Here is a 70,911-nt window from a genome sequence, read left to right on the forward strand (position 1 = left end):
TCCGGCATCAAGATCAATGACAAACAGCAATGTTGACCACTTTGGGCCAGCAACGGAGGAAGAGATGGAGGCTGATTTGAAGAGGATAGATGCCATGGAGGAGGATCAAGAAGTCACTTCTCGCTTCCGAGCTGGATTCACAATGGGGGAACTACAGAGCTCGGCTATCCCAAACTCGGTTATCCCTTCCAATGTTAGATTTCTTTCTTATGAAAATATGAAAAAGAGTGTCACTTGTTCTCCCGCAGCTATGCAACACCCTTGGGTGCAAGGAGCTTTGGCTGTTACAGAAAAGCTTCGAAAGGAAATAATGGACCTCAAGCAGCAAGTCAATAAGCTCGAGGAGGAGAATCGTATCCTAAGGGGCATCATCGCCAAGAATATCACATCACCATCCCCGAAAAAGGAGACATAATCACATGGGTATGGGCACTCCCCTTGGCAACTGCCAAGCTTGGGGGAGGTGCCCCGGTATCGTATCACCATCACACTCCTATCTTTACCGTTTTTCTTAGTTTGATCCTTTTAGTAATATCTTGATCTAGTAGAATAAAGTTTTTGGTATGTTCTATTTTTGAGTTTTGCTTTATGATCCCTCTATGTAATCGAGTCAGTGAGCTATATAATGAAGATTAGTGTTGAGTCAAGGGCTTGATTATTTTGCCCTGATCTTGAGTGAATAAAAGAAAAGTAAAAAGAAATAAAAGAGATCATAAGGATCTTATGGAGAGTAATGAGCTCACATATAAAGAGTATTATGAATAAAAGTTGTTGAGAGTTGACAAACATAGTTTTGGTCATCATTGCAATTAATAGGAAGTAATAAAGAAAGAGAGGTCTTCACATATAAATATACTATCTTGGACATCTTTTATGATTGTGAGAACTCATTAAAATGTGATATAGTAAATAGTTGACGTTGGACAAGGAAGACAACGTAATGGGTTATGTTTTCTTACATCTAAGATAAATTATATTGCCATGGATCATCCAACATGGTTGAGCTTGCCTTTCCCCCTCATGCTAGCTAAACTCTTTGCACCAAGTAGAGATACTACTTGTGCTTCCAAATACCCTTAAACCCAGTTTTTCCATGAGAGTCCACCATATCAACCTATGTATTGAGTAAGATCCTTCAAGTAAGTTGTCATCGGTGCAAGCAATAAAAATTGCTCTCTAAATATGTATGACTTATTAGTGTGGGAGAAAATAAGCTTTATACGATCTTGTGATGTGGAAGAAATAAAAGCGACGGATTGCATAATAAAGGTCCATATCACAAGTGGCAATATAAAGTGACGTTCTTTCGCACTAAGATTTTGTGCATCCAACCATAAAAGCGCATGACAACCTCTGCTTCCCTCTGCAAAGGGCCTATCTTTTATGTTTATCTCCTACCTTACATAAGAGTCATGGTGATCCTCACCTTTCCTTTTTACATTTTATCTTTTGGCAAGCAAAATATGTTGGAAAGATCCTGGTATATATGGCTAATTGGATGTGAGTTTTCATGAACTATTATTGTTGACATTACCCTTGAGGTAAAACATTGGGAGGCAAAACTATAAGCCCCTATCTTTCTCTATGTCTGATTAAGACTTCATACCCATAAATATTGCGTGAGTGTTAGCAATTGTGAAAGACTAAAAGATGGTTGAGTATGTGGACTTGCTGAAAAGCTCTTATATTGACTCTTTCCTATGTTATGATAAATTGCAATTTCTTCAATGACTGAGATTATAGTTTGTTAGTTTTCAATGAAGTTTATGATTCATACTTGAAATTGTGATTGAATTGTTACTCTAGCATAAGAGATCATATGACAATAATTATATAAAATGATGTTCTAAGAATGATCATGATGCCCTCATGTCCGTATTTTATTTTTATCGACACATCTATCTCTAAACATGTGGACATATTTTTTGATTTCGGCTTTCGCTTGAGGACAAGCGAGGTATAAGCTTGGGGGAGTTGATACGTCCATTTTGCATCATGCTTTTATATCGATATTTATTGCATTATGGGTTGTTATTACACATTATGTCACAATACTTATGCCTATTCTCTCTCATTTTACAAGGCTTACATAAAGAGGGAGAATGCCGGCAGCTGGGATTCTGGGCTGGAAAAGGAGCAAATATTAGAGACCTATTATGCACAGCTCCAAAAGTCCTGAAACTTCACGGAAGTTATTTCCAGAATATATAAAAAATACTGAGCGCAAGAAGTACCAGAGGGGGGCCACTCACCAGCCACGAGGGTGGGGGGCGCGCCCTACCCCCTGGGAGTGTCCCCTGCCTCGTGGGCCCCCTGGTGGCCCTCCGATGCCCATCTTCTATTATATGGAGTATTTCGTTGAGGAAAAAATCATAAGCAAGCTTTCGGGACGAGACTCCACCGCCACGAGGCGGAACCTTGGCGAAACCAATCTAGGGCTCCGGCGTAGCTGTTCTGCCAGGGAAACTTCCCTTCGGGAGGGGGAAATCATCACCATCGTCATCACCAACGATCCTCTCATCGGGAGGGGGTCAATCTCCATCAACATCTTCACCAGCACCATCTCCTCTCAAACCCTAGTTCATCTCTTTTATCCAATTCTTGTCTCTAAGTCTGGGATTGGTACATGTAGGTTGCTAGTAGTGTTGATTACTCCTTGTACTTGATGCTAGTTGGTTTACTTGGTGGAAGATCATATGTTCAAATCCTATATGCACATTAATACCCCTCTGATTATGAACATGAATATGCTTTGTGAGTAGTTACGTTTGTTCCTGAGGACATGGGAGAAGTCTTGCTATTAGTAGTCATGTGAATTTGGTATTCGTTCGATATTTTGATGAGATGTATGTTGTCTCTCCTCTAGTGGTGTTATGTGAACGTCGACTACATGACACTTCACCATTATTTGGGCATAGAGGAAGGCATTGGGAAGTAATAAGTAGATTATGGGTTGCTAGAGTGACAGAAGCTTAAACCCTAGTTTATGCGTTGCTTCGTAAGGGGCTGATTTGGATCCATATGTTTCATGCTATGGTTAGGTTTACCTTAATACTTCTATTGTAGTTGTTGATGCTTGCAATGGGGGTTAATCATAAGTGGGATGCTTGTCCAAGTAAGGAAAACACCCAAGCACCGGTCCACCCACATATCAAATATCAAAGTACCGAACGCGAATCATATGAACGTGATGAAAACTAGCTTGACGATAATTCCCATGTGTCCTCGGGAGCGCTTTCTTCTATGTAAGAGTTTGCCCAGGCTTGTCCTTTGCTACAAAAAGGATTGGGCCACCTTGTTGCTCTTTATTTACTTTTGTTACTTGTTGCTCATTACAAATTATCTTATCACAAAACTATCTATTACCTATAATTTCAGTGCTTGTAGAGAATACCTTGCTGAAAACCGCTTATCATTTCCTTCTGCTCCTCGTTGGGTTCGACACTCTTACTTATCGAAAGGACTACTATAGATCCCCTATACTTGTGGGTCATCAAGACTCTTTTCTGGCGCCGTTTCCGGGGAGTGAAGCGCCTTTGGTAGGTGGAATTTGGTAAGGAAAATTTTATATAGTGTGCTGAAATTTACTGTCACTTGTTACTATGGAAAGTAATCCTCTGAGGGGCTTGTTCGGGGTATCTTCACCTCGACCAGTAGAGCAAAGAGTTGCTCCTCAACCTACTGAACCTACTAAAAATGAAAATTTCTACTTTGAAATTCCTTCGGGTATGATAGAAAAACCGCTAGCTAATCCTTTTGCAGGAGATGGAACATTACATCCTGATGAGCACCTAATATATGTGGATGAAGTTTGTGGATTATTTAAGCTTGCATGTATGCCCGATGATGTTATCAAGAAGGTCTTCCCTTTATCTTTGGAGGGAGATGCATTGACATGGTATAGGCTATGTGATGATATGGGATGATATGGTATAGGCTATCTTTCCTAACTTATCGAAAGGACTACGATAGATCCCCTATACTTGTGGGTCATCAGTGACATCTCCCGCGCCTTGATCCAGCAAGGAGATAGGGAGAGGTTGGGGAAGACTCCGTCCAGTAGCAGCACGACGGTGTGGTGGTGGAGGAGGAGTGTGGCACTCCAGCAGGGCTTCGCCAAGCACTGCGAGAGACGAGGAGGGAGAGGGGTAGGGCTGCGCTAAGAGAGAGGGAGACTCATGTTTCTGGCAGCCCCAAAAACCCCACTATATATAGGGAGAAGGGAGGGGCTGTGCCCCCATCTAGGGTCCCCCCCTAGGGGTGGCGGCCAGCCCTAGATGCATCTAGGGGGGCGGCCAGAGGGGGAGAGAGGGGGCGCACCCTGGGCCTTAGGCCCATCTGAGCCTAGGGTTTCCCCTTTCTCCCCTTCCCTGCGCCTTGGGTCTCTTGTGGGAGGCGCACCAGCCCACCTAGGGGCTAGTCCCTTCCCACACTTGGCCCACGCAGGCCTCCGGGGCTGGTGGCCCCTCCCGGTGGACCCCCGAACCCTTCTGGTGGTCCTGGTACGTTACCGATAACGCCCAGAACACTTCCGGTGTCCAAAACGGGACTTCCCATATATAAATCTTTACCTCCGGACCATTCCGAAACTCCTTGTGACGTCCGGGATCTCATTCGGGACTCCAAACAACATTCAGTAACCACGTACATCTATTCCTATAACCCTAGCGTCATCGAACCTTAAGCGTGTAGACCCTACGAGTTCGGGAGGCATGCAGACATGACCGAGACATCTCTCCGACCAATAACCAATAGCGGGATCAGATACCCATGTTGGCTCCCACATGCTCCACGATGATCTCATCGGATGAACCACGATGTCGGGGATTCAATCAATCCCGTACTCACTTCCCTTTGTCTACCGGTATGATACTTGCCCGAGATTCGATCGTTGGTATCCCTATACCTTGTTCAATCTCGTTACCGGTAAGTCTCTTTACTCGTTCGTAACACATCATCCCATGATCAACTCCTTGGTCACATTGAGCTCATTATGATGATGTCCTACCGAGTGGGTCCAGAGATACCCCTCCGTCACACAGAGTGACAAATCCCAGTCTCGATTCGTGCCAACTCAACAAACACTTTTGGAGATACCCGTAGTGCACCTTTATAGCCACCCAGTTACGTTGTGACGTTTGGCACACCCAAAGCATTCCTACGGTATCCAGGAGTTGCACAATCTCATGGTCTAAGGAAATGATACTTGACATTAGAAAAGCTTTAGCAGACGAACTACACGATCTTGTGCTATGCTTAGGATTGGGTCTTGTCCATCACATCATTCTCCTAATGATGTGATCCCATTATCAATGACATCCAATGTCCATGGTCAGGAAACCGTAACCATCTATTGATCAACAAGCTAGTCAACTAGAGGCTCACTAGGGACATGTTGTGGTCTATGTATTCACACATGTATTACGATTTCCGGATAACACAATTATAGCATGAACAATAGACAATTATCATGAACAAGGAAATATAATAATAGTAACCATTTTATTATTGCCTCTAGGGCATATTTCCAACAGAAAGCCGCCACCGCTTGAGCCGCCTCCCGGTCCATGATTACCGTCGAACATGCTAGAATTCTTGAAAGCCTTCATGATCGTACAGTCCTTCCATAAGTGAGTGGCTGGTTTCTGCTGAGTACCGTGCCTTGGACAAGGCTCATTTAACAGCTACTCAAGAGTGGGACATGACCCGCCGGACCAAGGGGGTGGCCTCCCCTTACGTCGCTGATTATTGCCCTGTGCGTTGGTGTTAGCCACAAACTCCAGACTACCGTCAGCCTTATGTTTATTATTACCTCCTTGATTTGTCGGGTTATGCTGGTGGCCCTTGCCATTGCCGTTCTTCTTTCTCTTCCCTGTCTTCTCTTCGTCAGACGCGGGATCCTTGGTAATATCAGAGTCGGCGTATTTGACGAGAGCCGCCATCAGCTGGCCCATGTCATTACAATCGCGCTTGAGCCGCCCTAGCTTCTGTTTTGGAGGTTCAAAACGGCAATTTTTCTCCAACATTAAGACCGCGGAGCCGGCATCCATCTTATCAGATGAATGTATTATTTCCTTCACCCGGCGCACCCAATGGGTCGTGGATTCACTTTCCTCTTGCTTGCAATTAGTTAAGTCCACAATCGTCATCGGTTGCTTGCATGTATCTTTGAAGTTCTGAATAAACCGGGCTTTCAACTCTGCCCATGAGCCGATGGAATTGGGTGGCAACCCCTTCAACCAAGTGCGAGCTATTCCATCCAACATCATGGTGAAGTACTTGGCCATCATTGCGTCACTGACCTCCAGTAACTCCATGGCCATCTCGTAACTTTCAATCCATGCCCCGGGCTGTAAGTGAGCTGTGTAATTAGGCACCTTACGAGGCCCCTTAAAATCCTTTGGCAAGCGCTCATTACGCAGAGCCGGCACCAAGCAAGGTACACCTCCAGTCCTCGTGGTCACACCTGCTTCAATAGAGGTCATTGGATAAACTGGAAAAGCTTGGTGAGCCGCCTGCTCAGCTGCCTGTTGAACCGCCCGCTCAGCCTCTTAGCGGATCCTATCCTGGTCAACCAAATTAAGAGCTCCATCACGCGCTGGGTCATGCCTATGCGGCTGGTTACGGCGCTGGGCGTTGCTTGACACGACCGATGAATCCATATGCCTGCTATAACTCGGGCTCCGGCTTGGGCGAGGGGTTGAATGAATCCTGTCTCGACTATAAGAGTATGACTCTTGCTGTGCCAGAGCCGTCTGAAGAAGTTCTCTGACCCTTCGTGTTTCGATCGCCGTCGGGGAGTCGCCTTCCATCGAGAGAGCCGCCAAACATGCCGATGCAGCGATCAGATTCTCCAAAGGGTTAGAAAAATGACCCGGTGGTGTTGGTGTATAATGAGGCGGAGCAGTATTCACACGAGGGGGTTCCATAGCCCGCGGCTGAACCAGCGCCCCTGCCCCGGGTGTTGTAATCTGGTTTGCCTCTGGTGGGTTACTGGGACCGGCCCCAGGTGTGTGGAAAAGGTTCCTAGGATCGTAAGTCAGAGGCAGACATGATTGAGTCTTCTGGTGCCTTCTCCTCATGACCTCGTTTGATGCGTTCATAACCATCGTGAGCCGAAAAGCCTCTGATTGAAGCTGCTGAGCCCGAGCGTCCAAAGCCGCCCGCTCTGCAACCATCCTGACGTCCTCCGCCGCCAAGTTTTCCTTGGCTTGTGCTACCTCCCCACGTAAACGTGCCACCTCCGCATCATGCTGAGCCTTATGCGCCGGTTCGACCACAGCGGTCAACAGGGCCGTCATCCTATCCATGAGATCCATCAGCACCTGAGCCGGTGGTCGCACGGGGTCTCCTCACCCGGCCGCTGCCGACCCGGTGGATATCGCTGCCGCAGCCGTAGAGTTTTGAGCGGGCCGTGTACCAGTCTATTCGGCGGCTCAAAGGGGTCCGGAATACTGCTGCCATCGGAACAGCCCCCAAGCCCGCCATCTTGTAGTTGATACAATGAATCCGTCTCACCTGTGGATGACTCACCGTCAGAGTAGACAGCCGTCTCACCGCCATCCACAGATCCTTCAGAAAACTCTTCTCCATGGATGCAACCCACGAAGGCACGCCTCACGGCGGGCTGAGTCCGGGCGGGTCTCGCACGCTGAGCCGTCTCGATGAGGTCGGTGCAGGTGTTCGGCTCAAGGCCCGGCTCGCCGATCCGGCCAATGAAGACGTGGATTCCGCTGAAGGGGACCCGGTGCCCGTACTCAATTGAGTCGGCGTCGGGGCCCCAGCCTGCGTCGTCGATGTAGAGCTTGCCGTGCCAACTCTTGGTCATCCGGCCCATAGCGTATCCCTTGAGCCCTTCAAAACTGCTCTTCAAGAACTCAAATCCACCGTGCGCTGGCCCCACGGTGGGCGCCAACTGTCGTGGAATTGTCATGACAGATGTCCTAGAGAAAGGACTTAGTCATGGAGCCATCGCAACTAGGAAGCTTAAAGGGGTTAATTGGGACAAAGGACACGAGAGGTTTATACTGATTCGGCCCCTTGCGGTGAAGGTAAAGCCTAGTCCAGTTGATGTGGTATTGTTAGGTTTCAATGACCAAGGAGCGAATACACTAGCTTGGCTCTCGATCTGTTGTCTCTTGCCCTAAGCCGTCGTCGGGTCGTCCCCTTATATACACGGGTTGATGCCCTGCGGCCTACAGAGTCCCGGCCGGCTCATACAAATGTGTCCGGCTCGGTGACATCTCTTACATGCCTTGTATTACAAGTCTATTCATACATGGTGGTTTATACCTATGGGCCATAAGCCGCCTCCCGGCTTGGGCCTATTATAAGCCTAATCGTAAACCATCATCTTGTATACTCTTGGGCTTTATTCTTTTAAACCGCCATTGTAGTTGACCCGGCCCCTCCTGGGCGGGTCATTCCTGGTAGTCATATCCTCAACAGTTTGGTATTCCTTTTCTGCGAAACTCTAAAACAAGGAAAAAACATAAACTGACACTGTGCTCTAGGTTAATAGGTTAGTCCCAAAAATTATATAAAATATCATATTAATGCATATAAAACATCCAAAACATATAATATAATAGAATGGAACAACAAAAAAATATAGATATGTTGGAGACGTATCAGCGACGAGAGTGGAGGGTGCGGCAGCACAATGCGGAGGACACAGATCTTGGAGGGATTGATGAAGGCCTTAGCGTCAGTGGAAAAGTCAGGCATCGCGGTTGGGGTCGACGCAGCAGCGCGACAGGCGATAGGGGAGGTGGATCATCCGGGGGATTGGATCGAGAGGAGGAGGGGTGGGGGCGTTCATGAGTTGGTCTTTTATTTTATCGGCGACTATTTTTTTCCTACACTCAGGATGGTTCTTTCCTGATTTACGGGATCTTCCCCCAAGATCTACGGACGAGAGGGGTATGCGTGGGTGGTTCTTTCCTGATTTTTTCCATGCGAGAGAGAGGTGGAGGCAGGTGCTTTATTTGGAAAAAATCGGTGGGGATTTCTCTCCATTGATGGGGAAACGAATGAAACCAACAAACGACCTACGTATCGAGACTTTAGGAGTAGAGATAATACTTTCACAATAAGATTTGTTTGTCATGTTTTACTTGTTATTTCCTTAAATCCGTTATCTGTTTCCTGAAAATCTATTATTTATTTCCCAAAACAAATTGCATTGATGAGAGAGATCATTGATTTGGAAAGTTAGGAAAATTAGATCCGTGATCTTTTGTATGTTAGGAAAGTGATGATTTTTTCCCGTACGAGAGAGAGGTGGAGGCAGACACTTTATTTGAAGAAAAAAAAACAGTGGAGATGTCTCTCCATCGATGGGGAGAGGATCGATCGATAGGGAAATGAACGAAACCAACAAACGGACTTTAGGAGTAGAGATAATACTTTCACAATAAAATTTGTTTGTCATGTTTAATTGTTAATTTCCTTAAAATCCATTATTTGTTTCCTAAATATTATTTATTTCCCAAAACAAATTGTATTGATGAGAGAGATCGTTGATTTGGATAAGTTAGGAAAGTTAGAACCGTGATTTTTTGTACGTTAGGAAAGTGCTGATTTTTTGAAAGAAAAGAGTGAAGAGAAGAATAAACCAATGGATTAGAAAAACAATGGAAGGGGGTGGTGGGATGTGGGACGAAGAAAAATCGGACGAAAATAAACCGTACCAGGCTACCAAGTGTTCCATTAGGAGTAGAAGATTGGATGATTAGAGGGACAGTGATATCCGCAGCCCATCGGGTTCAAGCCCTGGCGCTCTCATTATTTCTGAATTTATTTCAAAATTTTCGGCGACTCGCTTTCAGTTGAAGGAGACGTTCCCATTGACAATGAGTCGCCTGCAGTAACTTCGTAAATCTCAAAATGATATGTCGGATCAGAAGGTGCTCATAGCGTAGGGTATGCGTATGTGCGTTCATAAAGGCGAGTGCATGCACATATGTCTGAGCGCTTGCGTTTGTACTGTGTTAAAAAAATTCAGGGTTATTAAACAAACATTTCTCTCTCTCTCTCTCGTTGTCGGGGTGATTGGTGAATCCTAGCCGTGCGATCATGCCGAGATATTTCTTCCACAGCGCCGTCCGGCTAAACCCGACCATCCGCTGGGCCGCCAATTTGGGGAGTAGCAGGCAAAGGCCTACAGGAAGGAGGCGTAGAACCCTCTCCTCCTCCAGGTCTCGGCTCTCCGCCGTCGCCGCCGTCGCCATGGGCAGCGCCTCCAAGCTGCTGTCCTCCCTCTTGCTCACCTCCTCCCCGCTCCGTCTCCGGCCCTCCGCCGCCGCCTTCGCGCTCATCCTCTCCTCGCGCACCGCGGCATCCCGCCGCCAACACCTGCTCTCCTCCCCCTCTCCCCTCCGCACGCTCTCCACCTCGGCCGCCGCCGCCGCCTCACCCCTCCCCTACAGCTCCAGCTCCGCCTCGTCAGCCCCACCGCTCCACGCCCCTTTCCCGGAATGGTCCCGCCTGGTCGACCGCCTCGCGGCCGCCGGCTACGCCGCCCGCGCCCCCTCCCCCGCCGATGAGCTCGCCGTCGCCTCCGGCAGCGGCCTGTCGGCCGAGGCGGAGTCCGCTGTGTCCTCCTGCCTGGCCTTCGCGCGCGACCGGCCCGACCTTCTCAGGTGAAGTGAATCGCTTGGCCATCTGGCCGGCTGGTTTTTTCCCTCACGTTGCTGATTGATTGGATGTGACCACAGGTCGCTGCCAACGATGGATGTCGAGGTTGTGGTGTCTAACGTTGCACCGGCCCTGTTCAAGGGAGGTGAGGAATCTGCGCAGCGGCTGCAGCAATACCTTGCGGGTGAAGAGGACAATGTGAGTTCTTATCCGTTTTGCAAGTTGGTCACATCACTCTTGTGGAGTGGTTGTCTAGTACTCCCTCCGTTCACAAGAATTATGGAATGGAGGGAGTATATTACAGTAGATTTTACATATGTGATATGTGTGATCATCAGTCAACTAGATAATTATTTTGGTTAGCTCAAGTTACCGCATATGTTTCTCTACCGGATTTGTAGCCATATGTTGTGAGCGATACAGTAAAAAATATAATTAAGAAGGAAATACCAAACATGCCATTCAGTTCAGGGACAACCCTCTGTATAATTCCCATTAAATTTTGAGCATTTCAGTTCATCATTTTCTCGCTGCACCTTTGTTACACCCCTTGTTGCTTTTATGATGGGTGATGTTGAACATCTGATAGGAATGCTGTATATTCTTCAGTTCCGATTTCACCAGGGTTACAACTGTGGTTACATGGCATTGTACAGAAAGTAATACAAGGATAGTCAGTATATATGTAGTTAGAGGAAAACATCCATCACACCTTAGCCTTGCTGAATGCAACTTGCAGTCTAGCAAGCTGTGAACAACAGAGCTTAACTAGCAAATGCATACAACTTAATGCGTGACTTGTACTGTTAATGACATCCAGAGGGGCACAGAGCTCAACTAAGAACTTATATAACTACAAAGTCACAAAACATAACTTGCGCCAGGCGGAGGCATGAAGGCGTGGCGGCTGGTGTGGAGGTTGCGTCATCGGAAGGAAGCGGTGGTGGCGATTAGGGGCCTCGATGTTGTGGAGGAGGCTGGAGCTCTCATAGAACAAATTCAAATCCTTCCTTTTTGGATAGGGATTAAGGCAGAGAGATTTCTCATCATATATATAGGGGCTGTTTGGATTGGAGCCTGCAGCTGCCAAGCCAAAAATTTGGTAGTTGACCAAGTGCTGGCGCTCCTTTGAATGGCCACCAAATAATTGGCTCGCCCAGGACGTGGGGGGCTTCTCCAGTTCATTTTCTCGCCAAAATTGGCAGGGGCGTGGGCAGCTGAAAGCTGCGCCAAAATTTTGGCTTGCCCACGAATTGGCAGGGCGTGCTGGGGTGTCAACCAAACAGCCTCATAGTTAGCTATTTGACTTGGGCTTTGGTTTGAGATGTTTTGTGGTAGAACCGTAGAAGTATTCCCATTTATTTCATTTATTGAAACCGAATCCGAAGGGGGATTCTTGGGATAAGCCATAAGCATATCCTGTACGGAAAGAACAGATTTCTTAAGAATTCTTGCAACAGGTTTCAGTTGCCATTTCACAAATGTTGATCCCACATTATGCAATGTGACAGAACTGTATTGGTCAAGACACTAAAGACGTGATAACTTTTGCCAGGCAATTCAATCAGTCAGAGCGGAAACTGTGGACATTGTTCGGTACTTGTTAAGTTACACATACAGTTCGTCAAACAACTATTTAGAAGACAAAGAACTCACTGATTCAGCTGTCAGAAATATCTTGGCTGAGCTAGTTAATTCTAGTGGACTTGCCCACACCTCCAGTTTCGTGGAGTCAACAGTTGAGAGTCAACCTGAACGATTCTCTAGGCATCCAGGGCAAAATGTTGAGATGAAACGTGGTGACTGGATTTGCACAAGGTATGTTGTGGATATTTTTATTTATTAACTTGACAGTTGCATGCCACATCGCCTTACTCTAAAGTGCCGACTAAATTCTACATCTTCTCTTTCTAGATGTGATACACCTAAAATATACACACTCATTTTCTTGTGCTGTAGCATAGTCTTGCACAAGCATGCATCTATGTAATAAATCATTTTTCATTTTTGAACAATGCTGTTGTTGTCTCAGTCTTTTCACACTTGGCTTGTTTTACCTCCGTGTATGTTTTCTCATCTATATTCCTAACCAACATTTAGCTAATCATGACCAATTATGTGCTATTCTCATAATTTTGTACAAAGAGGACCAAAACTCGCATCTGTAAAATAAATTCGCAACTACTTGTATTGTCAGACGCATTTGAGATCATTTGCTACTGGTTTGTTTACTACTCCCCCCGTCCCACAATGTAAGATGTTTTTGCAAATGCCTTACATTGTGGGACGGAGGGAGTACTTATTTGAAATATTTTTACCCTTGTTCATATTTTCGTAATGTTGACTCTAAATATGCTCTGCAACCTACAGATGTAGCTTTATGAACTTTGCAAGAAATGCGAGGTGCCTTGAGTGCAATGAGCATCGGCCAAAGAAGATGTTGACTGGCGGAGAGTGGGAATGCCCTCAGTAAGCTTCGACATGCTAACTTCATTTTTGTGATTTGAAGTTATTTATGCTTCAAGATGGCTGACTTTGTATTGTCCTTTTGCCAAGGTGTGAATTCTATAATTATGGGAGGAACATGTCATGCTTAAGATGTGCTTGCAAAAGACCAGCGACAACTGCATCTGCTGGTACTGGTTTAGGCGGTGTAGCAGAGCTTCTTAGTGGAACTAATGCTGGTAGATCTGAAATTGAGAGAAAACTCGCTGAAAGCGATGAGAAGGCAGAAAGGTGGTTGAGCAAAGTATCTCAACTTGACGATTCTGCTGATTTAAGTAGTCTGGCAACTGATGAGGATTTTCCTGAGATTATGCCTATGAGGAAGGGAGTCAATAAATTTGTAGTTAGCACACGGAAGACACCATTGGAGAGAAGATTGGCAAGTGCACAGTACAGCAGTAACAATAGCCCTCAAGCAACAGCATCCGACTCCAAGATTAGTCAAACTTTAGACAGGATACTTGGGCGTTCGGCATCTACTTCTGCCCCAAACAATCAGTCTGATAATGGGGGTGTAAATGCTGAGACTCCCAGGAAATTAACAGGCCATCTTGGTGATATCGACCCCGTTCCTTTTGTGCCATTATCTGCTGATCTGTTTACCAAGCCACAGAATGCAAAGAGTAATGAACAGGCAGATAGGGACTGTCAAATAAATAAGGAAACTGGTAGTTCCACACCCGATATCCCACAGGCCTCAACTGAGAGGAAAGATGTTGACAAATCATTAGATACTGCTGAGAAATGGTCCAAGAAAGTCGCAGAACTCGACAGTGTAAATGACCTTTCAAGTGCTATTTCTGATGAAGACTTTCCTGATATTATGCCAATGAGGAAGGGTGAGAACCGGTTTGTTATTAGTAAGAAAAAAGACCGCTCGCTGACATCACCACAGTACCAGAGGCGCAGTGTGCTTGAGCAGGCTAACAATTCCGATTTCGTCCCATTTGTTCCGTTTCCTCCTGATTATTTTGCCAAGAAAGATGCGCCATCGGAGAGTACTCCAGATACGGGAATAGTTTCAGAAAGTTCTCCATCAGCTGATAAGCTGCCAGAAACAAATGCTCCATCAAGACATTTGGGAAATAACCCAAACACCTCACAGGTGATTGGCCCTCAGGGAAGTAGCATCACGAGTAATGAGAACTGGAATAGGAATTACTCTCAGCAGAGCTCGAGTCCAGGTAGTTATACACGTGGTGGAAGCAGCAGCCAGCAGTATCAACAGCAACCTTATGAAATGGGTGATCGATCTACTGGTACACCAAATTCAGGCGCCTGGAACCCAAACTACTCCCAGGGGACGTCTACTGATGTCAGAGGAGGATCTAGCTACTATAAGCGTCAACAGCAACCCCATGAGGGCGGTGATCGATCTCGTGAAACTTCAAATACTGGTGCTTTGAACACAAACCACTCCCCGGGGAGGTTTAATGATGTCAGAGGTGGATCTAGCAACTATCAGCATCAACAGCAACCTCATGAGGCGGGTGGTCGATCTAGTGGAACTTCGAATACTGGTGCTTGGAACACAAACTACTCCCAGTCCCACGGGAGGTTTAATGATGGCAGAGGTGGATCTAACAACTATCATCATCAACAGCAACCTCATGAGGTGGGCGATCGATCTAGTGGAACTTCGAATACTGGTGCTTGGAACACAAACTACTCCCAGTCCCAGGGGAGGTTTAATGATGGCAGGGGTGGATCTAGCAACTATCAGTATCAGACACAACCTCATCAGGCGGGTGGTCCATCCAGTGGCTCTTCGAACACTCTGAACACAAACTACTCTCAGGGGAGCTTCAACGAGGGTCGAGATACATCTACCTACAATCAGGGAAGCTATCCCACACAACCGTCTTATACGCCTGGCTATAGTAATCACAGCAACAGCAATGCTTGGAGCAGCAACAACAACCAAAATTGGAGTGGTTCACATCCTGATAGTAGGGTTTCTACTACTGGCATTGGTTCCACTAACCCTAATCAAGCAACAGGCTACTCAAGCTACGGAGGTGGAGGTTATACTGGAAAGAGCTTAGAAGGCTCTGCTGTGAAGGACCCTGATCCTCTGGACATGTCCGAGGAAGCCAAGGCCGAGAGATGGTTCAGGAGGGCAGCCCAGATCAAGGACATCTCCGAGCTCGCCAACATTCCCGACGAGGACTTCCCTGAGATAATGCCGATGAGGAAGGGTGTGAACAGATTCGTGGTGAGCAAGAGAAAGACGCCGTTGGAGAGGAGGTTAACCTCTCCTCAGTACAGAAGGAACCTACCGATTGTAAGCTCTGAGCCGGACAAAGATGCTAGCTGAAAGCAGATATAGTATCTACTACCTCTGTACCGAAATACTTGTAGTTGGGGGAACTTGTACTAATTTCCTCCAACTACAAGTATTTTGGTCGGAGGGAGTATCTATCTATTCAATGCAAGGATGAAGAGTTTACACAAGGATATATACTTCTACTTCCGATGGTGATAATAAGCAGCAAGGTGAAATCCACGTGGAGGAAATAGTTGGACTCCCAGAACATTTTTCTGTATCCTAAAGTTTTGTCCTCGACCATTAGGGATATTTTGTTTTGCTGGGTTACATTTGTATCAGTTGTATGCATGTGTTGTTGTACCTGAAACCCTGATGCAATCATCAAATAATTTGTACGTTGGATTCAAGCATCATATACTTTTGTTACCCTATTTCCTTTTGCTCGAAAATTAAAGTGCCCGTGTATAACTGAGGTGATATTGTTGTAAATGGAAAATGTAGTTGACCACCCAATAATTTGTACGTTGGATTCAAGCATCATATACTTTTGTTACCCTATTTTCAAGCATCATAGTTTTTTTTTGTTGTTGTTGGGAAAGATGTCGATCATAGCTTGGCAGGAGGACCCTCTGATTTCTGGGTTTTTTTTTACACGAGGAGGCGTGGCCCAGAAAAGACATAGCACGGGAAATGAGAAAGCCTACAAGACCAAAAACCCGGTCGAGCAACAGTGGGCTCCGACCAGCAAACCCTACTCGAACGGCCCATTAGCCCAACAACCCCACGCTCACCCCACCCCTCGCGAGGTCATCAAAACCCTACCCGCGGCACACATCTCCCCCCACTTCCCCCCATCCGCCGCCGCCGCGCCTCCTCCTCGCCCAAGGTATCCCTCCCATCCTCTCCTCCGCCCATCTCCCCCGTCCTCCTAGGCCAATCCGTCCGGCGGTCGCTCCTCCTTCCGCCGCGCTGCTCCTCCGCCAGTTCGTCCGTTTCGTTTCGCAAGGTCTGGTTGGTTTGGATCCGATGATAGGCGGCCGTGTCTCTCGATTCGTAGCCTAGGTCACCGGCAGTGGCTTAGTTCCTAGGGTTTCGCCGTTATGGGTGTTCGAGATGTGTTCGTTTTGCTTGAGTCCTTTCGTCAGATGCGAGGGAGCGAGCCATGGGACGACGCATAGTTTGTTGTCCCGTGATCTGGATGCGTCCATTACCTCAAGCGCAGTTAGGTTTATTGTTGAAGTGACTTTCTGCCTGCTGTTCGTGAGATCTTGCACAGGTACTGGGCCACCGAATACAGATGCGCTGTTGCAGTTTTAGGTGGCCTAATCTTTACCGTGCAGTACATGGGTCTTTGTGTTTCTGCTGCCAGTAGTTACCCAATAATCATCCAGCCTTTATTTACGATTATGGTGTTGTGTTATTCTTTGTTTGTCTAAAGTAGGATCCAGAGCACAAGTACTGAGGCACGGTAGCCGTTCTGGTTGCTCAGTTGCCATTTATTTGTTGTGCAAGAGAGACATGGGAACCCGCTTTGCAGCAGAGATTGAACTCTACTTTCTGCCGCCAGTAGTCGCCCAACATCACCCATTTGATTCTTGTTTGACATGCATCTGACATTGTTTGTACTAGAGTTTATCCTATTTCTAGACAGTAGCTACTTGATAATGAGCTTACTATTGGGCCTCTCTGTCAAGTTACCACAACCTTTAGGTTGGTTCATTTGGACCAGAGCACAAGTACTGAGGCATGGTAGCCGTTCTGGTTGCACAGTTGTCATATTTTTGTTGTGCAAGAGAAACAGGGAACCCGCTTTGCAGCAGAGATTTACTCCAGTTTCTGCAGCCAGTAGTCACCCGAAACCACACACTTCAGTATGAAAGATGAACATGAGTACACAATTTACACCCTGTTGGTTATGAGGTTTTCATGATTGTGCTTTGTGGTCATTCTATGCTAAAGAGCCTGCTTTGTTGTTATTGTTCTTTTGTGTTCCCTTCCTTTATGTCCTTATTAAGTGTTGCTCATGTTTGTTCTGATCTCATTTTTAGGTAGGAGCTTGTGAAAGTTCTAAGGCTGAGAAGATGGTTCTGAAGTAAGCTATATGTTATTGCAAATTAGCTTGTCTTCTCTACTTAGTTTGATAGTAGTGACACCTCGAGTATGGTTTTACAATTGTTGTCTTAAGTGCTCAAATTGTTGTTTCATTTGTTCTACAGGACCGAGCTCTGCCGTTTTAGCGGCCAGAAGATTTACCCAGGGAAGGGTATCAGGTTCATTCGTTCGGATTCGCAGGTAAACTTTGTTATGTTAAGGTCACTTATATTGTTGTTGAATGGTCTAGGTCATCAGTATTAAGCCTAGAAGTTTTTTCTGTTGATTCTTCTTCAAACAGGAACCACCAACTAACGATTCAGATATTTTGTGCTGCAGGTTTTCCTCTTTGCCAACTCAAAATGCAAGCGCTACTTCCACAACCGCCTCAAGCCTGCAAAGCTTTGCTGGACAGCGATGTACAGGAAGCAGCACAAGAAGGTATCACATTTTGCTGCTAAGTTCTTAATTTTTAGACAAAGAAATGTTGCTAGAATTAGGTTGCACGAACTCTGTTTGTAATTTGCATTTCACTTGTCATTAATTTGAGGGCAAATTCCTCCCTACAGTTTGATATGCTTGTGTGTTGGTATTTATAACAAACAATTAGATCACATTTGTTATGTTATTTATAGACCACTGCTTCTCTTAGCATGCCTGTATTTATGCATGCCAGTCCTTCTGTAATCTTAACCCTCATGATCTGCAACTTCCTGTGTTTGCTGCGACAAATGATTATTTTTTGTTTTTGGTTACTAATTTGTCCTGTCATGTGTATTTACTGGGCTGTGCTTCGATGTGTCAATGCAGGACATCCATGCTGAGGCTGCCAAGAAGAGGCGCCGCACCACCAAGAAGCCGTACTCACGGTCGATTGTTGGTGCCACTCTGGAAGTTATCCAGAAGAAGAGGGCTGAGAAGCCTGAAGTCCGTGATGCTGCCCGAGAAGCCGCTCTCCGGTACGTTTTCAATCTCTTAATTCCTATTCCAGCATTGTGTCTACGCCTAAATCTTCTGTTGCGAAAACTGATAACTTTGGATATTCTAGCAGCTGTTGATATTATTGTTTGCTTTTCTATCATCTCACCCTTGATTCATCATGTTGCAGTGAGATCAAGGAGCGGATCAAGAAGACCAAGGATGAGAAGAAGGCCAAGAAGGCAGAGGTGACCAAGTCCCAGAAGTCACAGGGGGGCAAGGGCGCCGTGCAGAAGGGTTCCAAGGGCCCAAAGATTGGCGGTGGCGGCGGGAAGCGTTGAAAGTCGATTACGCCATAGACATAGAGTTGTGCTGCCTAGCCTTGTTTCCTATCCTACTATCATAGACCTTTGTCAAGTTATTACCCCGCCCTCTTGAATTTGCACCTTATCTGTGAGGCTGAATGGTGTTAACGTTTTGGATTGTCTCGATGAGTTTATTTATAATGAATGGTACTTATGTTGGTTCTTGTCACTTAGTTTTCTCATGCAACTGGCGCCAACGCGATGGATCTTTATAGGGTTGCCGTTGCTCTGTAGGTCCTCTAGCTGATTATTCTATAGCTTCTAAGTCTTGCTATAGCTGATTCTAAGAAGTTCCAGGTCTCCCGTCCTAATTCTATAGCTTCTAAGTCTTGCTATATATACTTCGAAAATCAAACCTTGCTACCTTATGTATGATCATATACCTGTTACTATAATGATCAATGAGATTTATAGGAGCAAGGGCATCGATTGGTTTCACCTCCTCATTCGCGCACAGGTAATGGTTTGGCACCTTGTGAATACTCCCTCCGTTTTGAATTACTTGTCGCAGGTATGGATGTATCTAGATGTATTTTAGTTCTAGATACATCTATTTCTGCGACGAATAATTTGAAACGGAGGGAGTAGAAGTGAGGCGGTGGTGGTTCTAGATCCAGGGTGTTTGCTGGCGATTTCGTCGCTCCCCTTCCCCTCCTATCATCGTATTGGCATCGCGAGGGGGAGGGGAGCTCCGGTCTCTCGGCCAGGCGCGTTTTAATCTTTAGAGGTTTTTGAGTTTCCTCCGCCGATGTCATGTGGTGGTGCTCATTGGAATAATGATCTCTCAGCCCGTGCTCCTGCTCGTTGTAGGTGTTGCTGGTGCCGACGAGAGCTTATGGGGTCCAAGCTGTCAGTGCGGTTACGATCTGGTGTTGCATCTTGGCATGGCGGTGGCGATGCTCTTGGAGTGCGGCGGTGATGACTGGTGCGGATTTGAGGAAGATGGTGGAGAATACGACCACCTATTGAAGGGCGGGTTGGCGTTGACCCTAAAGCCGGCGTTGAAGAGGCTTGGACTCGTTTCTTATCGGGCTAGATCCAGAAGTCGGTGTTGAAGAGGCTCGGACCCCAATTAATGTTCCTTATCAGGTTAGATCCAGCCTTTAGCTCATTAACGGACTTCGGTTGATGTTCCTTATCAGGCTAGATTCAGCCTTTAGCTCATTAACGCCTCCTGGCTAGGGATGGTATGCAGGTGTACAACCGCTTGTATTCTCTTTGTTTTCTGTTGTTTGTCATATCATCTATGTATCCTTAAATAAAAGTAATGTGTGCCTACGGGCGTGCATCCTTTTTTCTGGCTTTGCATTATTCACATCGTTATGACAAAATTGGCTACAGAGTAATTAACATCATTCTCTCGGTCCATGGACCCGAGCATCACTCTATAGCTAGCAGTGCCAGCAGTCGACGACACTGCAAGCGGGCAATTTCCTCACACGCCTATCCTCCATCCGCTGCCTGACCTCCATGGCGTCGCTCCATCTATCAGCCCCCGCATACGCATTGCTCATCAGCGTGTAGTCCCCGCCGTCCCCGCCGTCCAGCTCCCTGAGCCTCTCGGCGGCCACCTCGGCGACGCCCAAATCACCGTGCGTTCTGGCCGCCCCCAGCAGTATCCTGTAGACGACGGGCTCAGGAGCGACGGGCATCTCGGCGATGAACCCCAGCGCTTTCGTCAGCCGACCGGCGCGCCCCAGGAGGTCGACGATGACGCCGTAGTGCTTCATCTGCGGCTCCACGCCGTGGACCGACCTCATGCTCTCGAAGTGGCCGAGCCCCTCCTCGACGAGCTCCGCGTTGGCGCACGCGATCAGCACACCGAGGAAGGTGACCTCGTTCGGCCTGAACCCTTCGGCGAGCATGGCGCGGAAGGCGCCCAGGGCTTCGTGTCCGGAGCCGTTGTTCGCCAGCCCCATTATGATCGAGTTCCATGACAGGGTGTCCTTCTCTTTCGTTTCTCTGAAGACCTGCAGCGCCTCCTTGGTGCTTCCGCATTTCGCGTACATGTCGATCAGAGAATTGTGCAGGATGGTGTCGGCTTCGATGCCGTGTCGCCTCACGTAGTCGTGGATCCACTTGCCGAGATCGAGAGCGCCTAGGTGCGCGCAGGCAGAGAGTACACTCGCGAGCACGACCGCGTCCGGTTTCACCTTGGCTCTCTGCATCTGCCTGAAGAGTTCCAAGGCGTCAGAGAACTGACTGGCTTGTGAATAGCCGGATATCATAGAGCTCCATGAGATCAGATCTTTGCTAGGAATTTCCTCGAATAACCTTCTCGCCGAGACCAGATCCCCCGCTTTCGAATATGCGGTGATCATTGCGTTCATTGTCACGGTGTTCCTATCCTTCATGTTGAAGAAAACCTTTTCAGCCGATTGCAGCTGCCCACGTCTGCCATAGTAATCTATCAAAGTATTGCCCAAGTAGATACCCACCTCTATGCAGTAATCCTCTATGTACTTGACCAAGCAATCTGCCATGCTCCAATCTCCTAGACGAGTGCACGCAGAAACAACCTTGACCATAGTGACCTTATCAGCTCTCACTCCTTCGCCGTGCATCAACCTGAATAACTTCAAGACCTCTTGTAATCTATTGCACTGGCTGTATCCACATATCAAAGAGTTCCAGGACACCACATCCTTAACCAGCATCTCATGGAAAACAGATCTTGCGCAGCACAAATCACCACAGGCAGCATATAGATGAATCAGCGAATTGGAAACGAAGATATCCGAAAGAAGCCCGAATTTCAGTACATGGTTGTGCATCTGTTTCCCTTCCTTAAGAGCACTAATCCTTGCACAAGCCTTCACTACAAATGGGAACGTCAGGTTGTCCGGCTCCATACCTTCTCCTCGAGCCTTCTTGTAGAAAGCAATTGCATCTTCTGGTGCATCGCTTTGAGCAAGCCCCCTGAGTATGATATTCCGAAGGTAAGTTGTTGGTGCTTCAATCTGCCCATATACTTTATGAGCAAGAGCCAAATCTGGTTGTAGAATAGCATAGAATCTGAGAATCTTAGACATTGCATATTGGCAATTGTACAGACCAGAAACAATGAGATGGCCATGAAGCTTCTTTATGGCTTCCATCATTACAATGCTGAAAGAAAACTGGATTTTTTCATGAACAGTGGATCAGTGAGGGGAAATGCAGTATGGCACATGTCACTCAACACATCTGCTTCCTGGAAGGGATTAACAAGATAAGTAAAAGAGCAACAAAAAGTAATACTGTGAACTAGTACAAAAGCGGCAAAGAATAATACCGTGAACTAGTCTTTTTGAAAATGGAACAAATGACCATATTGTCGATGCTTATTAACAACATATTATACAAAAAAACGAATAGTGGATAATGAGATTGTGATTTTTAAATACAAAGGTCATATGATTCAACAATCATTCAGCAACAACAACAAAGCCTTTAGTCCCAAACAAGTTGGGGTAGGCTAGATTTGAAACCCATAAGATAAAAAACTCTCAGTTCTTTTATCTTTGCACGAAAGATATAAAAGGTAAAAGAACACAATAAACCCACCATAAGTAGGAAGATCTAATCGCATTTGGTATAATGCAGGGAGACAATTGTAATGATGGAACAAAAACTCTTAAAACTGCATGGAGCTTCTTCCCATGATTTGGTTCTGAATTACTGACTCTCATCAACCAAAGCAAGCCCAGGAACCTTAACAGCATTTCTCTCATCTACTAGCTTTCGTGCTCTTTCAGCATCACTAAACCTACCGAGCTCAGTAAGCATATTGGATACCACCACAAAATCACCTCCAGATTCTCTTTCAATGTCTAGTATTTTCTTCATTGCCCTCTTCCCCATCTCCACTTCTCCATACTTACTGCAACAACCCAGCAGTGTCCTCCACACAACTGAATTAACCTCCATAGGCAGACCACTTATTACTTGCTCAGCCTCACATAATCGTCCAGCCCTCCCTAGCATGTCTATGATACAACCAAAATGTTTGATCTCTGGAGTTAGATTGTATTCATAAACCATGCTTCTGAAAAACAGTACTCCTTGCTCGACCAGCCCGCCATGGTTGCAAGCATTGAGAACACTTAAGAAGGTGACTCTGTTAGGCCTGATTCCAGCTCTTCTCATCTCTGCAAACAGTTCAACTGCCTCAGTTGACAACCCGTGCATTGCAAACCCTGAAATTATTGATGTCCATGACACCAAGTTTCTCCTACCCAGCATTTCATGGAAAATCTTCAGTGAGTTGTTTATAGACCCAAGCTTGGCATACAAGTCTATGAGCGAATTCCCAACTCGGATATCCAACACAAGAAGACCCTTCTTCTCACAATAGCCGTGCAAGGCCTCACCCAAAAGAATCCTTCCAATATTTGATACCGCAGGTACAACCGCTAAAACAGTTATCTCGCTTGGATCAACGCCTTCAGCCATCATGCGGCGAAAGAGAGCAACGGCCTCCACAGACCGACAGGAGCGTGTGTACCCATCAATCATCCCGGTCCACGAGACAACATTCCTACAGGGCATCCGCTCAAAGAGCAGCCTCGCGTACTCAACCTCGCCCCGCGCAGCAAACCCGGTGATCACCACGTTCCAAGTAACCGCATTCTTCGCCGGCATCTCCTCGAACGCAATCCGAGCATCCGCCAGGCACCCGCACATGACATATGCGTTGACAAGGGCGGTATGCACGTAGGCGTGGAACTCGAACCCCTTGCGGACGGCGAGCCCGTGCAGCTGCGCGCCGGCCCGCGGCCACGCCAGGGCCGCGCAGGCCCCGAGGGCGTGCGCGAAGGCGTAGGTGTCGTCGGCCGCGTGCCGGCGCGCGTCCCTGAAGAGGCTCAGGGCCTCCTGGGGGAGAGGGCCGCGGGAGTAGGCCTTGAGGAGCGCGTGCCAGGGCGTGGGACGGCGGTCGAACACCTGGCGGGCAACGAGCTGGGCGTGGATCTGGAGGAGCGGGCGCCTCTCCGCCTGGTGCCTCAGGAGGAGGGCGACCAGGCCCCGGACGTGGGCGGCGGCGGCGTCGTGGGAGGGCGCGCAGCCCTGCCGCAAGAGGTCAGCCGGGAACCGCGCCATGAGGGGGGCTCCGTCTTCTCCAGCCCTACCAACGCCTCTCTCGTCTACTTAGAATATGTCATGGTGCAATGGAGTGAGAGAGAGAGAGAGAGAGAGAGAGAGAGAGAGGCATTACCTTGTCTGGAGAGAAGGTGGAGGAGGCTCGACTCGAAATCGTCCGAGGCTTTCTCCCTCCCGCGCCGGCGTCCAAAAAGAATGTGCTTTTGCTTGCGCTTCCCGGGCGTACCACGTTGCTCTGTTGACAGTTGACACGAGGCAACTCGCCGCCCGATCCTCACTCGTCGCTCCTCCTCGATGTTGCGCAGGGTCCTCGCCGGAGCGATCACGCGCCTCTCCGGCCCCGGATTCTCCAGCCCACCGCCGAGGAGACGGCCTCTCCTCCCGCCCAACGCCCCGCGCCTCTCCACCGCGCGGGTGCCGTCCGGCGGCGGCGAGGGCAGCGAGGGGGAGGATGACGACGACCCGTTCTCCTTCCCGGACCAGCAGCAGCTCCCGCTGGACGTGGCGCGGGGCGTGGACGCCGTCGTCGCGGCGGCCGAGGGCGCCCACTTGGACGCCGCGCGCGCCGGGGCCCTCCTGGAGCAATGCGGCGCCGCGGCTTCCGAGACGCTCGTGGTGGCCGCGCTCTCGCGCCTCCGCAACAGCTGGGCCGCCGCGCACGCCGCGTTCCGGTGGGCGGCCTCGCGGGGGCGGCCGCAGCCCGGGTACGCCCCGGGGCGCCACGCGTGCCACTCCATGCTCGCCATCCTCGCCAGGCACCGCCGCTTCGACGACGCCCGCGCCCTGCTCGACGAAATGCGCCGCAGGTCGCTCGCGTCGCCGAGGGCGGTGCTCCTCCTAATCCGGCGCTACTGCGCCGCGCGGGACGTTGCTAGCGCGATCGCCGCGTTCCGCTCACTCCCGAGCTTCGGCATTGAGCCCGGGGTCACCCAGTTCCATGGCCTCCTCAGCGCCCTCTGCCGGTACAAGAACGTCAAGGACGCGGAGCACCTGCTTCTGTCGAGCGGGAAGGAGTTCCCGTTCGAGACCAAGGGCTTCAACATCGTGCTCAGCGGCTGGTGCAACATGGTCTGCAGCACGCGGGAGGCCAAGAGGTTTTGGGCCGTCATGGAGCTCAGGGGCATCGCGAGGGACGTTGTGTCTTATGGGAGCATGATCTCGTGCTTCTCGAAGGCCGGGAGCTTGGACTCAGTCATGAAGCTCTTTAACCGCATGAAGGAGGCTGGCATTGTGCCTGACCGGAAGGTGTACAATGCAGTTGTGCACGCGCTCGCCAAGGGACGGTGCGTGGATGAGGCAAGAGCGCTTGTCCGGAGTATGGAGGAGAAGGGGGTTGCACCAGACACGGCCACTTACAACTCCCTCATTCGGCCTCTTTGCAAGGCTCGTCAGGTCCAGGAGGCAAGGGAGATGTTTGATGAGATGGTAGGAAGGGGGCTGTTGGCATCGGTGAGGACATTCCATGCATTGTTCGATGTTGCTACAAGCCCCACTGAGGTCTTTGATCTGTTGGACAAGATGAAGGCACTACATTGCGAGCCAGAGATGGACACTTATATTATGTTGATCCGGAAGTTCTGCAGATGGAAGCAGCACGACAGTGTGGAGAAACTGTGGAACGCAATGCCTGCAAACGGACTGACCCCTGATCGGAGTGCATACATCGTGTTCATACATGGATTGTTCCTGAATGGGAAGCTAGAGGAGGCTGCAAAGTATTTTGAGGAGATGAAAGCCAAGGGATTTTCACCAGAGGAGAAGACTGAATCAATGATACAGGCGTGGCGTTCAGGCAGAGAGCTTGCCAAGGCATCGGCTTCTGTCGGTTCAAAACATGGTTCTGTGTCTCTCAAAGTAACTCGTAGAGAGTGGTAAAGATGAAGAGCACTTGAAAGTGATCTATAGAAAGAAACACAGCTGTTGTTTTCGAGTAACTGCTAGACACTTTGGAGAGAGATTATTTGGTTATTCAGAAAGATGAGTCTGATTACTTTCAAGTGATCTTCATCTACTTTGTTGTGGTTGGTTTGGTCAAGGAAGCCACGCTCGCAAGGGCCCTTGCTTTCGTTAGAGTTATTGTCAGCGATGACCTCAGCTGAGGGTATGCTGTTTGGTTTCCTTTGTTCCAGTCTGTAATCAAACTTTGTTCCTTCTAACAAGAAGGCGCAGAGCTCCTACCGTATTTGAAAAGAGTATGTTTACCCAGTTATTTTCGTTCTCACTAGATTGCTTGGCTGTAGATTGGAATTAGAAAGTGCAACCTAGGGTTTGTCCTTTTGAAACTTGGATAGGCATCACTTTGCTATGACCCTTCTTTTGTAGCTCATAGTTTGTACTGGGTACATGTTCAATGATTGGTTCACAACATATAATGACTGTCCACTATATTCATACTGGTCCGACTCCTATACTTTCACATAATAATATGTGCAGAGATTTTACAAAATAGTGAGAGCTCATTTCATATGGTTTGATACTAGTACTAAATACACACTTCAATATGTAGCTGTATTCAATATTAGCAGTTCCATTTTCATGCTTCCATTGTTTGCAGAGTGTACTGGCATATTTATTCACATATAACCATTTAGTGACCACTCATCGCACTGCAGAATTGGCCGCTGTGTGAAGTTTTAGGTCATATAATTTTCTTCTTGACAAACATATTGTTTTCTTTCTGCCAGCCAGCCATTGCAACCTTTCTGATAGCATTAATTCAGTGCATGTGCACACTAAATAGTCCAGCTACAAGAGCACATTGGATCGAAGCTGGGGCGGGTTGCCGCCAGCCTGCTTGTAATCAATGAATCTGTTGATTCTGAGGTGAGCGTCTACCAGAATTCCAGTTATATCTGATCAGTTAGGCGTTATTTTCTCTGCTATCCTGTGGCTTCAGTTAGGCCTAGTAGCTAGTGGATTCGATCATACCGATGATAAATATTGTACGCGTCAAAAATTTATCTTCGCATGTGATGTTTCAAGACCTTTCTGTAATATCCTGTAGGATATCCCTGCTAACAGCAAGTAGCTTGTTCTGTCAGTTGTCACTGCATATATCCTGATCTCTGTTATGCAAGTCCAGTCTCCAAAAGATGGTGTTGATGCAAGTTGCTTTAAATTTTGTTGATAAGACGATGACAGGTAATGGATACAGTTATGGTGAAAACAACTTATTTTCTCTGTACAAGCTACAGCCAACTGAGCCATGCTTGTCATGCTAGTGTCCACTGTCAATTTCATGGCATCTTATGGCTGCTAGCCTGCAAGTGTCGCTAACTCATATGACTCATAATGCAGACTAACATAGTGCATGATCACGTCCCAACTTTAACCGATAGCTGCGTGGTCGACAACCAGTTGCAGTCTGCCTGTTCATGTATGCACTGAATGTTACCATTATGCTGTTAATATCTGAACCCACTGTAACCAAATTCGGATAAACACCAAATATTCTTTTTTAAATAATTGGAAGAGGTGAAAAATGAAATATCAGCTGTGAAATAATCATATATTACCTCCGTCCCAAATTACCTGTCTTAGATTTTTCTAGATACAGCTAACACTAAAACTGTCTAGATACATCCAAGACAAGTAATACTGGACGGAGGGAATATGTGTTTCAGATTTGTTTCAGATTGATCAAGGGTCAGAAGAATAAGTTTGGTGTTTAGACTTGAGATTATTTTGAGAACAAAATCACATGTTTGTTCAGAATACCAAATTTATAGATCGAAACCAAAGAATAAATACTGCTACAAGCCTACCACCACATCTTCAGAATCATGCCTGGGAAATTTCTACCTCTTTCTAGTTCAACAAAGTAAGTATTTGTCTAATCACTTCTATTTCCAATAATTTACACCATATCTTATTCCATCTCAGAATGGTGGCAAGATTGTTTGCCACATCGGCCTCATCATCTGCGGCGAGCTCATCGGCTGCAGGTAGCCGCTGCCGTTCTGCCCAGGCATCGTTGTTGGGTTCACCATCTGCCCCATGTTCATATAACAAGTCTGCAGGTCGTCCATACTCAGGCCGGTGAACCAGTCGCTGTCCTCCTTCACCGTCACCATCCTCGCCTGCTGCTGCGCCATGTCCATGAAACCATGCTGCTGCAGGCCGGAGGCGCTGTCGATCTCGGAGGAGTCGTGCGTCTGGAAGCTGTCGGACATGGCGTCGGTCGCCAGCGCGTCCATGACCTCCCCGTTCGGCCCGGCCTCCACAGCCATGTCCTGCTCCACCTTGAGCTTCTCCCAGTTGTTCTTCTTGTTGTACAGCCGGCACAGCACCCATTCGTCCAGCTGCAATAGCCGCACATCACAGAGAGAGAAGGATCAGTATTCAGCATCGATCGATTGATCAGTATTGTTGGTGAGCAAAGTGCAAACTGGAAGGAAGACGCTGGGGTTACCTTGAGGGATCCCTTCTTGCCGGGTGCGCGGTCGGCTTCGGCGATGCGGTACTCGTGCATGATCCAGTCGGTCTTGACGCCCCTGGGCGCCCTGCCGGAGTAGAAGACGAGCGCCTTCTTGATGCCGACCGTCCTGCCGCCGCTCTCCCTGGGCGCCACCGGCTTGTCGGCGCCCGTGGCCTTCCAGTAGCCGGTGCCGGCGGAGCGGTTGGGGCGCGAGCCGTTGGGGTACTTGCGGTCGCGCGGCGTGAAGAAGTACCACTCCCTGCTCCCGAACAGCGCCCTCTCTGCACGAACGCCAAGGTCAGCACAGCACACACTGAAGGAGCAAGAACGAGGAAGCCAAGAAGGAGGAAGGAGGAGAGGAAAAAACAGGGGAGGGGAGGGGAGAAAGGAGGAAGAGAAGGCGCACCGGGCAGATCCCAGGGGTTGAACTTGTAGAGATCGACCTCGGCGATGATGGGCACGGGCTGCGGCTGGCCGGCCACCTTCCTGCAGAGGTAGTGCACGACGAGCTCGTCGTCCGTGGGGTGGAACCGGAAGCCCGGCGGCAGGTTGAGCTCCGCCTCCGCGTCCCTCCGCCCGCTGCTCCCCTCCGCCCCCGCCGCCGCCCCCGTCGGCTCAGCCTTCACCATTGCCGTCATCATCCTCCTCCTCCTCGCGTTCGCTCGCTCGCTCGCTCGCTCCACCACCTTGGAGAAAAGCCCGGCCCTCGCGCGGTGGTGCCGCGGTGTTGGAAGGGAAGAGAAAGGCGGCTGGTTGTGATATCGCCTCCTGGGACCTGGAGCCCTTCTCTTTAGTCGATGGCTCGTTTCCTTGGCGACCAAGTACGTTTGTAGGGCGGGGCGCCCGGGGCGGCTATATACGGGCCCCCGCCCGCGCCACGTGGGCCGCGGCGGGCCCGCGCGTGCCCCCGAGCTGCTCGTGGCGTGGGCTTGGATGAGGACGGCCGGCCGTGCGCTGCTGCGCGGAAGTTTCCCGCGGCGACAAGAGTTTGACCCCTCCCGACGGCTGCGCTGAAAGGGACGGAAGGGTCAAAAGCGCGCGGGAGGGATTTTCCGGCGGGAAAATATATCCCCGCGACCAGCCTCGGCGGCCCGTCGAATGGCCGCGCGTCTAGGTGCGTCGGCAGGCGCGGGCTGGTCCTCCGTGTTCTCGACCTCTCATCTGCTGCATTGCACCACGTGCGAGTTGCGGCGGCCATGCACTACTATGTCGTGATACGTGGAGGAAGGTATGAGGACATGAGGTTACGACCCGCGCATGCGCATGGCATGCCTGCATGCGTGAAGGTTTTCTTTCCATCGCGCCTTGGATTTTTCTCCGGGGAAAACTTTTAAAAGTTGAGGGATCACGCTAAGCTAGAATGCTACGTGACCCTTCAAAGATGCCATTGTTTAGTTTCAGCCTATAAACGTGGATACATGACCACGTCAAGTCCTACTCTCTGTGTATAGAAGAAAATAAACGTGGATGCAATTTTTTTTCTAAAAATTAAGACATTAATCCAGGCGGTCTATATTAATGTCTATATTAAACTATATTGAAACGAGTAACACATACACTAAAGCGTGTCTATGTACATTTAATTTAGAAAAAAAGTTACAACATATTATATTCATGAACGAAGGAAGTACATATGTCATTTTTTTTCTTTTTTTTGCGGGAAAAACTTTCAATCTATTTATCTTCAATCATGGTAATACAACGAACACTAGAAATAATAAAAATTACATCAAGGTCCGTAGACCACCTAGCGACGACTACATGCACTGAAGCGAGCCGAAGGCGCGCCGCTGTTATCGCCCCTCCCTTACCGGAGCCGGGAAGACGTTGTTGTAGTAGACAGTCGGGAAGTCGTCATGCTAAGGCCCCATAGAACCAACGCACCAGAACAGCAAACCGTCACAGATGAAGAGTGTAGATCAAAGGATCCACCCTGAAGATACACGAACGAAGACGAACGACGAACAGATCCGAGCAAATATATCCACCAAAGACAGATATGCCGGAGACACACCTCCACAGGCCCATCAATGATGCTAGACACGTCACCGGAACGGAGGCTAGGCGGGGAGACCTTTATTCTATCTTCAGGGAGCCGCAGCCGTCTCGCTTTCATGAATAGGACACAAACCCTAATAAAACTCGAAAAAAGATCTAAAAACGGAGCCCTCTCACCGGCAAAGGCCGAGATCCACTCCACCTCCATGGCCTAAGGCCACCGGAGACGGAGCGGACCGGCGCCGGCGCCGGCGGGAGGCAGAGAACCCTAACTTTTGAAGGCGGCGGCTGGCTAGGAAGACCATGGCTCAATCCTGGACCACTTTTTATTTCTGCGAAAGGAAATAATTCACAACTAAATGGGAAATACATATGACATTTCAATTGCGTCTAACATGGATTATCACCGTCCTACGGGCCAACATAGTTAATTCCCATGTCGGCCACGGAAGGATATGCTTGAAACATTATCTATCTTCACAATTCATAATTCTCAAGTCGATCCACAGAACAGAAGGATATGCTTGAAACATTATCTATCTTCACAGTTCAAAATTCTCATGCCGATCCACAGAAGAACAGAAGGATATACTTGGAACATCACAACATTTAAACAATTCAAGTTCCCCAAAAAGGAAATTTTAAACAATTCGAGAGGATAATGCTCAAGCTTGGCCTGTTCATACCGAAGCATACCACATACTCCTACCTAGTACCGCCATCTGTTTACCTAGTCAGGGACACCTAGAGAGACAGACTAGGTCTATCTCCTCTTGTCTGTAGTACAGTAAAATAAAGAAATCTGGCCCAATCTGCACGTGCCTCCCTCCTCCTCGATGGCCACCTACGTGCACTGAACCTGAACCTCACCCGGGCGCGCCTCCAGCCGCGACGGCGGGGGTGGGGTGGCGAGCAAATCCTCGACCCGGGCCACCCGGCGGAGGTGCGGTTGGTCGGCCAGCCGTATGGCAGATAAAAGAAAAAGGATAGCGCCTTGTCGGCGGCCGAGGTTTCTCATTCCCCCGGCGGTGGACTATGGTATGAAATTCCAGACGAAAAGGACGGACGGGCGGGCAGTTCCGGGGAAAGCGATGGACTTTTTGTCGTGGTGACAGTGAGCTTACGTTTTCCCATGGGCCAAAACTGGATTGGGCTGGGGATTTTCTTCAGTTTAATTTACAAGATTGCTGTGTTGATTCGCTGTCAGGTTACCGCACTTGGTATCGCACAGCTGGTGACTGCCGGGATTAGCTGTGATCCGGTGAGTGGCATGTCGCGTTGCATACATCACTGGCCGCGTCTCGGCTATCGGAATGACGGGGAGCACTCGAGATATAATTATCCGCCGATACTTTGGTGGGCCCTTGATGGATTTCTGTGGAAGCTTTGTTTCTGTCCTGTTCCGTAAACTATTGCGGAGATTGAAATTAAGACATGTGGGAGGAGGTGTGTGGGCAAGTTAACTGCAATTGGGCATCGCAGTTGATTTTACATGTGGTGTGCTTTTAGAAAATGAAAACTAAGTTACCACCAGCTTGCCAAACAGGGGAGTATCCAAACTCCACACCACAGCCAGCAGTGTCGACGTTGGGGCTATGGAGCCAGTCCTGTCAGCGCCTCAGGCAGCGCCATAGATGATCAGGAAGCAGCGACAACAGACGAAGACCCCGTTCATCGTCCGACAAGCAGACGAAGGGCGGCAGAGTTCAAATCATCTCGTGGGCCTGCGGCACGGCCCACTCGAGTGAAGACGAAGCCCATCTGGAACGTCGGCCCGGAATGGACGTCCTAGTTTAAATACCCCTTGTAACGTTCGAATCGAGTTGGCTTGGATCGGACGGCGGCTTCGGCCGATTGTAACTAGCTGTAGCAGTGAGGGAGGTTGGGAGGATAAACACGCTACCGAATTTCCCCATTTCGCCATGAACCCTAATTTCCTTTCATAGGTCGATCGCGACCCTTACACTTGGTATCAGATTCGGCGGTCCTGGCGCTTCCCCAACATCACCACGAGACGCGGTGGCGGGATCGACGGCGATGGAGAAGTTGTCGGAGGATGGGCGCGGCGTGTACGAGCTTCTCCGCGCGGATCTCGCGATCGACCTCGACAAGCGTTTCAAGGAACAAGGTGCGGATCTCCTTAAGGCCATGGAAAAGCTGATCGCTACGAGTACCACGACTCTCGACGGCTTGATTTCCTCGCGGGTGGACGGGGTCCACGACGAGCTGCTGATGGACTTGGAGCAGATCCACGGCGACAGCTCGAAGGAGAGCCCTTCGCGACATGAAGATCCCTCACCATCGCGCATGGCTGGGAATGGTCGCGGCGGTGCCCCGACTGATTCCCTCGGCTTTGACCATGATCACCGGGGGAAGGCGCATAATACTTATGTCCCTCCTTCGGTCAGAGGTGCCCGCGAGTCCAATCTGCCTTTCCGTCATTCTCTGGGCCCTGAGGCGAATTCCTTTGATACTGCTGATTCGTTTGCATTTGGCACTCGTTTGGAACTGCCGAGATTTGATGGAGTAAACCCGCGTTTGTGGCAAACGCATTGTGAAGATCAGTTCTGTTTGTGGTGTACTCCGACTCATCGATGGATTTCTCTGGCCACGGCTCAATTTGAGGGTGCTGTTGCTCGTTGGTTGGAATCTATGCAGCGTCGTCAACCGCAGGCAAGTTGGTCTGAATTCTGTCTGAGTTTGCAGAGCCATTTTGGCCGTAATCAGCATCAGACATTGTTGCGTCAGTTGTTTCGGATAGCTCAGACATCCTCCGTAGGTGATTATGTGGAGCATTTTGCTGATTGATATGATCAACTGTCTGCGTATGAAGAGGCACCAAATTCCTTGCATTACACCACTAGGTTCCTGGATGGTCTCAAACCTGGTGTTCGTGTTGCCATTGCTATGCAGAAACCACATGATCTCGATGCATCGTATGATTTAGCCCTGTTCCACGAGGAGTTGGGTGAAGGAATTACACCTATTAATCAAGTCCCTGCTGCTAAATCGGGTCCTATGCCATTACCATTGCCACCTCACAGAAATCGTAACTATGAGGATAAATGTAGCTTGGAAGTTCAGAAACCAGTTCAGGCTGAAGATAAATGGTCTGCTCTAAGGAATTTTCGTAAGTCTAAGGGCCTGTGTTTTGTCTGTGGTGAAAAATGGTCTAAAGATCATGTGTGCAAATCGTTAGTCCAGTTGCATATAGTTCAGGAGCTTATTGATCATATTCAGTCAGAAGAAACAAAATCAACTGATAGCATTGCTCAGGATCAAATGTCTGTTTGTAGTATGCACTTGTCTGCTACCGCTGTAGGGAAACAATCTAATGCACCCACTCTGCAACTTTTGATTGAGTTACAAGGCATGTAACTTATTTTTCTGGTTGATTCAGGCAGTACACATTGCTTCATTGACAGTGATTTGCAACATAGATTGACAAATGTTCAGACACATGCTCATGTAACAGTAGCTGTAGCTAGTGGAGGTACACTGCAATGTGATTCTGTCTTGAAACACTGCTCATGGAGCTGTGGTCAGCTGGAATTTGCTACTACTTTCATACTGTTACCTTTGGCCAGTTATGATGGAATAATTGGGTTGGATTGGCTTGCTTGACATAGTCCTATGCAGGTTGATTGGGTCTAAAAATGGATGTCATTCTATTATCAAGGGCAGACAATTACATTAGAAGGGTTGTTACCTGAAGATGTGGCAGTTACAGTGTTTTCTGTTTCTCTGTTAAGGCCTGTAGAATAGAAAGCTGCACAACCAGAGTTGCAGGTTTTGCTTGACAAGCATGTTGTAGTGTTTGAAAATCCAACTACTCTACCTCCAAGAATACTTAAAGATCATACTATTCCCTTGATTTCTGGGGCAAGACCAGTGTCTGTTAGGCCCTACATAATTGCTCCACATCCGAAGGATGAGCTGGAAAAATAGATTAAGGAGCTACTGGACTCAGGAATGATCAGGCATAGTAATAGTGCCTTCTCTTCTCCTAGCAAAAAAGGAAGAAGGAACTTGGAGAATGATGATTGATTATAGACATCTCAATGCTATCACAATAGAAGGAAAATATCCAGTGCCTGTAATAGATGAACTTCTGGATGAGCTTGCAGGAGCTTGTTGATTTTTGCTACCTCTTGAGCATTGCGTTGGTTTTCCCTTGAAGAGAAAAGGGTGATGTAGCAAAGTAGTGTAAGTATTTCCCTCAGTTTTTGAGAACCAAGGTATCAATCCAGTAGGAGACCACACGCGAGTCACCTCGTACCTACACAAACAAATAAGAACCTCGCAACCAACGCGATAAAGGGGTGGTCAATCCCTTCACGGCCACTTGCAAGAGTGAGATCTGATAAAGATAATAATAATAAGATAAATATTTTTGATATTTTTATGATATAGATTGAAAGTAAATATTGCAAAATAAAATAGATTGGAAACTTGTATGATGGAAAATAGACCCGGGGGCCATAGGTTTCACTAGTGGCTTCTCTCAAGATAGCATAAGTATTATGGTGAGTGAACAAATTACTGTCGAGCAATTGATAGAAAAGCGAATAATTATGAGAATATCTAGGTATGATCGTGTATATAGGCATCACGTCCGTGACAAGTAGACCGACTCCTACCTGCATCTACTACTATTACTCCACACATCGACCGCTATCCAGCATGCATCTAGAGTATTAAGTTCATAAGAACAGAGTAACGCCTTAAGCAAGATGACATGATGTAGAGGGATAAACTCATGCAATATGATGTAAATACCATCTTTTTATCCTCGGTGGTAACAATACAATACGTGTCGTTTCCCTTTCTGTCACTGGGATCGAGCACCGCAAGATTGAACCCAAAGCTAAGCACTTCTCCCATTGCAAGAAAGATCAATCTAGTAGGCCAAACCAAACTGATAATTCGAAGAGACTTGCAAAGATAAACCAATCATGCATAAAAGAATTCAGAGAATATTCAATAATAAAGTTATTATTTATTTCCTTATATCATGATAAATGTTTATTATTCATGCTAGAATTGTATTAACCGGAAACATAATACATGTGTGAATACATAGACAAACAGAGTGTCACTAGTATGCCTCTACTTGACTAGCTCGTTGATCAAAGATGGTTGTGTTTCCTAGCCATAGACAAAGAGTTGTCATTTGATTAACGGGATCACATCATTAGGAGAATGATGTGATTGACTTGACCCATTCTGTTGGGGATATTACTACCAGTATGACCCGCCCAGGAGGGGCCGTGTCAACCCTAATGGCGGGTTACATAAGAAGCCCAATATACATCCAAGATGATAGTTTATTAAAACATATAGAAGGCCCAAAGGCCTGGGGCCGGCTTAAGGCCCGATATTGTAAACCGCCGTATGTAAGGAAAGACTTGTAAAGAAAGGCATGTAAAGGAAGTCACCGAGCCAGGCACGGTTATGAGCCGGCCGGGACTCTGTAGGCCACCAGGCGTCAACCCATGTATATAAGGGGACGACCCGGTGGTGGCTTAGGGCAAGAAACAACCAAATCGATAACCAAGCCGGCGAGTTGAGCCCCTTGGAGATCAAAACTTCAGCAATACCAATCCCAACTAGACGTAGGCTTTTACCTTCATCGTAAGGGGCCGAACTAGTATAAAAACTCTCTCGTGTGTCCCTTGTCCCGATTAACCCCTTTAAACTTCCTAGTGCGATGGCCCTACGACTAAGTCCTTGCTCTAGGACATCTGCCGTGTCAACTCCACGACAGTTGGCGCCCACCGTGGGGCCAGCGCACGGTGAATTTGAGTTCTTGAAAGGCAACTTCGAAGGGCTCAAGGGATACGCTGTGGGCCGAATGACCAAGAGTCGTCGCGGCAAGCTCTACATCGACGACGAAGGCTGGGGCCCCGAGGCCGGCTCAATCAAGTACGGGTACCGGGTCCCCTTTGGCGGAATTCACGTCTTCATCGGACGGATCGGCGAGTCAGGCCCTGAGCCGGACGTCCACACCAACCTCACCGAAATGGCTCAGCGCGCCAGGACCGCCCGTGTTCAATCTGTCGCGAAACATGCCTTCGTAGGCTGCATCCATGGCGGTGAATACTCCAAAGGATCGATGGAAGGCGGGGAGACGACCATCTGCTCTGATACTGCATCATCAATAGGTGAGACGGACTCGTTGTACTAGCTGCAAGACGGCATGCTCGGGGGCTGTTCTGATGGCAGCAGTATTCCGGACCCTCTTGCGCCGCCGAATTGGGCCGGAGTCTTCATGGCGGGGACGTAGCCCGGGCAAAATTCTAACGCATCGGCAGCAACAGCTACCGGGTTGGCAACAGCCGGGTCAGGAGACTGTTGGAAATATGCCCTAGAGGCAATAATAAATTGATTATTATTATATTTCCTTGTTCGTGATAATCGTTTATTATCCATGCTAGAATTGTATTGATAGGAAACTCAGATACATGTGTGGATACATAGACAACACCATGTCCCTAGTAAGCCTCTAGTTGACTAGCTCGTTGATCAATAGATGGTTACGGTTTCCTGACCATGGACATTGGATGTCGTTGATAACGGGATCACATCATTAGGAGAATGATGTGATGAACAAGACCCAATCCTAAGCCTAGCACAAGATCATGTAGTTCGTATGCTAAAGCTTTTCTAATGTCAAGTATCATTTCCTTAGACCATGAGATTGTGCAACTCCCGGATACCGTAGGAGTGCTTTGGGTGTGCCAAACGTCACAACATAACTGGGTGGCTATAAAGGTACACTACAGGTATCTCCGAAAGTGTCTGTTGGGTTGGCACGAATCGAGACTGGGATTTGTCACTCCGTGTAAACGGAGAGGTATCTCTGGGCCCACTCGGTAGGACATCATCATAATGTGCACAATGTGATCAAGGAGTTGATCACGGGATGATGTGTTACAAAACGAGTAAAGAGACTTGCCGGTAACAAGATTGAACAAGGTATCGGGATACCGACGATCGAATCTCGGGCAAGTATCGTACCGCTAGACAAAGAGAATTGTATACGGGATTGATTAAGTCCTTGACATCGTGGTTCATCCGATGAGATCATCGTGGAACATGTGGGAGCCAACATGGGTATCCAGATCCCGCTGTTGGTTATTGACCGGAGAGTCATCTCGGTCATGTCTGCATGTCTCCCGAACCCGTAGGGTCTACACACTTAAGGTTCGGTGACGCTAGGGTTATAGAGATACTAGTATGCGGTAACCCGAAAGTTGTTCGGAGTCCCGGATGAGATCCCGGACGTCACGAGGAGTTCCGGAATGGTCCGGAGGTAAAGATTTATATATGGGAAGTCTTGTTTTGGTCGCCGGAAAAGTTTCGCGCATTATCGGTATTGTACCGGGAGTGCCGAAAGGGGTCCGGGGGTCCACCAAGGGGGTCCACCTGCCCCGGGGGGCCACATGGGCTGTAGGGGTGTGCGCCTTGGCCTATATGGGCCAAGGGCACCAGCCCCAAGAGGCCCATGCGCCAAGAGTCAAAGGAAAGGAAGAGTCCTAAAGGGGGAAGGCACCTCCGAGGTGCCTTGGGGAGGAGGGACTCCTCCCTTGGCCGCACCCTTCCTTGGAGGAAGGGCCAAGGCTGCGCCCCCCCTCTCCCTTGGCCCTATATATAGTGGGGGAAGGGAGGGCAGCAACACCTAAGCCCTGGCGCCTCCCTCTCCCTCCCATGACACATCTCCCTCCTCCCGCAGCGCTTGGTGAAGCCCTGTTGGAATCCCGCTACTTCCACCACCACGCCGTCGTGCTGCTGGATCTCCATCAACCTCTCCTTCCCCCTTGCTGGATCAAGAAGGAGGATACGTCGCTGCTCCGTACGTGTGTTGAACGCGGAGGTGCCGTCCGTTCGGCGCTAGGATCATCGGTGATTTGGATCACGACGAGTACGACTCCATCAACCCCGTTCTCTTGAACGGTTCCGCGCGCGATCTACAAGGGTATGTAGATCCACTCCTCCCTCGTTGCTAGATGACTCCATAGATAGATCTTGGTGACATGTAGGAAAATTTTGAATTTATGCTACATTCCCCAACAGTGGCATCATGAGCTAGGTCTATGCGTAGTTTCTATGCACGAGTAGAACATAAAGTAGTTGTGTGCGTTGATTTTGTTCGATATGCTTACCGTTACTAGTCCAATCTTGATTCGGTGGCATTGTGGGATGAAGCGGCCCGGACCGACCTTACACGTATTCTTACGTGAGACTGGTTCCACCGACTGACATGCACTAGTTGCATAAGGTGGCTAGCGGGTGTCTGTCTCTCCCACTTTAGTCGGATCGGATTCGATGAAAAGGGTCCGTATGAAGGGTAAATAGCAATTGGCATATCACGTTGTGGTTTTTGCGTAGGTAAGAAACGTTCTTGCTATAAACCCATAACAGCCACGTAAAACATGCAAACAACAATTAGAGGACGTCTAACTTGTTTTGCAGGGTATGCTATGTGATGTGATATGGCCAAAGGATGTGATGAATGATATATGTGATGTATGAGATGATCATGTTCTTGTAATAGGAATCACGACTTGCATGTCGATGAGTATGACAACCGGCAGGAGCCATAGGAGTTGTCTTTATTTATTATATGACCTGCGTGTCATTGAACAACGCCATGTAATTACTTTACTTTATTGCTAACCATTAGCTGTAGTAGTAGAAGTAATAGTTGGCGAGACAACTTCATGAAGACACGATGATAGAGATCATGATGATGGAGATCATGGTGTCATGCCGGTGACGATGATGATCATGGAGCCCCGAAGATGGAGATCAAGAGGAGCAAAGTGATGATGGCCATATCATGTCACTATTTGATTGCATGTGGTGTTTATCATGTTTATGCATCTTGTTTACTTAGAACGACGGTAGTAAATAAGATGATCCCTCATAATAATTTCAAGAAAGTGTTCCCCCTAACTGTGCACCGTCGCGACAGTTCGTTGTTTCGAAGCACCACGTGATGATCGGGTGTTAGATTCTAACGTTCACATACAACGGGTGTAAGACAGATTTACACACGCGAAACACTTAGGTTGACTTGACGAGCCTAGCATGTACAGACATGGCCTCGGAACACAAGAGACCGAAAGGTCGAGCATGAGTCGTATGGTAGATACGATCAACATGAAGATGTTCACCGATGATGACTAGTCCGTCTCACGTGATGATCGGACACGGCCTAGTTGACTCGGATCATGTAATCACTTAGATGACTAGAGGGATGTCTATCTGAGTGGGAGTTCACAAGATGAACTTAATTATCCTGAACATAGTCAAAAGGTCTTCGCAAATTATGTCGTGGCTCACGTTTCTGTTCTACTGTTTAGATATGTTCCTAGAGAAAATTTAGTTGAAAGTTGATAGTAGCAATTATGCGGACTAGGTCCGTAAACCGAGGATTGTCCTCATTGCTTCATAGAAGGCTTATGTCCTTAATGCACCGCTCAGTGTGCTGAACCTCGAACGTCGTCTGTGGATGTTGCGAACATCTGACATACACATTTTGATAACTACATGATAGTTCAGTTAAATGGTTTAGAGTTGAGGCACCGAAGACGTTTTGAAATGTCGCGAAACATATGAGATGTTTCGAGGGCTGAAATTGGGATTTCAGGCTCGTGCCCACGTCAAGAGGTATAAGACCTCTGACGATTTTCTTAGCCTGCAAACTAAGGGAAAAAAAGCTCAATTGTTGAACTTGTGCTCAGATTGTCTGAGTACAACAATCGCTTGAATCGAGTGGGAGTTGATCTTCCAGATGAGATAGTGATGGTTCTCCAAAGTCACTGCCACCAAGCTACTAGAGCTTCGTGATGAACTATAACATATCAGGGATAGATATGATCCTTGAGCTATTTGCGACACCGCGAAAGTAGAAATCAAAAGGGAGCATCAATCGTTGATGGTTAGTAAAACCACTAGTTTCAAGAAGGGCAAGGGCAAGAAAGGGATACTTCATGGAACAACAAATCAGTTGCTGTTCTAGTGAAGAAACCTAAAGTTGAACCCAAGCCCGAGACTAAGTGCTTCTGTAATAAGGGGAACAGTCACTGAAGCAGAACCACCCTAGATACTTGGTAGATGAGAAGGCTGGCAAGGTTGACAGAAGTATATTGGATATACATTATAATGTGTACTTTACTAGTACTCCTAGTAGCACCAGGGTATTAGATACCGGTTCGGTTGCTAAGTGTTAGTAACTCGAAACAAAAGGCTACGGAATAAACGGAGACTAGCTAAAAGGTGAGATGACGATATGTGTTGGAAGTTTTTCCCAAGCTTGATGTGACCAAGCATCGCACGAGATTGGTGTTTGCGTTGAGCATAGACGTGATTGGATTATGTCTATCTCAATACGGTTATTCATTTAAGGAGAATAATGGTTACTTTGTTTATTTGAATAATACCTTCAATGGTCTTACACCTAAAATGAATGGTTTATTGAATCTCGATTGTAGTGATACACATGTTCATGCCAAAAGATATAAGATAGTAATGATAGTACCACCTACTTGTGGCACTGCCACTTAAGTCATATCGGTATAAAACGCATGAAGAAGCTCCATGTTGATGGATCTTTGGACTCTCTCGTTTTTCAAAAGTTTGAGACATGCGAACCATGTCTATTGGTGTATATGCATGAAGAAACTCCATGCAAATGGACCGTTTGGACTCACTTGATTTTGAATCACTTGGGACATGCAAATCATACCACATGGGCAAGATGACTGAAAGCCTCGTTTTCAGTAAAATGGAACTAGAAAGCAACTTGTTGGAAGTAATACATCTTGATGTGCGCAGTCCAATGAGTGCTGAGGCATGTAGTGGATATCGTTATGTTCTTACTTCACAGATGATTTGAGTAGATGTTGACTATATTTACTTGATGAATCACGAGTCTGAATTATTGAAAGGTTCAAGTAATTTCAGGGTGAAGTTGAAAGATTGTCGTGACAAGAGGATAAAATATCTATGATATGATCATAGAGATGAATATCTGAATTACGAGTTTGGCACAGAATTAAGACATTGTGGAAATTGTTTCACAACTAATACAGCCTGGAACACCGTAGTGTGATGGTGTGTCCGAACATCATAACTGCACCCTATTGGATATGATGCATACCATGATGTCTCTTATCAAATTACCATGATAGTTTATGGGTTAGGCATTAGAGACAACCACATTCACTTTAAAAGGGGCACCACGTAATTCGGATGAGATGACACCGTATGAACTATGGTTTAGAGAAACCTAAGCTGTCATTTCTTAAAAGTTTGGGGCTGCGACGCTTATGTGAAAAGGTTTCAGGCTGATAAGCTCGAACCCAAAGCGGGTAAATGCATCTTCATAGGACACCCAAAACAGTTGGGTATACCTCCTGTCTCAGATTCGAAAGCAATAAGGGATTGTTTCTAGAATCGGGTCCTTTCTCGAGGAAAAGTTTCTCTCGAAAGAATTGAGTGGGAGGATGGTGGAGACTTGATGAGGTTATTGAACCGTCTCTTCAACTAGTGTGTGGCAGGGCACAGGAGTTGTTCCTGTGGCACCTACACCAATTGAAGTGGAAGCTTATGATAGTGATCATGAAACTTCAGATCAAGTCACTACCAAACCTCGTAGGATGACAAGGATGCGTACTACTTCAGAGTGGTACGTAATCCTGTCTTGGAAGTCATGTTGCTAGACAACAATGAACCTACGAGCTATGGAGAAGCGATGGTGGGCCTGGATTCCAAAATGGCTCGAGGCCATATAATCCGAGAGAGGATCCATATATGAAAACAAAGTGTAGACTTTGGGAGAACTACTTGATGGTCGTAAGGCTGTTAGGTACATATGGATTTTAAAAGGAAGATGGACAATGATGGTAGGTATCACCATTAAGAAAGCTTGACTTGTCGTTAAGATGTTTTCCGACAAGTTCAAGGAGTTGACTGCGATGAGAATTTCTCACTCGTAGCGATGCTAAGAGTCTGTTGGAATTATATTAGCAATTACTGCATTATTTGTGAAATCTTGCAGATAGGACGCCAAAAACCATTGTTTCCTCGACGATTTTTGAGGAAAGGTTGTATGTGATACAACCGAAAGGTTTTGTTAATCCTGAAAGATGCTAATAAGTATGCAAAGCTCCAGCAATCCTTCTAAGGACTGGAGTAAGCATCTCAGAGTTGGAATGTATGCTTTGATAAGATGATCAAAGTTTTGGGTGTATACAAAGTTTATGAGAAACTTGTATTTCCAAAGAAGTGAGTGGGAGCACTATAGAATTTCTGATAAATATATGTTGACATATTGTTGATCAGAAATGACGTAGAATTTCTGGAAAGCATATAGGGTTATTTGGAAAGTGTTTTTCAATGGAAAGCCTGGATTAAGCTACTTGAACATTGAGCATCAAGATCTATAAGGATAGATCAAAACGCTTAATGGTACTTTCAAATGAGCACATACCTTGACATGATCTTGAAGGTGTTCAAGATGGATCAGTCAAAGAAGGAGTTCTTGCCTGAGTTGTAAGGTATGAAGTTAAGACTTAAAGCTCGACCACGGCAGAACAGAGAGAAAGGACGAAGGTCGTCCCCTATGCTTAAGACATAGGCTATACGGTATGCCATGCTAAGTACCGCACCTGATGTGTGCCTTGCCACATGTCTGGCAAGAGGGTACAAAGGTGATCCAGGAGTGGATCACTAGATAGCGGTCAAAAATTGTCCTTGGAGTAATAAGGACATGTTTCTCGATTATGGAGGTGATAAAGAGTTCGGCGTAAAGGGTTACATCGATGCAAGCTTTAACACCTATCCGAATGACTCTGAGTAGCAAACCGGATACGTATAGTGGAGCAACCATTTGGAATAGCTCCAAGTGGAGCGTGGAAGCAGCATTTATAAATATGACCTAGAGATTTGCGAAGTACATACGGATCTGAATGTTGCAGACCCGTTGACTAAAACCTCTCTCACAAGCAAAACATGATCAAACCCAGAACTCATTGAGTCTTAATCACATGATGATGTGAACTAGTTTAGTGACACTAGTAAACTCTTGGATGTTGGTCACATGGCGATGTGACCTGTGAGTGTTAATCACATGACGATATGAACTAGATTATTGACTCTAGTGCAAGTGGGAGACTGTTGGAAATATGCCCTAGAGGCAATAATAAATTGATTATTATTATATTTCCTTGTTCGTGATAATCGTTTATTATCCATGCTAGAATTGTATTGATAGGAAACTCAGATACATGTGTGGATACATAGACAACACCATGTCCCTAGTAAGCCTCTAGTTGACTAGCTCGTTGATCAATAGATGGTTACGGTTTCCTGACCATGGACATTGGATGTCGTTGATAACGGGATCACATCATTAGGAGAATGATGTGATGGACAAGACCCAATCCTAAGCCTAGCACAAGATCATGTAGTTCGTATGCTAAAGCTTTTCTAATGTCAAGTATCATTTCCTTAGACCATGAGATTGTGCAACTCCCGTATACCGTAGGAGTGCTTTGGGTGTGCCAAACGTCACAACGTAACTGGGGGGCTATAAAGGTACACTACAGGTATCTCCGAAAGTGTCTGTTGGGTTGGCACGAATCGAGACTGGGATTTGTCACTCCGTGTAAACGGAGAGGTATCTCTGGGCCCACTCGGTAGGACATCATCATAATGTGCACAATGTGATCAAGGAGTTGATCACGGGATGATGTGTTACGAAACGAGTAAAGAGACTTGCCGGTAACGAGATTGAACAAGGTATCGGGATACCGACGATCGAATCTCGGGAAAGTATCGTACCGCTAGACAAAGAGAATTGTATACGGGATTGATTAAGTCCTTGACATCGTGGTTCATCCGATGAGATCATCGTGGAACATGTGGGAGCCAACATGGGTATCCAGATCCCGCTGTTGGTTATTGACCGGAGAGTCATCTCGGTCATGTCTGCATGTCTCCCGAACCCGTAGGGTCTACACACTTAAGGTTCAGTGACGCTAGGGTTATAGAGATATTAGTATGCGGTAACCCGAAAGTTGTTCGGAGTCTCGGATGAGATCCCGGACGTCACGAGGAGTTCCGGAATGGTCCGGAGGTAAAGATTTATATATGGGAAGTCTTGTTTTGGTCACCGGAAAAGTTTCGCGCATTATCGGTATTATACCGGGAGTGCCGAAAGGGGTCCGGGGGTCCACCAAGGGGGTCCACCTGCCCCGGGGGGCCACATGGGCTGTAGGGGTGTGCGCCTTGGCCTATATGGGCCAAGGGCACCAGCCCCAAGAGGCCCATGCGCCAAGAGTCAAAGGAAAGGAAGAGTCCTAATGGGGGAAGGCACCTCCGAGGTGCCTTGGGGAGGAGGGACTCCTCCCTTGGCCGCACCCTTCCTTGGAGGAAGGGCCAAGGCTGCGCCCCCCTCTCCCTTGGCCCTATATATAGTGGGGGAAGGGAGGGCAGCAACACCTAAGCCCTGGCGCCTCCCTCTCCCTCCCATGACACATCTCCCTCCTCCCGCAGCGCTTGGCGAAGCCCTGTTGGAATCCCGCTACTTCCACCACCACGCCGTCGTGCTGCTAGATCTCCATCAACCTCTCCTTCCCCCTTGATGGATCAAGAAGGAGGAGATGTCGCTGCTCCATACGTGTGTTGAACGCGGAGGTGCCGTCCGTTCGGTGCTAGGATCATCGGTGATTTGGATCACGACGAGTACGACTCCATCAACCCTGTTCTCTTGAACGCTTCCGCGCACGATCTACAATGGTATGTAGATCCACTCCTCCCTCGTTGCTAGATGACTCCATAGATAGATCTTGGTGACACGTAGGAAAATTTTGAATTTATGCTACGTTCCCCAACAGAGACCCTGTGCGCGCCCCAGCTCAGATTCTGATGGACCTCATGGATCGGCTAACGACTCTGTTAACCGCTGCGGTAGACCGGCGGATAAAGCCCAGCATGACGCAGAAGTAGTGCCTGTGTGGGAGGAGATGGTGCAAGCTAAAGAAAATCTAGCTGCGGAGGAAACCCGGATGGCAGCAGAACGAGCAGCTCTGGATGCTCGTGCTCAGCAACTTCAAGCAGAAACTTTCCGGCTCTCGGTGGATCTTAACGCATCAAACGAGGTCATGAGGGCATGAGAAAACTCAGCCACGTCTGCCTCTAACGCTGGATCCGAGGAACCTGTTCCATACACCCGGGGCTGGGGGGAGCCACCCGCAGGAGGCAAACCGTGTCACGACACCCGGTGCACCAGTTCAGCCACGCGCCATGGAGCCACCTCGTGTAAATACAACTCCTCCTCATTATGTGTCAACACCTCCGGGTCACTTCTCCAACCCCCTGGAAAACCTCATTGCGGCATTGGCTCATTTGACGGCTCTCCTAATGGAAGGCGACTCGCCAGCAGCAATTGAAACCCGGAGGGTGAGAGAACTATTGGGGAACGTAGCAGAAATTCAAAATTTTCTACGCATCACCAAGATCAATCTATGGAGAAGTCTACCAACGAGGGAAGGAGAGTGCATCTACATACCCTTGTAGATCGCTACATGGAAGCGTTCAAGAGAACGTAGTTGATGGAGTCGTACTCGTCGTGATCCAAATCACCGATGATCCTAGTGCCGAACGGACGGCACCTCCGTGTTCAACACACATACAGCCCGATGACGTCTCCCATGCCTTGATCCAGCAAGGAGAGAGGGAGAGGTTGAGGAAGACTCCATCCAGCAGCAGCACAACGGCGTGGTGGTGGTGGAGGAGCGTGGCACTCCAGCAGGGCTTCGCCAAGCACCGCAAGAGACGAGGAGGGAGAGGGGTAGGGCTGCGCCAAGAAGGAGAGGAACTCGTGTGTGTTGGGCAGCCCAAACCTCAAGTATATATAGGGGAAGGGGAGGGGCTGTGTCCCCACCTAGGGTTCCCTCCCTAGGGGTGGCGGCAGCCCCCAGATCCCATCTGGGTGGCGGCCACAAGGGGGAGAGGGGGAGGCGCACCTGGGGTGGGCCTTAGGGCCCATCTGCCCTAGGGTTTGCCCCCTTTCCCTCTTGGAGGCGCCTTGGGCCTTGGTGGGAGGCGCCCCAGCCCACCTAGGGGCTGGTCCCTTCCCACTATTGGCCCATGTAGGCCTCCGGGGCTGGTGGCCCCACTTGGTGGACCCCCGGGACCCTCCCGGTTGTCCCGATACGTTACCAATAAACCCCGAAACTTTTCCGGTGACCAAAACAGGACTTCCCATATATAAATCTTTACCTCCGGACCATTCCGGAACTCCTCGTGACATCCGGGATCTCATCCGGGACTCCGAACAACATTCGGTAACCACGTATATCTATTCCCTATAACCCTAGCGTCATCGAACCTTAAGTGTGTAGACCCTACGGGTTCGGGAAACATGCAGACATGACCGAGACACCTCTCCGGTCAATAACCAACAGCGGGATCTGGATACCCATGTTGGTTCCCACATGTTCCATGATGATCTCATCAGATGAACCACGATGTCGAGGATTCGATCAATCCCGTATACAATTCCCTTTGTCTAGCGGTATTGTACTTGCCCGAGATTCGATCGTCGGTATCCCGATACCTTGTTCAATCTCGTTACCGGCAAGTCTCTTTACTCGTTCCGTAACACATCATCCCGTGATCAACTCCTTGATCACATTGTGCACATTATGATGATGTCCTACCGAGTGGGCCCAGAGATACCTCTCCGTCACACAGAGTGACAAATCCCAGTCTCGATTCGTGCCAACCCAACAGACACTTTCGGAGATACCTGTAGTGTACCTTTATAGCCACCCAGTTACGTTGTGACGTTTGGCACACCCAAAGTATTCCTACGGTATCCGGGAGTTGCACAATCTCATGGTCTAAGGAAATGATACTTGACATTAGAAAAGCTTTAGCATGCGAACTACATGATCTTGTGCTATGCTTAGGATTGGGTCTTGTCCATCACATCATTCTCCTAATGATGTGATCCCGTTATAAATGACATCCAATGTCCATGGTCAGGAAACCGTAACCATCCATTGATCAACGAGCTAGTCAACTAGAGGCTTACTAGGGACATGGTGTTGTCTATGTATCCACACATGTATCTGAGTTTCCTATCAATACAATTCTAGCATGGATAATAAACGATTATCATGAACAAGGAAATATAATAATAACTAATTTATTATTGCCTCTAGGGCATATTTCCAACAGTCTCCCACTTGCACTAGAGTCAATAATCCAGTTCACATCGATATGTGGTTAACACTCAAGGTCACATCCCCATGTGACTAACACCCAAAGAGTTTTGGGTTTGATCATGTTATGCTTGTGAGAGAGGTTTCATTCAACGGGTCTGCAACATTCAGATCCGTATGTACTTCGCAAATCTCTATGTCATCTTGTAGATGCAACTACTACGCTACATTTGGAGCCATTTCAAATAACTGTTCTACTTGGAGCTATTCCATTATACGTATCCGGTATCTCTACTCAGAGCTATCCGGATAGGTGTTAAGCTTGCATCGACGTAACTCTTTACGTCGAACTCTTTATCACTTCCATAACCGAGAAACATATCCTTATTCCTCTAAGGATAATTTAGACCGCTATCTGGTGATCTACTCCTAGATTACCTTTGTACCCTCTTGCCAGATATGTGGCAAGGCACACATCAGGTGCAGTACTCAGCATGGCATACCGTATAGAGCCTATGACAAAAGCATAGGGGACGACCTTCGTCATTCCTCTTTCTTCTGCCGTGGTCGAGCTTTAAGTCTTAACTTCATACCTTACAACTCAGGCAAGAACTCCTTCTTTGACTGATCCATCTTGAACACCTTCAAGATCATGTCAAGGTATGTCCTCATTTGAAAGTACCATTAAGCGTTTTGATCTATCCTTATAGATCTTGATGCTCAATGTTCAAGTAGCTTAATCCAGGCTTTCCATTGAAAAACACTTTCCAAATAACCCTATATGCTTTCCAGAAATTCTACGTCATTTCTGATCAACAACATATATTCATCAGAAATTCTATAGTGCTCCCACTCACTTCTTTGGAAATACAAGTTTCTCATAAACTTTGTATAAACCCAAAATCTTTGATCATCTCATCAAAGCGTACATTCCAACTCCGAGATGCTTACTCCAGTCCTTAGAAGGATTACTGGAGCTTTGCATACTTATTAGCATCTTTCAGGATTGACAAAACCTTCCAGTTGTATCACATACAACCTTTCCTCAAGAAAATCGTCGAGGAAACAATGTTTGACATCCTATCTGCAAGATTTCATAAATAATGCAGTAATCGCTAATATAGTTCCAACAGACTCTTAGCATCGCTACGAGTGAGAAAGTCTCATCATAGTCAACTCCTTGAACTTGTCGGAAAAAATCTTAACGACAAGTCGAGCTTTCTTAATGGTGATACTTACCATCATTGTCCGTCTTCCTTTTAAAATCCATCTATACTCAATAGCCTTACGACCATCGAGCCGTTCTGCCAAAGTCTACACTTTGTTTTCATACATGGATCCTCTCTTGGATTTTATGGCCTCGAGCCATCTATCGGAATCCGGGCCCACCATCGCTTCTCCATAGCTCGTAGGTTCATTGTTGTCTAGCAACATGACTTCCAAGACAGGATTACGTACCACTCTGAAGTAGTACGCATCCTTGTCATCCTACGAGGTTTGGTAGTGACTTGATCTGAAGTTTCATGATCACTATCATAAGCTTCCACTTCAATTGGTGTAGGTGCCACAGGAACAACTCCTGTGCCCTGCCACACACTAGTTGAAGAGACGGTTCAATAACCTCATCAAGTCTCCACCATCCTCCCACTCAATTCTTTCGAGAGAAACTTTTCATCGAGAAAGGACCCGATTCTAGAAACAACCCCTTATTGCTTTCGAATCTGAGACAGGAGGTATACCCAACTGTTTTGGGTGTCCTATGAAGATGCATTTACCCGCTTTGGGTTCGAGCTTATCAGCCTGAAACCTTTTCACATAAGCGTCGCAGCCCCAAACTTTTAAGAAATGACAGCTTAGGTTTCTCTAAACCATAGTTCATACGGTGTCATCTCATCCGAATTACGTGGTGCCCCTTTTAAAGTGAATGTGGTTGTCTCTAATGCCTAACCCATAAACTATCATGGTAATTTGATAAGAGACATCATGGTATGCATCATATCCAATAGGGTGCAGTTATGATGTTCGGACACACCATCACACTACGGTGTTCCAGGCTGTATTAGTTGTGAAACAATTTCCACAATGTCTTAATTCTATGCCAAACTCGTAATTCAGATATTCATCTCTATGATCATATCATAGATATTTTATCCTCTTGTCACGACGATCTTTCAACTTCACCCTGAAATTACTTGAACCTTTCAATAATTCAGACTCGTGATTCATCAAGTAAATATAGTCAACATCTACTCAAATCATCTGTGAAGTAAGAACATAACGATATCCACTACATGCCTCAGCACTCATTGGACTGCGCACATCAAGATGTATTACTTCCAACAAGTTGCTTTCTAGTTCCATTTTACTGAAAACGAGGCTTTCAGTCATCTTGCCCATGTGGTATGATTTGCATGTCCCAAGTGATTCAAAATCAAGTGAGTCCAAACGGTCCATTTGCATGGAGTTTCTTCATGCATATACACCAATAGACATGGTTCGCATGTCTCAAACTTTTGAAAAACGAGAGAGTCCAAAGATCCATCAACATGGAGCTTCTTCATGCGTTTTATACCGATATGACTTAAGTGGCAGTGCCACAAGTAGGTGGTACTATCATTACTATCTTATATCTTTTGGCATGAACATGTGTATCACTACAATCGAGATTCAATAAACCATTCATTTTAGGTGTAAGACCATTGAAGGTATTATTCAAATAAACAGAGTAACCATTATTCTCCTTAAATGAATAACCGTATTGCGATAGACATAATCCAATCACATCTATGCTCAACGCAAACACCAATCTCGTGCGATGCTTGATCACATCAAGCTTGGGAAAAACTTCCAACACATATCGTCATCTCACCTTTTAGCTAGTCTCCGTTTATTCCGTAGCCTTTTGTTTCGAGTTACTAACACTTAGCAACCGAACCGGTATCTAATACCCTGGTGCTACTAGGAGTACTAGTAAAGTACACATTATAATGTATATCCAATATACTTCTGTCAACCTTGCCAGCCTTCTCATCTACCAAGTATCTAGGTGGTTCTGCTTCAGTGACTGTTCCCCTTATTACAGAAGCACTTAGTCTCGGGCTTGGGTTCAACTTTAGGTTTCTTCACTAGAACAGCAACTGATTTGTTGTTCCATGAAGTATCCCTTTCTTGCCCTTGCCCTTCTTGAAACTAGTGGTTTTACTAACCATCAACGATTGATGCTCCCTTTTGATTTCTACTTTCGCGGTGTCGCGAATAGCTCAAGGATCATATCTATCCCTGATATGTTATAGTTCATCACGAAGCTCTAGTAGCTTGGTGGCAGTGACTTTGGAGAACCATCACTATCTCATCTGGAAGATCAACTCCCACTCGATTCAAGCGATTGTTGTACTCAGACAATCTGAGCACAAGTTCAACAATTGAGCTTTTTTCCCTTAGTTTGCAGGCTAAGAAAATCGTCAGAGGTCTTATACCTCTTGACGTGGGCACGAGCCTGAAATCCCAATTTCAGCCCTCGAAACATCTCATCGTGACATTTCAAAACGTCTTCGGTGCCTCAACTCTAAACCATTTAACTGAACTATCATGTAGTTATCAAAATGTGTATGTCAGATGTTCGCAACATCCACAGACGACGTTCGAGGTTCAGCACACTGAGCGGTGCATTAAGGACATAAGCCTTCTACTGTCTGCATAATCGCTACTATCAACTTTCAACTAATTTTTCTCTAGGAACATATCTAAACAACAGAACTAAAGCGCGAGCTATGACATAATTTGCAAAGACCTTTTGACTATGTTCAGGATAATTAAGTTCATCTTATGAACTCCCACTCAGATAGACATCCCTCTAGTCATCTAAGTGATTACATGATCCGAGTCAACTAGGCCGTGTCCGATCATCACGTGAGACGGACCAGTCATCATCGGTGAACATCTTCATGTTGATCGTATGTACCATACGACTCATGCTCGACCTTTCGGTCTCTTGTGTTCCGAGGCCATGTCTGTACATGCTAGGCTCGTCAAGTCAACCTAAGTGTTTCGCGTGTGTAAATCTGTCTTACACCCGTTGTATGTGAACGTTAGAATCTATCACACCCGATCATCACGTGGTGCTTCGAAACAACGAACTGTCGCAACGGTGCACAGCTAGGGGGAACACTTTCTTGAAATGTTAATGAGGGATCATCTTATTTACTACCGTTGTTCTAAGCAAATAAGATGCATAAACATGACAAACATCACATGCAATCAAATAGTGACATGATATGGCCATCATCACTTTGCTCCTGTTGATCCCCATCTTCGGGGCTCCATGATCATCATCGTCACCAGCATGACACCATGATCTCTATCATCGTGTCTTCATGAAGTTGTCTCACCAACTATTACTTCTACTACTACAGCTAACGGTTAGCAATAAAGTAAAGTAATTACATGATGTTTATGTTGACATGCAGGTCATAAATAAATTAAGACAACTCCTATGGCTCCTGCCGGTTGTCATACTCATCGACATGCAAGTCGTGATTCCTATTACAAGAACATGACCAATCTCATACATCACATATAATTCATCACATTCTTCTTGGCCATATCACATCACATGGCATACCCTGCAAAAACAAGTTAGACGTCCTCTAATTGTTGTTTGCTTGTTTTACGTGGCTGCTATGGGTTTCTAGCAAGAACGTTTCTTACCTACGCAAAACCACAACGTGATATGCCAATTGCTATTTACCCTTCATAAGGACCCTTTTCATCGAATCCGTTCCGACTAAAGTGGGAGAGACTGGCACCCGCTAGCCACCTCATGCAACTAGTGCATGTCAGTCGGTGGAACCTGTCTCACGTAAGAGTATGTGTAAGGTCGGTCCGGGCCGCTTCATCCCACAATACCGTCGAAACAAGATTGGACTAGTAACGGTAATCATATTGAACAAAATCAACGCCCACAACTACTTTGTGTTCTACTCGTGCATAGAATCTACGCAATAGACCTAGCTCATGATGCCACTGTTGGGGAACGTAGCAGAAATTCAAAATTTTCTACGCATAACCAAGAACAATCTATGGAGAAGTCTACCAACGAGGGAAGGAGAGTGCATCTACATACCCTTGTAGATCGCTACGCGGAAGTGTTCAAGAGAACAGGGTTGATGGAGTCGTACTCGTCGTGATCCAAATCACCGATGATCCTAGTGCCGAACGGACGGCACCTCCGTGTTCAACACACGTACAGCCCGGTGACGTCTCCCATGCCTTGATCCAGCAAGGAGAGAGGGAGAGGTTGAGGAAGACTCCATACAGCAGCAGCACAACGGCGTGGTGGTGGTGGAGGAGCGTGGCACTCCAGCAGGGCTTCGCCAAGCATCGCAAGAGACGAGGAGGGAGAGGGGTAGGGCTGCGCCAAGAAGGAGAGGAACTCGTGTGTGTTGGGCAGCCCAAACCTCAAGTATATATAGGGGAAGGGGAGGGGCTGCGCCCCCACCTAGGGTTCCCTTCCTAGGGGTGGCGGCAGCCCCCAGATCCCATCTGGGTGGCGGCCACAAGGGGGAGAGGGGGAGGCGCACCTGGGGTGGGCCTTAGGGCCCATCTGCCCTAGGGTTTGCCCCCTTTCCCTCTTGGAGGCGCCTTGGGCCTTGGTAGGAGGCGCCCCAGCCCACCTAGGGGCTGGTCCCTTCCCACTATTGGCCCATGTAGGCCTCCGGGGCTGGTGGCCCCACTTGGTGGACCCCCGGGACCCTCCCGGTGATCCCGGTACGTTACCGATAAACCCCGAAACTTTTCCGATGACCAAAACAGGACTTCCCATATATAAATCTTTACCTCCGGACCATTCCGGAACTCCTCGTGATGTCTGGGATCTCATCTGGGACTCCGAACAACATTCGGTAACCATGTATATCTATTCCCTATAACCCTAGCGTCATCGAACCTTTAGTGTGTAGACCCTACGGGTTCGGGAAACATGCAGACATGACCGAGACACCTCTCCGGTCAATAACCAACAGTGGGATCTGGATACCCATGTTGGTTCCCACATGTTCCACGATGATCTCATCGGATGAACCACGATGTCGAGGATTCGATCAATCCCGTATACAATTCCCTTTGTCTAGCGGTATTGTACTTGCCCGAGATTCGATCGTCGGTATCCCGATACCTTGTTCAATCTCGTTACCGGCAAGTCTCTTTACTCGTTCCGTAACACATCATCCCGTGATCAACTCCTTGATCACATTGTGCACATTATGATGATGTCCTACCGAGTGGGCCCAGAGATACCTCTCCGTCACACGGAGTGACAAATCCGAGTCTCGATTCGTGCCAACCCAACAGACACTTTCGGAGATACCTATAGTGTACCTTTGTAGCCACCCAGTTACGTTGTGACATTTGGCACACCCAAAGTATTCCTACGGTATCTGGGAGTTGCACAATCTCATGGTCTAAGGAAATGATACTTGACATTAGAAAAGCTTTAGCATGCGAACTACACGATCTTGTGCTATGCTTAGGATTGGGTCTTGTCCATCACATCATTCTCCTAATGATGTGATCCCGTTATCAATGACATCCAATGTCCATGGTCAGGAAATCGTAACCATCCATTAATCAACGAGCTAGTCAACTAGAGGCTTACTAGGGACATGGTGTTGTCTATGTATCCACACATGTATCTGAGTTTCCTATCAATACAATTCTAGCATGGATAATAAATGATTATCATGAACAAGGAAATATAATAATAACTAATTTATTATTGCCTCTAGGGCATATTTCCAACAAGAACTACTTCAGCTCTGGCCCAGCAGGATGCATACTCCTACAGTCGAGACATGATTCATTCAACTCCTCGCCCAAGTCGGAGCCCGAGTTACAGTAGGCACATGGAGTCTGCAGAGATGTCAAGTAATGCTCAACGCCACAACCGGCCATATAGGCATGAGCCGGTGCGGGCTGGAGCCCTTAACCTGGCGGATCAAGAGAGGATTCTTCAAGAGGCGGAACGAGCGGCTCAAATAGCAGCAGAGCAGGCGGCTCATCAAACCTTTCTGGCTTATCCAGCAACCTCGGTTGAGGCAGGAGTGGCCATAAGAACCGGAGGCGTACCTTGCTTGGTACCGGCCATATGCAATGAGCGGTTGCCAAAAGATTTCAAGGGTCCTCGTAAGGTGCCTAATTACACGGCTGACCTACAGCTGGGGGCTTGGATTGAGAGTTATGAGATGGCTATGGAGCTGTTGGAGGTTAGCGACGCTGCAATAGCCAAGTATTTTACCATGATGTTGGATGGAACAACTCGGACCTGGTTGAAGGGATTGCCACCCAATTCTATCGGCTCATGGGCAGAGTTGAAAGCGCGGTTCATCCAGAACTTTAAAGACACGTGTAAGTAGCCAATGTCGATTGTGGACCTGACCAATTGTAAGAAGAGGACGGTGAGTCTACAACCCATTGGGTGCGCCGGGTCAGATAATACATTCGTCTAATAAGATGGTGCCGGCTCAGCAGTCTTGATGTTGGAGAAAAATTGCCATTTTGAACCTCTGAAGCAGAAGCTGGGGCAACTTAAATGCGACTGTAATGACATGGGAATGTTGATGGCGGCTCTTGCCAAGTATGCTGATTCCGATACCACCAAGAACCCGATGTCTGACGAAGAAAAGGAAACAAAGGGAAAGAAGAACGGCAAGGGTCACCAGCATAACCCGACGAATCAGGGAGGTAATAAACGTAAGGCTGATGAGTTTGTTGCTAATACTAATGCACAGGGTGGTAATCAGCGGCGCAAGGGTAGACAACCCCCTTGGTCAGGCGGGTCAGGTCCCACTCTTGAGCAATTGTTGAATGAACCTTGTCCAAAGCACGGCACCCGGGAGAAGCCAGCCAGCCACCTGTGGAAAGATTGCACGATCATGAAGGCATTTAAAAATTCAAATGCATTTGATGGGGGTCACGGCCCAGGTGGCGGTTTAGGTGAAGGCAGCTTTCAGGGCCCGGGCGCCGGTTCAGGTGGAGGAGGTTTTCAAGGTCAAGGTTATCCTGGTCACCAAGGAGGATATAATCAGCAACACGGCCAAGGGAATCAGCAACAACAATTCAGTTATTAGAGCAACCCGAAGCAGTTGAGTAGCAGACAGTATCATGTCTTTACTACCAGTTTATGTAAGAGGGACCAGAAACTTCACAAGAGGGCCGTCAATGCCGTTGAGCCGGAAATTCCACGGTATCTACGTTGGTCGGAGCAACCTATTGTGTGGAGCAGAGAGGATCACCCGCCCCGGGTTGATAATCCGGGTCACTTGGCTTTGGTAGTGGCACCTCAGGTTGGTGGGTACAAGTTTACTAAGGTGCTCATGGATGGAGGCAGCAACATCAACATCCTCTACTATGAGACGTTCCGCCGGATGGGATTGATGGATAAAAATCTTAAATAATCCAACACTGTTTTTCACGGTGTGGTGCCTGGTAAATCGGCATACCCAGTTGGTAAGATTGAGCTGGAAGTAGCCTTTGGGGATGAGTATGACTCCAGAGCGGAAAAATTAACCTTTGAGGTGGTTAAGATCAAAAGCCCATATCATGCTCTGTTTGGGCGGCCGGCTTATGCCAAGTTCATGGCTCGGCCGTGTTACGTATATTTGCAGCTCAAGATGCCGGGTCATAAAGGCACCATTACAGTACATGGGAGCCAGAAGATAGCCTTGGAATGTGAAGAAGGTGATGCTGCCTATGCTGAATCTGTTTGTGCAACAGAGGAGTTAAAATTTTACAAGGATCATGTTGACCCGGCAGACATGATGTCATTAAAGAAACCAACAACAGAGCATGAGCCGGAGTTGAAATTCAAATCAGCTAATGACAGTAAGATGGTTGACTTTGTACCTGGTGACTCATCCAAACAGTTTATCATCAGCATAAACTTGGATCCGAAATAGGAAAGCGCACTCATCAAGTTCATTCGTGAGAACCGGGACATCTTTGCATGGAACCTTCAGACATGCTGGGTGTCCCGAGGGAACTCGCTGAGCACACTCTTAATATCGATCCAAAATTCAAACCTGTCAGACAGTTTCTCTGACGGTTCAATGAAGAAATACGCAAGGCCATCAAGGAAGAGGTGGCCCGGCTCTTGGCAGCCGGGTTCATTGTGGAGGTCTTTCACCCTGAATGGTTAGCTAACCCGGTGCTTGTACTAAAAAAGAATGGCACCTGGCGTATGTGTGTGGATTACACAGATCTGAACAAGGCTTGTCCTGCTGATCCTTTTGCTCTCCCCTGTATTGATCAGATCATTGATGCTACGGCGGGTTGCGCACGATTGAGTTTCTTGGATGCTTATTCCGGTTATCATCAGATTAAGATGGCAGTCAAGGATCAAGAGAAGACAACTTTTATAACTCCTTTTGGAGCTTTCTACTATGTGTCTATGCCTTTTGGGCTTAAGAGTGCCCAGGCGACTTACCAGCGGTGTGTACAGAATTGTCTTCACAATCAAATTGGGCGCAATGTTCATGCTTATGTGGATGATATAGTGGTGAAATCCAGGGAAGAGGAAACCTTGGTCACAGACCTGAAAGAGACTTTTGATAATCTCCGGGTTTACAAAATGATGCTTAACCTGGCCAAGTGTGTTTTTGGAGTGCCAGCCGGCAAGCTCTTGGGGTTTTTGGTGTCTAACCGAGGTATTGAAGCTAACCCGGAGAAAATCAAGGCAATTACATCCCTAGCCAAACCAACCTGCGTCAATGATGTTCAGCGGCTGGCGGGTCGTGTGGCTGCGTTGAGCCGGTTCATAAGCCGGTTAGGGGAAAAGGCTATGCCTCTGTATCAGTTGATGAAGAAAACAGATGTTTTTGTTTGGAGCGATGCTGCGAACACTGCTTTTGAGGATCTGAAGGCACAGCCGGCTGAGCCGCCGGTCCTGGCTGCTCCAATTGAGAAAGTGCCGCTATTGTTATACGTGGCTGCCAACTCACGGGCTGTTAGTGTGGCTATTGTGGTAGAGCACAAGGAGGCTGGCAAAGAGCATCCGGTTCAGCGGCCGATTTATTATGTCAGTGAAGTGCTAATCGAGTCTAAGCAATGAAATCCACATTGGCAGAAGCTTGTTTATGGGGTGTTCATGGCGAGCCGGAAGCTTAAGCATTACTTTCAGGGACATCCAATCACTGTGGTTAGCTCTGCTCCTTTGGGAGACATTATTCAGAACAGAGAAGCCACGGGGTGAGTCGCCAAGTGGGCAATTGAGCTTGGGTCTCATGGGTTGAAGTATGTTCCACGTACTGCAATTAAGTCTCAAGCCCTGGTTGACTTCATCAATGACTGGACAGAGATGCAGATGCTAGAAGAGAAGCTAGACAACACGTATTGGACTATTCATTTTCCTGGATCCAGGCAATTGGAAGGCTCGGGGGCTGGAGTCGTGCTAACTTCCCCATGAGGTGACAAATTTTGTTATGTGTTACGGTTGATGTTTCCTTGCACTAACAACACAGCAGAGTATGAAGCCTTGCTCCATGGTCTTCGAGTGGCAAAAGAGATGAGCTTGAGCCGGGTCAGATGTCTTGGTGACTCGGATCTAGTGGCTCAACAGGTATCTGGCAAGTGGGATTCCAAAGACCCTCTCATGGCGGCTTATCGCTGAGAGGTTGATGCTGTTGCAGGATATTTTAAAGGTTATCAGGTGGAACACATTGACCGTCGAAAGAACAAAGCAGCTGATGCTTTAAGCTGGCTCGGGTCTCAGCGTAAGCCGGTGCCACCTAACACCTTTTTGGATGTTTTGCATAACCCCTCTGTCAAGTTGCCCACAGAAGAAGATTTAGTTGTTCCTGACCCGGAGGCGCAGTTGGTAGCAGCTCTTCATGTCATCCCAGATTGGACGGTGCCGTTCTTGGCTTACATGACCCGGGGAGAGTTGCCAGCGGATGAGAACCTAGCTCGACAGATAACCCGGCGATCTAAGTCCATGACGATTTCGTATGGAGAGTTATACCATCGCAGTGTTTCCGGAGCGTTTCAGCGGTGTGTTTCCCCTCGAAGAAGGTCAAGAAATACTTCATGAGATCCATGAAGGCGATTGTGTTCATCACGCCGGGTCAAAATCTTTAGTGGCCAAGGTGTTTCGTCACGGTTTTTACTGGTTGACGGCTCACGCTGATGCAGAAGATCTGGTCAGTAGATGTGATGGATGTCAAAAATTTGCACGACGAGCGCATGTGCCGGCTCAAGAGCTCTGGATGATTCCAATCACTTGGTCGTTTGCGGTCTGGGGTCTTGACATGGTGGGACCTTTCAAAAGTTCTAAGGATAAAAAGACACATCTCCTGGTGGCAGTTGATAAATTCACCAAGTGGGTTGAGGCGGAGCCTGTGAGTAAATGTGACGCAGCCACGGCAGTTCAGTTCATGAAAAAAGTGATTTTCTGTTTCGGGTTTCCACACAGTATTATCACTGACAATGGCACTAATCTGTCCCAAGGAGCTATGGAGGAATTTTGTCAATGAGAACACATCCGGCTTGATGTTTCCTTTGTAGCTCACCCTCAATCCAATGGTCAAGCTGAGAGAGCCAATCAGGAAATTTTGAAAGGGATCAAACCCCGGCTTATGGTTCCTTTACAACGAACGCCGGGTTGTTGGGTAGAGGAATTACCCTCGGTATTATGGAGTATTAATACTACGCCCAATAGGTCTACGGGTTACACACCTTTCTTCATGGTTTATGGAGCAGAAGCAGTATTGCCCAGTGACATCCGTCATGACTCGCCCCGTGTGGCGGCTTATGTTGAAGCTAATAATGAACAAGCCAGGACCCTTTGTGGTCCGTAAAAATTTAAACAATGGGTCATACTAGCTCATTGACGTTCGAGAGCATGCAGACTCACGTAAGTCGGAAGAGGAGACCCGCCGGCCATGGAACATTGCTCAACTTCGGCCATATTACACCTGAGCCACCGGCTCTCATCATGTACACACATTCACATTGTATATACTATGATAAGCAATAAAGTAAGACCATCAGTCTCTTTTCTCTTCACAGACTATGCATCTTTATTATTTCTTATTTACAAATGGCTATTAAGGAGCTGATCATATTTGAATCAAGTTTTGTTGGGGAACGTTGCAGAAAACAAAAAATTTTCCTACGGTTTCACCAAGATCCATCTAGGAGTTCATCTAGCAACGAGTGATCGGATTGCATCTACATACCTTTGTAGATCACGCGCGGAAGCGTTCAAAGAACGGGGATGAGGAAGGCGTACTCGACGTGATCCAAATCACCGAAGATCCTAGCGCCGAACGGACGGCACCTCCGCGTTCAACACACATACGGTCAGCGTAACGTATCCTCCTTCTTGATCCAGCAAGGGGGAAGGAGAGGTTGAGGAAGATGGCTCCAGCAGCAGCACGACGGCGTGGCGGTGATGGAGCTGCAGTACTCCGACAGGGCTTCGCTTAAGCACTATGGAGGAGGAGGATGTGTTGGAGCGGAAGAAGGAGGCACCAAAGATGTGATCTAGAGGCCCTCCTTTCCCCACTATATATAGGGGGTCCAAGGGGGGGGGCGCCGGCCCTAGGAGATCCAATCTCCTAGGGGGGTGCGGCCAAGGGAGGAATCCCTCCTCCCCAAGGCACCTAGGAGGTGCCTTCCCCCTTTGGGACTCTTCCCTTCCTTGAACCCTAGGCGCATGGGCCTCTTGGGGCTGGTGCCCTTGGCCCATATAGGCCAAGGCGCACCCCCTACAGCCCATGTGGCCCCCGGGGCAGGTGGCCCCACCAGGTGGACCCCCGGGACCCTTCCGGTGGTCCCCGTACAATACCGGTGACCCCGAAACTTGTCCCGATGCCCGAAATAGCACTTCCTATATATAATTCTTTACCTCCGGACCATTCCGGAACTCCTCGTGACATCCGGGATCTCATCTGGGACTCCGAAAAACATTCGGGTTACTGCATATACATATCCCTACAACCCTAGCGTCACCAAACCTTAAGTGTGTAGACCCTACGGGTTCGGGAGACATGTAGACATGACCGAGACGACTCTCTGGCCAATAACCAACAGCGGGATCTGGATACCCATGTTGGCTCCCACATGCTCCTCGATGATCTCATCGGATGAACCACGATGTCGAGGATTCAAGCAACCCCGTATACAATTCCCTTTGTCAATCGGTATGCTACTTGCCCGAGATTCGATCGTCGGTATCCCAATACCTCGTTCAATCTCGTTACCGGCAAGTCACTTTACTCGTACCGTAATGCATGATCCCGTGACCAGACACTTGGTCACTTTGAGCTCATAATGATGATGCATTACCGAGTGGGCCCAGTGATACCTCTCCGTCATACAGAGTGACAAATCCCAGTCTTGATCCGTGTCAACCCAACAGACACTTTCGGAGATACCCGTAGTATACCTTTATAGTCACCCAGTTACGTTGTGACGTTTGGTACACCCAAAGCACTCCTACGGTATCCGGGAGTTACACGATCTCATGGTCTAAGGAAAGGATACTTGACATTGGAAAACTCTAGCAAACGAACTATACGATCTTGTGCTATGTTTAGGATTAGGTCTTGTCCATCACATCATTCTCCTAATGATGCGATCTCGTTATCAATGACATCCAATGTCCATAGTCAGGAAACCATGACTATCTATTGATCAACGAGCTAGTCAACTAGAGGCTTACTAGGGACATGTTGGTGTCTATTATTCACACATGTATTACGATTTCCGGATAACACAATTATAGCATGAACAAAGACAATTATCATGAACAAGGAAATATAATAATAATCCTTTTATTATTGCCTCTAGGGCATATTTCCATCAAGTTTAACCTTTTTGGTCCAGCTTATGATTGTATCCGAATCTAGCTGCAAATCTCATGGTCACTTGGGAGCTTCCTGTTCAAACATAGGTCGTATTCGAACCAAAGAGAACATAGCTGTCATAACCCTCTTGATCGGCTCAAGGCCAAAACTCACTGGGGGCTTCTTGATCGTATCCGAATCATAGCTTAACCCCTTTGAGTCCGACTTGGATCGTATTTGAATCAGGGTCGTTAAAAACCTCTCAAGGTCATTTGGGGGCTTCCTGTTCAAACATAGGTCGTATTCGAACCAAAGAGAACATAGTTGTCGGTACCCTCTTGATCGGCGCAACGCCAAAGCCACCAGGGGCTATATGGTCGTATTCGAACCTTAGCTCAACCCCTTTGGTCCGGTTTACTGGTCGTATTCGAATCAGAAACCCCCAACCTTTCGAATACAAGATTAAAGTTATGCTTGTTATTTATTGCTTGCCTTTTAGTTTGTTGTTGTTTCAATAGTACAAATAAATTAGCCTGGTCTTCTTCACCGGCTCAATTATTGGACAACACAGCTGCCCGGGTCATTCAATCCAGCGGTTCAAGGATCAAAAGGTATGAGCTACCAAGGTATAATGATCATTAAGTATTAAAGAAGCATTAGCTTTTCATAAATATTGAGTTATCAACTTCAATCACCCGGCTTATTTAAACCGGCGATCTAAGGATCAAAAGGGATCAGGTATGGTCATTACTTATACACGCTTACCTGCTGCATTAACTAAAAAAGTTCAAATTTATATTTGTCTCTGTTTTTATCGAGGTAAATATATTGGCTCTTCATTAGGTGTTTAAACCCGTTTGGTTCTAAACCACCATGCCAGTCTTTTCTTTGTATTTACAGGAACAGGGTTCAAACATTGCAGAGATAAGCATTAAGCGATGCATAAGCAAGCATTAAACATTGGCATCTGAAACACAGATGCACATATAAGTATTTTATGCGCTATTGCACAAGCAAACATGCGGTGTTTTAACAGCTAAGCTATTACAAGGCTTTATAAGCCCATGAAGATGATCATTGTCCCTCCCTCGCCGGTTCACCATCTTGAGTCTGCTGGAAGTTGGGTTTTGACCAATCAAAGCCGTTCATGGCAACAAATTCGGCTTCGTCGTCAATCAGGCCGACCGGGTCAACCTCCGGGGCAAATGTATCTTCTCTCACTGGTGGGATCAAGTCTGTTACTTTATATGAGGGATGGGCCATCTTCTTATTCTCACTATCAAAACCCGGCTGGTACTTGTCCACATTGGTTTCATCTCCAAGACTAGTTGCTTGAGGCCGAACTTTGCGGACGCAGGCTAAGAAGTCATCCTGATCAAAAGGAGACCCGTCCTCCTTCATGGTAGGATAGCCCCTTGCCACGTCCGCCGGGTCTAGGTCTGGCACCCAAGGCTTGGAGCGGCTTAGGGCAGTCAAAGCTCCGGCTCGCGCGCAGGAGCGTTTTACTTCTTGGAACCTGGCAGGAAGGATGGATAACTTCTTCAGGACATCACTGAGCCGGTTAGGTCCTTGATTAGCAGGAGAGATGGCAGCCAGAGCCCGTTGTGCGCCGATATATAATTGTTCAACTAAAGTGTATACTGCCTTCAGCTTAATCAACGGGTCTTGGCTCAAATTCTTACTTCGCGGACCTGCATATATTTTTAACAGAGTCAGTTGGTGGATTATACTCCGGTTTGGCAAAAAATATACGAAAGGTCAAATCAGGCAGCTTACCAAAGATAGCAGCGACCATCTGAGACACCCTGCCCTTTAAACTGTTCAGCTCTGTTGAAATTTCTTTCAGAGCTGTTTTGGCTGTCTCAGCTCGTCGGGTCAGAAGTGTTTTCTCATTTTCCCAAGTCTTCTCCTTGGCAGCAAAGCTGGTCTTCAAATTTTCTATTGCAGAAAGGCTTATTTGCAGTTTGGAGGTGGAAGATTTGATTTCTGACTCCTGACTCGCTAGCCGGGTCTTTGCGTTAGTCAATTGAGAGTTCAATTCAGACAAGGCATTCTGTGAAACGTTCAGATAAGTCAAGACTTGGTTTCAAATTCAAATATCCAAATTCAAGATTCAAGTCTCAAGTACTTTACGAATAAACCACTTGACACTTGGGGGCTAATGTATGCCAAATCAAATTTTTATGACTCTACAAACATATTTAAAGTCCCAAGTCCCTTACAAAGTAACAGCACTTGGCACTTGGGGGCTAATGTACGAAGTTCAGCAAGTTTATCAAGGTTAAACTAGAGTGTTAAGTACTTTGAAGACGGTTTTAAATTCTAAAGTACCGATTCATTAATGATCAAAATAAACCGGTCCTTGGGGACTATAGGTGAAGTTTTGTTCTATCAATATCAGGCAAAGATTCAGAGGTAAAAGTCTCGGCCTATATTTTAAGTCTACAGGTTATTCCGTTTCTCTTATAATCTGAAGACTTGGGGGCTAAAGGAATATTAGTAAACCAGAAACAACGTACCTCATACTTCAACTAAAGCTGCTTGACCATCTCGATCTCAGACTCATGACTGGAGTGTACATGACTGAGATAGCCGGATAAGATATCACTAGCATTGAGACAGTCATAGTTGGCAACATCAAAGCGAACCTTCTGCCTCTCCAATGCTTCTTGCTTTGCTGTGCACCGAGCCAGCATTGTTGGGTTCCCTGGCTCAACAAAGCGGCTCCCAGTAATTTGAACATCTTGAGAAGGTGGAGACGGCGGGTTGGTTGAGCTTGACGGTCCAGCTGTAGAAGGATTCATAATGGCTTCGTCAAAAGTCGGCTCAGGAGGGTTTGCCTCATTGTCAATAGGCGGGTGTTCTGGAGCGTTAGCCAATGGAGAAGGCGGCCTAGCCGGTTCAGATGCTAGCACTGGCGGGTCTTCCACCGGTTTAGCCACCTTCGTCTTCTTGGATTTAGCCTGACCACTAAGGAAAAATATTGCAAGATTGTCAGCATAAAGATACAATTGAGCAACCCGGAAGAAAGGAGGATTTCTGATTACCCAGGAGCATTCTTGAAAGCCGGAAATTGTGTTTGTGATGAGTCGCCTGAAGAACGAGACACCTCCTGAAAGGATAAAAGAAAAGAGTTAAAAGAAATACAAGGAGCAGGATTCATTAAAACGAGTTAAAGACAGTAATAAGTAAACCTCGTTCGGGCGTTTCCGAGGGGTCTGTTGAAGGACGACAGCCGGTTCATCTTCAGTCCCAACTTCACGTCGGCTTTCATGTTGCTGCTTTTTCAAATGAAAGTTGGGATCCAAGTGAGCTAAGGGGTTAGAAAACCTTATTTATGGACCACTCGTCGAACTTTGTGTCTTGGTAAGGGATCTGAGTCAGAGGAAATGATAGTTACGTCTGCTTCCCCGGCCTGACTGGCCCCAGTGTCATCCTGGTAAGGATCAGTGTCAATAAGATTGTTAAAAAATTGGCCAAGGGAATCAAGGGCTACCTCCGAGTCAGACGTGTCATCAAGTTTCATTAAATCTTCAGGAGTGGTTTTCTTTTTCTTCTTCGATCTCCGGGTCGATTTCTTGGCGTTCATGGCGGCGAGTTTCGCCTTCTTGGCAGCTTCGTGATCATATTTCACTTTCCAAAAGTCAGAGTTGGCCTACAAAGACAAGAGGAAGGATCAGTGATAAACAATACGGCTGGACAAAATACAAAGGAAAAAAGATCAGAATATCCTTACTTCTGGTACCGGATTAAGTTTACAGAAGGGATTTAACCCAACAACACTGCAATCTTCATACTTCGCATTCACCAGAAGGTTTGACATTGAGACAATGTCCTCCTTGGTTAGTTGAACCGGGGTATGACGGAGAGAGTCGTCCGGGTCTCCACCATATTCATACATCAATTTTGAACGATGGCTTAATGGAATAATCCGCCATGAGATCCAGCAGCGGGTTAGATCGACTCCGGTTAAACCGTTCCCCAACAAACCGTTGATTCTTCTAATAGATGGAAGCAGCTTCTTGCGTTCAGCATTGGTAAGTTTATCTGGCAGTGCGAACTTGGAGTCAAGACGATCGGGGCGGTGACCCGGCAGTGGCTTCTCGTTGGCGGGTGAGATGTCCTGACAGTAAAACCAAGTTTGGTTCCAGTCCTTTGGGTGACTTGGTAAAACTATGAGAGGGAATACAACACCCTGCCGGTGCTGAATTGAGATGCCTCCAAGCTCTAAGCTAAGGCCGTTGGTGCACTCGTTCTGCCGGTTCAGATAGAAATATTCTCTAAATAGCTCCACAGTCGGCTCTTGCTAAAGATATACCTCACAGAGCACTTGGAAGTTACAAATATTGGATATGGAACTGGGCCCAATATCCTGAGGATGGAGTTTGAAAAAGTGAAGAACTTCTCTGAAAAACTTTGAACCGGGCGGTGAGAAGTCACGGTTCATGTGGTCAGTAAAGACGATCACTTCGCCGTCTTTCGGATTGGGTTGCTCTTATTCCAGGCCAGGAGCACGATAAGACATGATGCTTTTTGAGGGCAGAAACCCAATGAGGAAGAACTCTTTTAAACCATCCTCAGTTATGGTTGAGGGGACCCAATTACAGATGGTGGGTGTCTTTGACGGTATGATGTGCAAGGAACTGAAAAAGAAATAACAACACGCCGGTTTAGTTTACGGTCAGGATAACAGTTAAAGGCCAAAGATGTAAAACAAGTAATGGCGGCTTAACTAAGGGCTAATGACATATAAGGAAAAGAAAGCCAGAGCGGTAAGCCACCATGACTACAATTTTTTTCAGAAAGCTGATTCAGCTAAGTGTTGGCATAAACAAGTTTTACCAACCTGTCATTATTATTTTGGATCAAATGGCCGTTCTGAAAAGAAAAATATTCTAGACCTAAAAATCTAGTACAAATGAGTTCGTCAGCTATAACGAAGCATCTATACAGGAAAAAGGGATCTACTGCTATAAAAAAATGGACGCAAAACAACTACCGCATGAGTTATATCTCCTCTTTGGATCAAGAGAGGCCGCGGAGGAAGAACTACTAAGAAGGTTCATGAAGAACGGTGAAGAACACCGATGAACTCGCAACCCCTAATGCAGATCTAAAAAGTTTGAGAAGATAAGACTTACGGATGCAGATTCGCTGCGGAGGGTCGTCGCCGTTTATCTGGACAGTTCAGGGTGATGCAGCGGCTAGGCTTGAGGACGACGATGAGCGTTGCAGTGGCGGCGGATCTCGAGCATTAGCGGAGATGGCGAGAGGAAGAAGATGAAGAAGAGGGGAGAATGAGAAAAACCGGCCGCGTGCCTATTTATAAGGGCAGATGCGAACAGACGGGCGCAAAAATCAAGGGAGAACCAAATAATGATTATCCAGCTATATAGATGCCTCGATTCTCGGGAAGCATTAAAGATAAAAGATCCGTTGGAAGATGACATCATTAAAGTTTTTTGTGTTTTCAAAAGATGACGTCATGGTGGGTTACAGAGTTTTTCAGACAGAAGATGGATTTCATCGAAGTATTGAAGATTGACCAAGAATAAAGTTCAAATTCAACCTGGGGCCTAATGTTGGGGATATTACTACCAGTATGACCCGCCCAGGAGGGGCCGGGTCAACCCTAATGGCGGGTTACATAAGAAGCCCAATATACATTCAAGATGATAGTTTATTAAAACATATAGAAGGCCCAAAGGCCTGGGGCCGGCTTAAGGCCCGATATTGTAAACCGCCGTATGTAAGGAAAGACTTGTAAAGAAAGGCATGCAAAGGAAGTCACCGAGCCAGACACGGTTATGAGCTGGCCGAGACTCTGTAGGCCACCAGGCATCAACCCATGTATATAAGGGGACGACCCGGTGGCGGCTTAGGGCAAGAAACAACCAAATCGATAACCAAGCCGGCGAGTTGAGCCCCTTGGAGATCGAAACTTCAGCAATACCAATTCCAACTAGACGTAGGCTTTTACCTTCATCGTAAGGGGCCGAACTAGTATAAAAACTCTCTCGTGTGTCCCTTGTCCCGATTAACCCCTTTAAGCTTCCTAGTGCGATGGCCCTACGACTAAGTCCTTGCTCCAGGACATCTGCCGTGTCAACTCCACGACACATTCCGTTAGCTTAGAACTTGATCATTTAGTTAGTTGCTATTGCTTTCTTCATGACTTATACATGTTCCTATGACTATGAGATTGTGTAACTCCCGTTTACTGGAAGAACACTTTGTGTGCTACCAAACGTCAGAACGTAACTGGGTGATTATAAAGGTGTTCTACAGGTGTCTCCGAAGGTACTTGTTGGTTTGGCGTATGATAACCCACAAGTATAGGGGATCGCAACAGCTTTCGAGGGTAGAGTATTCAACCCAAATTTATTGATTCGACACAAGGGGAGCCAAAGAATATTCTCAAGTATTAGCAGCTGAGTTGTCAATTCAACCACACCTGGAAACTTAGTATCTACAGCAAAGTGTTTAGTAGCAAAGTAATATGATAGTGGTGGTAGCGGCAACAAAAGTAAAGACATCAAAAGTAATGTTTTTGGTATTTTGTAGTGATTGTAACAGTAGCAGCGGGAAAGTAAATAAGCGAGAACTAGTATATGGAAAACTCGTAGGCACCGGATCAGTGATGGATAATTATGCCGGGTGCGGTTCATCATGTAACAGTCATAACATAGGGTGACACAGAACTAGCTCCAATTCATCAATGTAATGTAGGCATGTATTCCGTATATAGTCATACGTGCTTATGGAAAAGAACTTGCATGTCATCTTTTGTCCTACCCTCCCGTGGCAGCGGGGTCCTATTGGAAACTAACGGATATTAAGGCCTCCTTTTAATAGAGAACCAGAACAAAGCATTAGCACATAGTGAATACATGAACTCCTCAAACTATGGTCATCACCGGGAGTGGTCCCGATTATTGTCACTTCGGGGTTGCCGGATCATAACACATAGTAGGTGACTATAGACTTGCAAGATAGGATCAAGAACTCACATATATTCATGAATACATAATAGGTTCAGATCTGAAATCATGGCACTCGGGCCCTAGTGACAAGCATTAAGCATAGCAAAGTCATAGCAACATCAATCTCAGAACATAATGGATACTAGGGATCAAACCCTAACAAAACTAACTCGATTACATGATAAATCTCATCCAACCCATCACCGTCCAGCAAGCCTACGATGCAATTACTCACGCACAACGGTGAGTATCATGAAGTTGGTGATGGAGGATGGTTGATGATGACGACGGCGACGAATCCCCCTCTCTGAAGCCCCGAACGGACTCCAGATCAGCCCTCCCGAGAGGTTTTACGGCTTAGCGGCGGCTCCGTATCGTAAAATGCAATGATTTCTTCTCTCTGATTTTTTTTCTCTCCGAAAGCAAATATATAGAGTTGGAGTTGGCGTCGGAGGGTTTCCAGGGGGCCCACGAGGTAGGGGGGCGCGCCCTAGGGGGGGGGGGCGCCCCCACCCTCGTGAGAAGGTGTGGGCCCCCTGGTCCTCATCTTTGGCGAGAATTTTTTATTGTTTTTTCTAAGATGTTCCGTGGAGTTTCAGGTCATTCTGAGAATATTTGTTTTCTGCACATAAAACAACACCATAGCAATTCTGCTGAAAACAGCGTCAGTCCGGGTTAGTTCCATTCAAATCATACAAGTTAGAGTCCAAAACAAGGGCAAAAGTGTTTGGAAAAGTAGATACGACGGAGACGTATCAACTCCCCCAAGCTTAAACCCTTGCTTGTCCTCAAGCAATTCAGTTGACAAACTGAAAGAAAGAAAGAAAAACTTTTACAAACTCTGTTTGCTCTTGTTGTTGTAACTATGTCAAGCCAGCATTCAAGTTTTCAGCATAGATCATAACTAACCACATTTGCAATAATTCTCGGGTCTCACAATTACTCATATCAATAGCATAATCAACTAGCAAGTCATAATAATAAATCTCGGATGACAACACTTTCTCAAAACAATCATAATATCATATAACAAGATGGTATCTCGCTAGCCCTTTCTGAGACCGCAAAATATAAATGCAGAGCACCTTTAAAGATCAAGGACTGACTAGACATTGTAATTCATGGTAAAAGAGATCCAATCATAGTCATACCCAATATAAATTAACAGTGATGAATGCAAATGACGGTCGTGCTCTCTAGCTAGTGCTTTTTAATAAGAGGGTGATGACTCAATATAAAAGTAAATGGATAGGCCCTTCGTAGAGGGGAGAAGGGATTTGTAGAGGTGCCAGAGCTCAGTTTTGAAATAGAGATAAATTGTATTTTGAGCGGTATACTTTCATTGTCAACGTAACAACTAAGAGATGGCGATATCTTCCATGCTAAACACATTATAGGCGGTTCCCAAACAGAATGGTAAAGTTTATACTCCCCCTCCACCAACAAGCATCAATCCATGGCTTGCTCGAAACAACGAGTGCCTCCAACATACATCAGGTCCCAGGGGGAGTTTTGTTTGCAATTAATTTTGATTTAGTTTGCATAAAGCATGGGACTGTGCATCCCGGTGACCAGCCATTTTCTCGTGAGTGAGGAGCGGAGTCCACTCCTCTTGAGAATAACCCGCCTAACACGCAAGATAAGGACATCTTTTGTTGATACATGAGCTATTCGAGCATACAAACAGAATGTTTATTTGAAGGTTTAGAGTTTGGCACATACAAATTTACTTGGAACGGCAGGTAGATAACGCATATAGGAAGGTATGGTGGACTCATCTGGAATAACTTTGGGGTTTAAGGGATTGGATGCACAAGCAGTATTCCTGCTTAGTACAAGTGAAGGCTAGCAAAAGACTGGGAAGTGACCAACTAGAGAGAGACAACAACCATGTACATGCATTAAAATTAATAAACATTGGATGGAAGCATGAGTAGGATATAATCCACCATGAACATAAATATCGTGAAGGCTATGTTGATTTTGTTTCAACTACATGCGTGAACATGTGCCAAGTCAAGTCACTTAAACCATTCAAACGTGGATACCACCCCATCATACCACATCATAATCATCTCAATAGCATGTTGGCATACAAGGTAAATCATTATAACTCATAGCTAATCAAGCATGGCACAAGCAACTATGATCTCTAATTGTCATTGCAAACATGTTTATTCATAATAAGTTGAATCAAAAATGAGGGACTCATCATATTTACAAAAACAAAAGAGGTTGAGTTCATACCAGCTTTTCTCATCTCAGTCAGTCCATCATATATCATCATAATTGCCTTTCACTCGCACGACCGAACGGTGTGAATAATAATAAGAGTGTACGTGCATTGGACTAAGCTGGAATCCGCGAGAATTCAATAAACAGGAGAAGACAAGGCAATATGGGCTCTTAGTTAAATCAACAATAATGCATATAAGAGCCACTTCAACAATTTAATTATGGTCTTCTCCTAACGACCCCCAAAGAAAATAAAAGAAATAAACTATTTACACGGGAAAGCTCCCAACAAGCAAAAGAAGAACGGGAAATATTTTTGGGTTTTCTTTTTAATT

At 46.9% G+C, this 70,911-nt stretch overlaps 5 protein-coding genes and 1 pseudogene across 6 annotated transcripts; 3 read left to right on the plus strand and 3 right to left on the minus strand.

The window, feature by feature from the left end:
• The first annotated feature begins 10,068 nt into the window (after window positions 1-10,068).
• VAR3 (zinc finger (Ran-binding) family protein) lies at window positions 10,069-15,819 on the plus strand. Its single transcript, XM_048708979.2, has 5 exons — window positions 10,069-10,643; window positions 10,719-10,836; window positions 12,194-12,456; window positions 13,009-13,107; window positions 13,195-15,819. The coding sequence occupies exons 1-5, from the start codon at window positions 10,078-10,080 to the stop codon at window positions 15,458-15,460; spliced, it is 3,312 nt and encodes a 1,103-aa protein (XP_048564936.1). The 5' UTR covers window positions 10,069-10,077; the 3' UTR covers window positions 15,461-15,819.
• Window positions 15,820-16,196: 377 nt separating this feature from the next.
• On the plus strand, window positions 16,197-18,955 carry LOC125545113 (large ribosomal subunit protein eL24). 2 transcript variants are annotated; one of them, XM_048708982.2, is made up of 6 exons: window positions 16,197-16,298; window positions 17,461-17,504; window positions 17,629-17,704; window positions 17,843-17,944; window positions 18,314-18,462; window positions 18,612-18,955. In XM_048708982.2, the coding sequence occupies exons 2-6, from the start codon at window positions 17,494-17,496 to the stop codon at window positions 18,760-18,762; spliced, it is 489 nt and encodes a 162-aa protein (XP_048564939.1). In that variant the 5' UTR covers window positions 16,197-16,298; window positions 17,461-17,493; the 3' UTR covers window positions 18,763-18,955. The 2 variants fall into 2 exon arrangements, with proteins under 2 accessions (XP_048564939.1, XP_048564940.1); XM_048708983.2 differs by having other exon boundaries at window positions 16,277-16,418.
• Window positions 18,956-20,045: 1,090 nt separating this feature from the next.
• LOC147980556 (pentatricopeptide repeat-containing protein At2g22410, mitochondrial pseudogene) lies at window positions 20,046-21,887 on the minus strand (annotated as a pseudogene).
• Window positions 21,888-22,443: 556 nt separating this feature from the next.
• Window positions 22,444-24,102, minus strand: LOC125546972 (pentatricopeptide repeat-containing protein At1g09220, mitochondrial). The gene is made up of 2 exons (XM_048711044.2): window positions 23,981-24,102; window positions 22,444-23,890 (listed from the first exon to the last, which is right to left on the minus strand). The coding sequence occupies exon 2, from the start codon at window positions 23,863-23,865 to the stop codon at window positions 22,444-22,446; it is 1,422 nt and encodes a 473-aa protein (XP_048567001.2). The 5' UTR covers window positions 23,866-23,890; window positions 23,981-24,102.
• On the plus strand, window positions 23,958-26,258 carry LOC125545111 (Tetratricopeptide repeat (TPR)-like superfamily protein). The gene has a single exon (XM_048708980.2). It carries the CDS (start codon window positions 24,160-24,162, stop codon window positions 25,738-25,740), a length of 1,581 nt encoding a protein of 526 aa, XP_048564937.1. The 5' UTR covers window positions 23,958-24,159; the 3' UTR covers window positions 25,741-26,258.
• Window positions 26,259-27,500: 1,242 nt separating this feature from the next.
• Window positions 27,501-29,118, minus strand: LOC125545112 (NAC domain-containing protein 68). The gene is made up of 3 exons (XM_048708981.2): window positions 28,689-29,118; window positions 28,277-28,563; window positions 27,501-28,166 (listed from the first exon to the last, which is right to left on the minus strand). Exons 1-3 carry the CDS (start codon window positions 28,921-28,923, stop codon window positions 27,744-27,746), a joined length of 945 nt encoding a protein of 314 aa, XP_048564938.1. The 5' UTR covers window positions 28,924-29,118; the 3' UTR covers window positions 27,501-27,743.
• Between the last annotated feature and the right edge of the window lie 41,793 nt (window positions 29,119-70,911).

This window comes from Triticum urartu, chromosome 3A (assembly GCF_056163025.1).
Source record: "Triticum urartu cultivar PI428250 chromosome 3A, HENAU_Tu73, whole genome shotgun sequence".
Lineage (NCBI taxonomy): Eukaryota > Viridiplantae > Streptophyta > Magnoliopsida > Poales > Poaceae > Triticum > Triticum urartu.

Excerpts from the sequence above, each read along its gene's own strand:
- LOC125545113 (XM_048708982.2), top strand. Across the intron at positions 17,705-17,842 it reads TCATTCGTTCGGATTCGCAG|GTTTTCCTCTTTGCCAACTC; the intron begins GTAAACTTTGTT and ends TTTGTGCTGCAG. Across the intron at positions 17,945-18,313 it reads ACAGGAAGCAGCACAAGAAG|GACATCCATGCTGAGGCTGC; the intron begins GTATCACATTTT and ends GTGTCAATGCAG.
- LOC125546972 (XM_048711044.2), bottom strand. The coding sequence starts at position 23,865 with ATGGCGCGGTTCCCGGCTGACCTCTTGCGGCAGGGCTGCGCGCCCTCC.
- VAR3 (XM_048708979.2), top strand. The coding sequence starts at position 10,078 with ATGCCGAGATATTTCTTCCACAGCGCCGTCCGGCTAAACCCGACCATC. Across the intron at positions 12,457-13,008 it reads GGTGACTGGATTTGCACAAG|ATGTAGCTTTATGAACTTTG; the intron begins GTATGTTGTGGA and ends TGCAACCTACAG. Across the intron at positions 13,108-13,194 it reads GGAGAGTGGGAATGCCCTCA|GTGTGAATTCTATAATTATG; the intron begins GTAAGCTTCGAC and ends CCTTTTGCCAAG.
- LOC125545112 (XM_048708981.2), bottom strand. The coding sequence starts at position 28,923 with ATGATGACGGCAATGGTGAAGGCTGAGCCGACGGGGGCGGCGGCGGGG. Across the intron at positions 28,564-28,688 it reads CAACCCCTGGGATCTGCCCG|AGAGGGCGCTGTTCGGGAGC; the intron begins GTGCGCCTTCTC and ends GCGTTCGTGCAG. Across the intron at positions 28,167-28,276 it reads GCAAGAAGGGATCCCTCAAG|CTGGACGAATGGGTGCTGTG; the intron begins GTAACCCCAGCG and ends CGGCTATTGCAG.
- LOC125545111 (XM_048708980.2), top strand. The coding sequence starts at position 24,160 with ATGTTGCGCAGGGTCCTCGCCGGAGCGATCACGCGCCTCTCCGGCCCC.